Below are 69,463 nucleotides of genomic sequence, written 5' to 3'. Positions count from 1 at the left end.
GGGCTGGGGGCTGGAGGGGGTCTGCCTGTGAGGGTCTGCCTGTGAGTGCCCGGCTGGGCTCCCACATGGACCTGGGGTGGGGAGACAGTGGGGTGAGGGGGGATCCCAAGGGATTTGCTGCCTGGGGGCTTGGAAAGCCAAAGCTCAGCCCTACACTGCCCAACCCAGCACATCTAGAATGAGCTCCGTGCAGAGCAGGGAAAGGTCAGCCCTGCTGTATCACCCACAGGGGGTGAAAAGCAGCCCTGGTGGTGCTGGAGCACCCAAAAGTTGGGAGATGCAGAAGGAAGGAGATACTTGTCCAGGCCAGGGCAGATCCACTTTTGGTGGGGATGGGTTTGCAGGACCCCTGACCTGTTCCCATGCCTGGACAGCCCCAGCAATGCTGGTCCTTAGATCCAGAATGGGTGGCTTTTTGGGATCTTGGACAACAGAATCCCCATGGGGCTTCCAGCACCCCAAACCCACATGTGCCACTTGGTCGTGGGGTGAAGGCAGAACCAGAGCAGAGGCAGAGAGTGGAGGGGTGGGAGCACCAGGACATGGGATGTGCCTCAGGATTTGGGAGAGCTGCCAGCACCCTGGTGCTTCATCAACCAGGTGCTGAGATCCTGATGCCCCTGGGAAAGCCAGGAGATGTCCATGCCATGCACAGGACAGCTCCAGAGTTTGTGGAACCCCGTGGGTTGCTCAGGCTTGGCAGGAGGATGTGTGGATGGATCCCCAATGCCCATCCTGCCCCCAGGACTCTGCGTGGTGGGATGAGTCTCACCTGTGACACTGGGGAGCTCCAGAAACTCCCTGGAGAGCTCTGGTGTGTCCATGTGTTGGGAGAAAGCATCTGCCTACCCCTTCCCCACCTCTGGCAAGGAAAAAGGGAGATTCTACCCAAGGGCTGGCGAGAAGGACACTTGAGGTGAGGTGTCACCTACCAGACCATCTGCCCCTTGGGGACTGGCTGGCAGGAGAGACCAGGGCCATGCTGGCAGCAACAGGTGCTGCTGGGGACAGGGGAACATCACCAGCTGCAGGCTGGGGGTGGGCAGAACCTTCTTCTGAGGGCTCTCCGAGCCTGGGAACTCCAGGCGTGGCTTCCTTTGCTCATGGGAGAACACGGAGGGGGGTCTCACCCGGGGCTTAGGGATGTCACTGTGGGTGTGGGTGCCTTCTGCCGGCCATTGCCTGATCACACTGCCTGCCAGGGCTGCTTTTCCTTGTGTCCCTGTGTCCCTGTGTCCCTGTGTCCCTGTGTCCCCGTGTCCCCTGTCCCTGTGTCTCTGTGTCCCTGTGTCCTTGTGTCCCTGTGTCCCCCTGTCCCTGTGTCCACCTGTCCCAGTGCCCCTGTGTCCCTCTGTCCCTGTGTCCCTGTGTCCCCCTGTCCCCGTGTCCCTGTGTCCTTGTGTCCCTGTGTCCCTGTGTCCCCCTGTCCCTGTCCCCGTGTCCCTGTGTCCCTCTCTCCCCCTGTGCCTGTGTCCCTGTGTCCCTGTGTCCCCCTGTGTCCCTGTGTCCCTCTGTCCCTGTGTCCCTGTGTTCCCCTGTGTCCCTGTCCCTGTATCCCTGTGTCCCTGTATCCCTGTGTCCTTGTGTCCCTGTGTCCCCCTGTCCCTGTGTCCCCCTGTCCCTGTGTCCCTGTGTCCCTGTATCCCTGTGTCCCCCTGTCCCTGTGTCCCTGTGTCCCTGTGTCCCCGTGTCCCTGTCCCTGTGTCCCCCTGTCCCTGTGTCCCTGTGTCCCCGTGTCCCTGTCCCTGTCCCTGTGCTGCAGCTGCAGCCCGTGGGGCCGGTGCTGGCCGGCTCTGGCAGCGGGAGGGCTCCTGCATTACAATCCGGTACAATCTGTCCCCCTTCCTGCTGCCCAGCAGTGGAGGAGACGGTTACTGTTTAATCCCATTTGACAGCTCTTTCATCATCTGCCTGCCTCCCTCCAGCTCCCCGTGGCTCCTCCAAGGCTCCTTTGTGGCCGTAATCAAAGCCTGGTGAGTGATGGCTGCTCAGGGGAGGGAGGGAAGGGACACTGGGGCGAGGGTGGCTCCCCCGCGGGGGGCAGGGGACCAGGGAGCATGGCCTGGCCACAGCCCCAGGGACGGGCAGCAGGGATTGCAAGGTGTGGGGGCTTTGCTGTCAGGTCCTGCAGGTGCAGCTGTGGGTGGTGGCACTGGGAGCTGGGCTGGATTGAGCATCCCTAGTGCTGGGAGCTGGACTGAGCAGAGAGTGCCCAGTGCTGTGAACTGGTCAGGATGGAGCATCCCCAGTGCTGGGAGCCAGAGTGGGCTGAACTGAGCATTCCCAGTGCTGGGAGCTGGTCTGGGAGCTGTGGATGATTCCCAGTGACTCCCTCACAGTCAGGCTGGGAGGTCCTGTCAGGGCAGCAGGACTGGTGTCCAGGCAGAGGCCAGGCAGTGGGTCAGTCTCCCTGTGTCTCCTTCCACAGCCTCCTCCCACACACCCTCCAAGCACCCTCTGGGGCTGGGGACATGCTGGTGACAACACCCTGGTGCCTTTCACCCTGCCATGTGAGTGTGGCCCTGGAGGAGATGGCAGCTCTGTCCCCATGGCAGGGAGGACTCTGTGGGAGGGATTTTGGTGGAAGCCACTTGGGCAGCACAGGCTTCCAGCACAGCACTGCTGGCACAGGCTCACATGGGGATGGCCTTGCAGTGCCATGGGAGCTTCTGCCATCCCCATCAGTGGAGAGATGAGGACCTGGCTGCTCCCAGGTGGGCTGGGACAGGTGAAATGGCCTCTAAGGGGTCCCTGGCCATGACATTTCTGTGAAATTTGGGAAATCTGGCCCCAGACCTGGTCTGAAGGCTGTGTGGGGGGCAGGCCCCCTCTGGAGGTTTTTGGCTAGAGGAGAGGAGCCCACGGTCTGCAGATTCCTATTGCTCAGCTCTTTCTGGACTGATCCTCAGCTCCTGTGCCTTGGCTTCCCCCAGTGCTGACCAGTGCCACAGTGATGGAGCCATGTGAGTGAGTATTCAGGGGCTGGGGGGAGATACCCTCCTGCTCCCATTTGTGCTTCCAGCAGGGACTCAGCCCTCACCAGTGATGCCAGGGAACCGTCCCCATCACCAACAGCCTGGCCCGACCTCACTGTGATTTTTTTTTTTTTTTTTTTTTGTGGTTTTCAATAACATTAAACTTTTGGCTGAATTGCAAAGCATCTGAAGAGCTGTGTCTCTCTCTGTGAGGAGCTGGTAGTGCACTGCACTGCAGAGTTTCCTGCTCAGCAGTGATGAAATAGGGAAGCAGGACAGAAGCCCCCAAACCCACATCACCGCGGCCCAAGGCGCTGCCCCCGAGCCCCCGTGGCTGAGGAACACCCTGATTCCCTGAGGAGGGAGCCTGCCCGACCTCGGGTTATCACCTGCACTGCAGCTGGGTGACAGCTTTCCCAAGAACACATGTTCCCTCATAAACCCCGGCTCTGCTTATCTCAAAGGGCACATCCGACAATTAGCTTATCTGCTGTGAAAGTGAGGAACGGCTTTGGATATCTGCCTGGCTTCCGCAGGCTGGGGAAAAAAACGGGAAAGAGCCCCTGGAAGACCGAGGCACATCCTCAGTGTCTTATAAATAAAGTGACTGCGCCGCGAGTGTGCCGCAGACGGACTCCATGTGCTCAGGGGAGGGAGCTGGAGGTGCTGCTGGCTCTGGAGGATGTCAGTGCTTCCTGCTGGAAAAGCCTGCCTTCAGCTGCTGCCAGCTTTGCCAAACCAGCCCAGAGTGGGTGGCAATTTTGTGCAAGGGTGGATTGCAGCCTCCAGTTAAAATTTTTGGGGGGAATTTCAGCTGGAGACCATGGATCTTTCCAAGAATGGGGAAAAAGGAAAAAAAAAAAAAAGGATTGGTTCTCATTTTAAAATTCTGTCTTTGAAGCAATTTGGCAAGTAGAGGGGGAAGAGAGGCTGAGCTTCCTCTTGTGTTCCTGGAATATGCTCAAATTTGACCACGCTAGAACACTTTATTTGGGGAAAAAATGTGGTTATCATGAGCTCAGTGCAAACCTCTTCCACAGGAGCAGCTCCCATCACAACACAGGGGTTTTGCCACCACCCAGCTGCTGGGCAAGTGGGTGCTAAAGCCAAGGGCCACCTGTGGCCCCACCAGTGCCAGGGGGGTCAGAGCAATGGCAGAGGGAGCTGCAGCCCAGTGAGCTCCATCTTCTGCAGGCCATGCCAGGGCCGTGCTCTGCCTGACTGTTCTCTGTGATTTACACCATTCTTCTCCTGTCCTGTAGCAGTCCTGTGTGAAGCAGAGAAGAGCAGGCACATTCAGCCAGCCCTGTGCAGTGTGACCATCCTGCCTCCTGTGCAGTGTGACCATCCTGTGTCCTGTGCAATGTGACCATCCTGTCCCCTGTGCAGTGTGACCATCCTGTGTCCTGTGCAATGTGACCATCCTGTGTCCTGTGCAGTGTGACCATCCTGTCTCCTGTGCAGTGTGACCATCCTGCCTCCTGTGCAGTGTGACCATCCTGCCTCCTGTGCAGTGTGACAATCCTGTCCCCTGTGCAATGTGACCATCCTGCCTCCTGTGCAGTGTGACAATCCTGTCCCCTGTGCAGTGTGACCATCCTGCCTCCTGTGCAGTGTGACCATCCTGTGTCCTGTGCAGTGTGACCATCCTGTCCCCTGTGCAGTGTGACCATCCTGTCTCCTGTGCAGTGTGACCATTGTGTCTCCTGTGCAGTGTGACCATCCTGTCCCCTGTGCAATGTGACCATCCTGCCTCCTGTGCAATGTTCTGCAGCCCCAAGGATGTTTCTCCTCCCTGCCTGGCCCAGGACATGTCATCCCTCACTTGAAGAGCAAATTACCAATTGGTTGAGGGGTAATTTGCTGCAGATGATTGTTTGAGGAGCAAATAACCAAAAAAGCTGATGGAAAGCCCAATTTTCCTCCCTCCTGGAGACTTTCTGGAGCTCCTTTCTCCTGGAGGTTTCCTGGACGGTGGCTGGTGCCCCATGCTGTGCCCTGAGGAAGGCCTGGGCTGCCTTTGGGGGGTAACTTCAGTTGGCTTCTTCCCCACCCTGCTCCTCCTGCTCTCCCCCAAATCTGCACCAAGAAACAAGTATATTGTTTGCAAGCTAAAAACTAGAAATGATTTATATGTTTATAAGCCCAGCTCTGGCTCCATTTATTTTGGCAAAGGAATTGTTTGCATCTTTGCAGAATTCCTTCACCCAAACTACTCATTAGATATGAATTTCAAAACAGCCAGAGGGAGCGGGTGACTCAGGGGAATTAGCAAATGGCTTCTCAAAGACTTTTACGTCAGGGACAGCAGCTTGATTCCAGACCTCGGTGCCAGTGGCCTTGAAGACATTGTCATCTCATCCTGGGTCAGTGGCCGTGAGTCAACCAGAGCTTTGGAGGGCCTTGGTTTTTGACTCTGAGCTGGCAGGTGTCTCCACCATGAGAAACCTCAGCCAAGGGAGAAGCCAGAAAAGACAGGAGGAGAAGGGTTCAGTCAATGAACTGTCACTGGACATGACAACATCAGCTGCAGGAGCTGAGAGAGGAGTGATGTTCTACCATAGCTCCTTCACCCCAGCGTGAAGATCTGGGAGTTTCTGAAAGGATGTTTGAGGACGATCAGCCTTGAGGTCTGAAGATAAGGGTGAGTGTGACCACTGGTGCCTCTGCTGGGTGTTTAAAGACCACCTTGTTCTTCACCTGGAAAGAACATTAAGAAACCTGTGCATAGAGATGATTCCAGTTATCACTTTCCTCCTTCAGACAAGAGCTCACAAACCAACCAGCGGGTGTGACGATGCCCCATCACCTTGTCCTGGAAGAGCTGCTTGATTTGGGCTGGCACTGAGAATGGGAGCAGCCTCTCAGGCTGGTTTAGCAGAGGAGATGTGCGTGGGGAGGATGTGGCAATGTGACGGCATCGTGGGGGCTCTGGACAATTTCAGTGCCCTCAGAAATGTCTGTTTGGGGCAAGGGGACAAGCACATCTTGTGTGGAAGAAGGTCTGTGAGGAGTGAGAGTGGCTGAGGTCCCCCTGGTCGGAGGGGAGCCTTCCACCCTGGACCAGCAGCCCAGACCAGCAGAGCTGTCCCATCCTCTGAACCTCCCCGGGCACCTGGCAGTGGTGTCCCCGAGCTCCGTGTCACCTGTTTCTGCTGGAGGCACAGCTGAGGCTCTGGCAGGCAGCGTGCCCTGCAGCAGCTGGTCCTTATCCATGTGTGTGTCAGGCAGCCCGTGGTGCCACCAGGCTCCTGGTCTCCATCCCCACTCTACCCCAACCTGCCCTGCGCCCCCTCCTCGCTGTGCTGGCTCGCTCCCCAGCCAGCCTTGGCTCCTTGTCTCACAGGCAGAGATGAAAATAAACTCCACTGAAGGGTCCTTTAACTTTCTCTACTCGAGTGAAAATAAATGCGCTTTCCCCACCACCCAGCCCTGTAAATTCCCTGCGCTGTGAAATATCTTCCAGATATAGTAAAGAGACGGCTTTTGACTATTTTTTTTAAACATCTTTAACTGCTGTATATATTTCCAGGGAGACGTAATAAGCGCTACAGCTAATTTATCTGCGTGTACTGTAAATATTTTCAGGAGATAGCAGAAAGGATTTCAAACACATGGCTGGGAGTATTGGCACACAGCATAGGCTGGGTGGGAAGGACACCTTTAACCCTTGGTGTGCCGTGCCATTTCCCTTTGCTCCTCTCTCTGTGTCCCCAGCACAGCATCTCCTTGCCAGCCCAGGACTGTCCCTCCAGCTCATGGCCAGCCAGATGTTTGGTTTGAACAAGGTGCTGAGGCTGATTATTCCATTTGACCTTGTTGTCCTTGCTCTGGGGGCACTGGGAGCTCACTGGGAGCCACTGGGAGTTCCCCTCCTGACCTACTGCCCTGCTAGGCCTCCATCCCTACACCCCTGCCACATGCTACCTGCTGCTACAAGCACAGGACAAGATTTGGGAAGAAAAAAATCCTGTGTCTTGCAGCCCCAGCATCCTTTGGGTTTCAGCAGAGGTTGCAGACCCATGGTGTCTGGGATGGGGAAAGGAGGCTGAACACAGCAGGGACAGAGGTGCTGGCCACGTGTTTTGTCCTGTTGGCCCTTGGGAGATGTGAGTTCTGCAGAAGAAGGAGGCTCGGTCCACCAAGAGCCCATTCTCGGGGCTCTCAGGTGTGATGGGAGAGACCCCAGGAGATGGAGAGCTGGGCAAGCAGAGGGTGCAGGCTGCAGGCACGTGTGGCTCTTGGGGGAGCAGCTGGTGGCAGATGCAGAGGTCCCTGTCCATTCCTCACCCAGCCTGGCCCCAGGGAACACAGGAGCAGGCATCTGCTGGGACACAGCCCACCAAGCCCCCAAAGTGACTTCTGGCCACACAGCTCACTTGTGACCACATCCACAGTGCTGGGATCCTCTGGGGACCATGGCCGTGTTGTGGGAGAGCTCTTGCAGGGATGGGTGAGATGGGGGTCCATCTTTCACCCTTTCACTCTTCCTGTGCCCTGACACTCCCCAGGAACTTCTGTGGGAGGCAGTAACTTTTCCAGGGGAAGGTCTGGAGAAGGAAGTCCTGGGGTGCTGGCCTGGGGGAGCAGAGGTTTTTCATCACACAGCCAATGTCTGGTGTCAGCAGGGAACCCTGCTAAAAGCACATTCAATTCAAAGCCTGTTATTAAGCAAACCCAGCTCTGCAGCACGAACAGCCTGTCCTGAAGCTGTGGGTCAGCACAGCCGGGCCAGTCGCCCTGCTGAGGGGTCTGCCTGCCAGGCTGGGGAGGCTGTGCCCCCTCTCCATCACAGCCCTGCCCTCTGCTGCGAGCTCACCACCACCTCCTGCCTCTTTGTGGGGCTGTTTTGGCCCAGGCAGCGTTTTCCCTGGGATTCTCCTGCAGTAACTCCACTCCTTCACTCTGGCAGCTTGTCGCCTCCTGACCATACCCTGTGATCAGGAGTCCTGGGGGTATTTGGGGCTCCCAGCCCATCAGCTCTGGCTCACTGCGGGTTTGGGGTCTCTGTTGGCAGAGGATGCACTGTCTGTTGGGAAGAGAGATGGGATTTCCCCAACTGTTTGCACAAGCCCCTGAGATTTTGGGACTTCTCTCCATCATCTGAGCACTCCGAGGCTTTTAGTGGGCATGGCTCTGATCCAGACTGATTCCAGACAGGTTGCAGCCCCTTTGGCTGGTTCCAGAGCATCCCCTAAGTTGTGGATAGGGCAGTTCCTCCCACCACGGGGGGCTGGATAACAGGCTGAGGCTGTCAGGGCAGGAGAGCTGCCACAACCACCGCGAGGAGGGCCCAGGCAAGGTGAGTCTTCCTGGCAGCAGCCACGGCTGCATTGTCTTCATTGTCCTGGAAATCTGCTCCCCAGGCTCCTGTCCCCATAATTTAATGCAGAATAAGGACAAGAGGTACCTATTGGCTTGGAGCCCAACTGAAAAGCCACAAGAAGGAGATAAAAGCCTTTAAATGCTAAGCCTGTCCGAAGAGACAATAAAAGGCAAATGTCTTCCCAGCTTTATGTCCGTGTCTTTTTACTTGATTTATGGACTTTTTGCTATAATCCTTCATGCTTTGTGACTCTTCAAGTTGTTCAGCTCTTGTAAAAGGCCTGTGGAAGCAAACTGCATCAGCCCGGGGACTCCATATCCATCCCTTAGCCTGGGCTGATCCCGTTGTGGGGTCCAGTTTGGGATCTGCCCTGGCCTTTGCCTAATGCCCCACAGGGCAGAGAAGCCCAGGGTGAGCCCAGATGCCACAGCAGAAGGCACAGAGGGGGGTTTGTGGCCACAAAGAGGAAAAGGCAAGCAAAGAGAAAAGACCCAAATGTTTCCATTCAGCCTCTGAGTGAGCAGCAAAATGTTTGGGAGCTGGATCTGCAAAGAGGATCCAGATGGGGGGAACCGCAGCTGCTCCCTGTGAGTGGAGCCTGGATGTCTTTGGGGGCCGCGGGAGTGGGAGGCAGCCATCCCCACACAGCCAGCGTGTGTGGATCTGGAGCTAATCAGCCTGACACAGGATGCTTGGGTGTCTGCTGGGGCCGGGCTATGAAAGCAATTGCTCTCAATAAAACGTTTCCCTCCTCCGTTTCGCTCGGAAGTGGAGCTGTGAGCCCAAATGTCCTCAGCTGACTCTCCTGGTCCTTCTGCCCCCTCTGAGGGGAGGACACGACTGAGACCTGGGGCTGCTGCAGCTGGGCAGGGGCAGACCCGCCTTCACATCACACACCGCAGGTGCCCCCGGGCCCAGCCCCTGGCTCTGGGTGCAGCTGTGCCTGGGGCAACTGAGCTCTCTAGATCTGTGTCCTCTCAGGTGCAATGGTCCCCCTGAGGTGGGGAAGGGGAGACATCCCTTCCCTTTGTTCTTTCTGCTGCAAGAGGAGCAGCTACAGGGCCGTGTGGTGGTGAGGGAAAAGGGATGGAGTGACACTGGGAATGGTGGGGAGCAGCTCTGGGCTGGAGGCAGTGGTGGAGCACAGCTCTTCTCAGCGCCTGCTCCACTGCTGGAGGCAGGAATTGTCCCAGCTGGCTGGGGAAGTGCAGGGCACCAGGTAGAGGAGCACCTTGGGGCACCCCTGCTCCTGCCCAGCCCTGGTGTCCCCCAGCCTTGCTCCTGAGGGCACAGCAGTGCTCAGAGCAGTGTAGATTGCTGTGTGGGCACAGCCTGGCTTTGCCCTGCAGCGCCCAGGGATGGACACACATGTCCTGCAGTTCCCCTTGCCCACAGCCCAGACCACCCCCAGTGATGCCCAGGGGGGCATCCTCTCCCCACCAGACACTTTTCATTTTCATTTCTGCACAGGCAGCAGCGCTTCTGTTTGGTGTCCATTCCCAAAAATCTTCAGGCACCAGGTGGGAGTTGTGTGGGTTCAAACGGTGACTTTGTGTGTCCCCTCCACTCCTGCCCCAGACCCCCGGCTGACACAGCCCTCCATCACCTCTCACACTCAGTGTCAATTTACAACAAACCAGGTGAGGGGGAAGATTTTGGAGATCCTGGGGAGAGGGCGGTGTGGGGAAGCAGAATTTGGCCTGTTCTCAAAGGTCTCAAAAAAAAATTAGAAAAAAAATCATCTCGCCTGTAAAAAAATTAGTAATTTTAAACCGCAGGCAAATGCTTCGCATTCCTGAGCAATGCTGCCCTCTGTTTACTGCCCTTATTGTTCTCAATGAGCTGGAACCGTGGAAATGAATATTCACTGTGACCCCATCCCTCGCCCTGAGAGAGAAAGGAAGAAAGAAAGAAAAGACGAAAAAGAACCAAAACTGCCGAAGGAAAACAGAGTCATTCTCCCCATGACTGAGTGAAAGAATAACACGGGAGCGTGGAAATAGAGCTGCCAGGGCGCGGCAATTGATTTACAGTGGGCTCTGAATGCCGCCAGCGCGGCCGGGCCGCCTGTGCCCCCGAGACTGCCTGTCCCCCCGAGACTGCCTGTGCCCCCGGGGCTGCCTGTCCCCCCGAGACTGCCTGTCCCCCGAGACTGCCTGTCCCCCGAGACTGCCTGTGCCCCCGGGGCTGCCTGTCCCCCCGAGACTGCCTGTCCCCCTGTCCCCCTGTCCCCCCGAGACTGCCTGTCCCCCTGTCCCCCCGGGGCTGCCTGTCCCCCTGTCCCCCCGAGACTGCCTGTCCCCCTGTCCCCCTGTCCCCCGAGACTGCTTGTCCCCCGGGGCAGCGGAGCCGGGAGGGGAACCGGCCCTGGGATGGGGGGACGGGAATTCAGGGCTGGCCATGGGACAAGGGGTCGGGCACTCGGGGCCAGCCCTGGGACAGGGGGTCGGGCGGTGGGACAGGGAGACGGGAATTCGGGGTCGGGCCGTGGGACGGGGGATCCTGCACTCGGGGCTGGCCGTGGGACAGGGGTCGGGCCCTGGGACAGGGGTCTGGCCATGGGACAGGGGTTCCTGCACTCGGGGCTGGCAGGCAGAGCTCAAGCAGATCTAAAGCTCAGCCCGGGCTCGCTCCGCTGGGGTTCTCCCCGGCCGGGCAGCGCTGCAGAGCGCACGGGCACCGCCGCAGTGGGTTTCACTGCCCCGGGTTTACCGGGCAGCACACGGAGCCCTGGGCGCTGACGGGCGGGCCCGGCCCCCCCGGGGCTGCGGGGACACTCAGCGAGGGGAGGGGACCTGCTGGGGCTGGGCTGGGCTGCAGGGGGTCAATCCCACCCCCGGCTATTCGGGGAGAGCGGGCTGTGACCGCACCGGCTGCGGGAGGAGCTGCTGGGCTGTCTGGGGCCGGGGAGCACAGACCCTGCCCAGGAGAGGACTCCGAGCCCCATCGCTTGGTTTTCTCTCCCCTAATCACCCAAGAGCAGAGATACCAGCCCAGTTTTGGGCTCTGTGACAAACCTTCAGCCCCTCCAGACACCTGTGACCTGGCTGACACTGGCAGAGCTGACACTGCCCTTCCTAGAGCTGTCCCTTTCTGTCCCTCTGCCTCCAGTGATAAAGGAGAATTTCTGGGAGAGGCTGTGGAGCCTGTGCCCACAGCACCCAGTTCCTGAGATGGGCACAGGGAGGTCCCCCCAGGACCCACCATCAGCATCCCCATCCCTCCAGAGCCCAGTTGGGTGCTGGGCTGCCCAGGGTGGGGACCCCGCTGCCCCCACGGCGGGTGGGGTCAGTGACAGCTGGCAGGGGGAAGCCCCCGTCCCCCCTGTGCTCCCCCGGTTAATCATCACGTCGGGTAATTGCACCAGTGGCCGAGGGGGCGGCCCTGAGGGTCTGGTGCAGGTGCGGGGCCGTGGATGGGTGCAGAAGGCTTTTAACTGGAATAGGGTTACAGCCAGGCAGCCCAGCAATGCCAGGGATGCGAGGAATCCCCCACCTGCTTCAAAAGGACGCTTTCTTTATCGTCTAATTAAAAAAAGGGCAGCGGTGGGGGGGACCAGAGTGCACCTGTGCCGGCAAAGGCTGGGCCAAGAAAGGGGGGAGAGAGGGGGGCATGGAGGGACTGGGGGAAAGGACTGGGATGGGTCAGCACCTCCAGGAGCCCAGGGCACCTCTGCTGCCAGCCAGTCCTGCCAGCCCCAGCCTGGTGCCACTGTGGCAGCGCAGGGGGGCACAAGCCTTTCCAGCTCCGGTCCATCCCCGTGCAATGAAAGCACCCCCACAGCTGATTTATTGATTATTTATTTTAATATTAATCTGTAGGGATTAATCCTACCTGGGTAAGATGGTGAGAGCTTTATGCCCTGACACAGCTCCTGGGCAGTGCCCTGGACAAGTTTCACACTGCTTAGCTCTGCCTTTCCTCTTCCTCAGTTGGTCTCATTGGAGCTGTGCCAGGGGAGGTTTAGGTTGGATTTCAGGGAAAGGTTCTTCCCCCAGAGGGTTCAGGCATTGCCCAGGCTCCCCAGGGAATGGGCACAGCCCCAGAGCTCCAGGAGGGTTTGGACAATGCTCTGAGGGATGCCCAGGGTGGGATTGTTGGGGTGTCTGTGCAGGGCCAGGGGTTGGACTGGGTGATTCTGATGGATCCCTTCCCACTCAGGAGATTCTGTGATTATTAGATGGGAACAGAGTTTTATAACTGATGTTTCAGTCAAAATAACTCTTGCAGTGAATCAGCCTAGGCAGCACCAGGGGAAAAATTCCAGTAGGAAAGAGCAAATTATTCTTAGGTTTAATGGGGGTGAGATTTGTATCTGGCTTTGGGATTTGTATCTCAAAAGCTCCTGCTCTGTCTAGTGAAAACAGGGCTGAGGATGCTGCATCTCCCACCCTTCCCAGAGAATGCAAGGGGATGAAGAAACTCTGAACTCTCCATCCCTGCAGTGACTCCAGTTGAAATTGGCTGTTTGGCCTCAACAGTTCCAGAGCTGGACACAGAGACGTACCCACACATACCATGAGTGCAGAAACTTTGAGTGCTTTGGAAACCAAGCCAACAAAGAAAGGAAAAAATGAAAAAGAAAAGGATGAAGCAGAGTAGGAATCAAGCCATTCATGTGCAGTGGGAGCGGTTTGGACTAAGAGCCCAGCACGGGTTTAATGAGATCATTTCACACCTCTAATTAAATAGGTGCAACTCTCTGCAAGGAGGAGGCTTTGGGCCCTGGGACAGCCCAGGGGTTTGCAGGATGGAGAAGTCAGGGATGGAGGAGAGAGGCTGTTTGCCATGGATGTGTTTGCTGGCTCTGGGGAATGGAGCCATCGCCGAGGGAATGGGAGTTACCCCAGAGGGGTTTGTGTGCAGAGAACTGTCACATCCTACTTCCACACTGCCAAGCCACAGGGATGGACACCCCCAGACACCCAAGGGGATGCTGAGGCACCTTGCTGAGACCAGGCTGGGACAGGTCCCCCCTGCCAAGCCTCAGTTTCCCCAGCTGTGATGTGCAGGTGGGACACTTGGGATGCACTGCGAGGAGCTGAAATCCAGCTCTGTGGGGGATTTGGCTCTTCTTACAGCCTGTCCCTCCCTGGCCCCCCCAGCTGGGACATGGGTTTCCCTGGTGCCCCTAAAGGTTCTGCTTCTCCACCTCACAAGTGGGAATGGGGTGCCATCCCACTGGCAGCTGCAGCAGTGAGGGATCTGCCCTGTAGTTACAGCACCCAGCACTGGGGTCTCATCCCCAGGGGAGATGTCCTGGCCCAGGCTGTGCCCACCCCTTGCAGGGCTGGATCTGGATGAGGACACAGCTGGATCTCGAGGCAGCAGCATGCTGGGGGGTGCCTGTGTTTGGGAAAGCTTCTGGAGCCTCCAGCAGCCCTCCCTTTGTCTCTGGGGCAGAGGGGCTTTGGTGCAGCTCCTGAGGCTGCAGCTGCTGCAGGTGGGAGCACCCACTGCTCTGCTCTGGCCCTGCTCGTGGCACAGGGGGAGGGCAGAGTCCTCTGGGGATGGGGAGGGGACGGGAAGGGTGGGATCGAGGACAGCTAAGCCTTGAGCTTCACATGGCTGATTGTACAGCTTTTGGCTTCACCTCAGCCCCCCTCCCTGCCTGGCAGCTGGGATCTGCATGGACCAATGCCAGCAAAAATCAAACGTCCTTCCAGCCCCTCCTGGGGGACAGGGAGGCAAGAGGGTGGGGAGCAGGGCTTGGGGGCTGTGCTGGAGAGGAGCAGCCCTAAAGGTAGAGGAGAGGACTCCCCTGTGCCTCCTGCAGCAGATCTCTGGGTCGTGAGGGGGCTAAAGCCCCCCTTCCCACTCACTGCACCCTAATGATGAGCACACCAGGCTCCTCTTCCTCCATCCTCCTTTTGCAGGAGCAGGAGTGGCAGGAAGTGGTGGGCAAAGCCTTGGCAGCAGCATTGCAAAGGCATTGTAATGGCACTGCAAATCCCATCCTTGCTGTAGTCCCATGGGAATGGTGGCACAGCCAGGTTGTGCAGCAAGGGACAACCAGCACAGACCCTGCCACAGAGCTGAGCTGTGCTGGGTCCACCCCAGGGCCCAGGGAGGGCACAAGCAGCCTCATAATCCCCCCTCCCACTCCCCGAGGGGGATGTCCAGGCTGTGTAAGACAACCTGGGTTGGTGCTGCCTCCAGACGCTCTCTGTGCTCCTCGGATGTCCAAGACAGAGCTCACAAGGGCTGTCCCCATGGCCTGAGGGATCTCTGCCAGAGAGCTGCAGGCAGCTGGACATCTGCCTCCATCACCTCCCGCCAGGCCAGGTCTGGGATGTGCTTCCAGCCAGGAAGTTATTTTAGTACTCCAGTCTCTTTCTGAGGCAGTGCAGCTCCTGGTTGTCCAGTGCATCCCTCCTGGCCAGGGGCCTGGCACGTTCCTGCCCCTTGTCCCCACAGTGGGAAGAGCCAGTTCCCTGTCCCCAGCTCTCCCCTGGGACACCACACTGCAGCCATCCTGTGCCAGGAGTGACACAGCCCCTCTACAGCCCCCACCTGGCACGGGCAAACACAGGGAAATCTGTCCCCAAAGCCAGCTCCATCTTAGAAACACCTGCTCAGGTGCTGTGGGCGTGGGGACATGTATGAGCCAGCCCCTCCAGACCCCCCGTGACCTGGCTGGCAGCTCCTGGTGGGCAGAGCCTGTGGCAAAGCTGACACTGCCCTTCCTAGAGCTGTCCCTTTCTGTCCCTCTGCCTCCAGTGATAAAGGAGAGTTTCTGGGAGAGGCTGTGGAACCCGGCAGCTGCTGGAGCAGTTTGAAGCTGAGTTCAAAGTTTGGCTGGTTTTCCACTGTGTGCGATGGTCCTTCAGCAGCTCACGTGTCCCTGCTCTGCAGCGAGGCCCTTTGGCTCAGCACGGTGGAGTCTGGGGTGAAAACGAGAGATTTTGTTAAAACATCCCTCCTGTGAAATCCCAGCGCTGGTAACAGCTTGGCACAGCCCCTGGGGGTGCTCCTGGCTGCTCTGCACAGCTCCTGCCCAGCTCCCCCAGGTTATTGCTTTGGGATGCTCAGCCCTGCTCCAACGACCCCATTGCTGCCCACCATGGGCTTCCTGCACACCTTCCTGCTCCTGTTCCTGCCTGCCCGGACCCTGCCCAGACCCTGCCTGGACCCTGCTGGACCCTGCCTGGACCCTGCTGGACCCTGCCTGGACCCTGCTGGACCCTGCCTGGACCCTGCTGGACCCTGCTGGACCCTGCTGGACCCTGCCTGGACCCTGCTGGACCCTGCTGTGGCCTGGCACGATGTTCCTCCTCTCAGTCCCCTCCGATGATGCTGTGCTGGCACAGCCCCCCTGCCCGGCACAGCTCGGGGAGGTGCTCCTGGCTGGACATGCAGCTCCACGATCCCTCTGCCTTTCCAGAAGAGCTGTGAGAAGCTTGAGCCCAGAGGAGAACCCAGGGATGGGGTGGGGGAGCAGGAGAAAGGGAGGAGGGGGGAGTTTTCCCTCCTAATTTCAATAAACCAAATGAAAGGGGTGGAAAATTGGTATTTCATGCAAAACTTGGTGAGGGTTAAACCACTTCCAGATGCCGTCTCAGAAGGTTTTGCTCCAACCTGATCTGTTGCAGATAAAGCTGTAGTCGCCCCTGCCAGATATTGTGTTACACACGGGTGGAGTTTCCAACAACGCCGTGATCCAGGTGGCATTTTGTGCCACGCTGTCCCTTAAAGGGAACACAGAGACGTGTCCCTCTCAAGGACTGCACTGAGCACAGCCCTTGGTGCAGACAAGGTGGGGCAGTGGCCAGGGTGGTGGCAGCCCTGTGGGGGACCAGCAAGTGGCAGATGCCAACATGAGGGACCTTGTCCCCAGACACCACTCTGGCTTCACCCTCTTGCACCATCCCTTTTCAGCAGGGCCATCCCTGGTTTCCCCTCTGCTCCCACCCCGTGGGCTCTGCTCCCCTGGAGGGCACCCAGCGTGCAGGTGGGGAGGACCTGGGGGGGCGATCAGGGGTGACACAGGGCTTTCCTTCCCATGACAGGGAAGAGCAGGAGCTCCTTGGGCACGGCCCTGAGCGAGGTCCAGGGCTGCTACAGCAAAGCCCTGCAACTCCCAACCCACAGACACCTTGTGCCCATCCCAACAACCCGGGATGGGTCTTGCCACTCCCTGTGACTGGTGATTTTAAGGCTGGGGAAACTGAGGCACAGCCAGGCCAAGAGCAGATGAGCTGACTGCACCTCTGGGGTTGCTGCTCTGGCCCAGGGCTGCCCGTGCAGAAGAGATGAGGCTCCCACGGCCCTTTGGCAGCTTTGCGGGGTCCGGCGGGGGTCCGGCCGTGCGTGCCGCACACCTGCCCGGAGCGGGCCCACTGCCCGCATTCCTGCCCCCGGAGCCCCTTTCCTGCCCCCCCGCCGGCGCTGCCCCCCCGCTGCCTTTCGGCCTCCGCTTGTTTTCTTTGCAGGCGGGTCCCGCGCGCTCCGAGCCCAACAATTTCCTGCCCGGGCGAGCGCATTCCTCTATTCCCCCATCACAGGTCCCTCTTGCCGCCTCCCCACCTTGCTGCTGGATGCTGCTGCTCTCCGCCGCTCGCTCCACGTTATCCCCCTCCCCTCCCGCCCCTCTGCCTCAGTTTCCTCAGGCGGGACCCCCACGCTCCTGCAGAGCAAAGCCCGGGGATGCGGGATGATGAATTCGTCATCCTCCCGCAGTTTTGGGGCTCTAAAGGAGCTGATGTTCGCCCCTTTTGCCGTGCTGGCCGAGCACCAGCGGGGAGGTGGCGGTTTGGAGGGCAAATCCCCACGGGGGGGACACATTCCATCAGCCCCACTGAGCTGCGGGCGGTGCTGGGGGCGGCGGGGATGTCCCCGGGCTCAGGGATGATGATCCGGGAGTCCTCCCTGCCCTCCAGGGGCGGGATGTGCAGAGCACAGCACTCTGCTGATCCCGGGGGAACATCGCACAGGCGGATTTCCCTACTCTGCCAGCCGGGAAAACCAAAAAAGCAGCGGAGGAGAGGGGGACAGGGATGGGACAGGGATCTGGGATAGACAGGGACAGCCAGGGACACCCAGGGGGACACTGTGTGGATGAGAAAACCCCGGGGTGCAGAGTCCAGGACTGGTGGAGCTGCTGGGGGTAACAGGGGGGAGAAACACTGGGCAGAGCTGGGCAGAGCTGGGCAGAACCCGTCAGGTCCACTTTGGGGACCAACTCCCCATCACCTGGGGCAGCACCGAGTCCAAGGTGATGTCCTGAGCCAGAAGGACCCCGTGGCCGGGCTCTGTGCTCCTGGCAGAGGGTGCAGAGGTGGGTGGGCAGGGGCAGGAGCCCAGCCCAGACATGCCCTTCCCTCCCAGCTGCCCCCAGAGCGCTGCCAGCGCCCCAACGCACCCGTGGCCCCAAAAGAAAGAAATAAAAAAACCCCGTCCCGCCCGTCAGGAAACCTCAAATCAGCGCCAATGTTTTTGAAAGGCTTTTTTCTCCTCGCTCCTTTAACACATCTGCCAATATAATCTGACCTTTTCCGTATAAATAAAGCCCGCGCGTTGGGGCTTTGATCCCGCGCTCCAAATTCTCTATTTACTTAATTGGCCCATCCAAGGGCTGAGCCGCTCGCGGGCCGCCGCCGCATTCCTGGGGCTCCATCGCCGCCCGCTCACCTGGTTGTCATTACCGGGCCGGCCCCACGGCCCCGCTGCGGCCACCTGAGCCGGGCACTGCCCTGCCCATCCCTCCCATCCCTCCCCATCCCTCCTGCCCAGGGCCCGGCCCCACTGCGGCCACCTGAGCCGGGCACTGCCCTGCCCATCCCTCCCATCCCTCCCCATCCCTCCCCATCCCTCCCCAGCCCTCCTGCCCGGCCCCGGCCCCGCTGCGGCCACCTGAGCCCGGGCACTGCCCTCTCCATCCCTCTCTATCCCTCCCCATCCCTCCTGCCCGGGGCCCGGCCCCTTGCCGGGCTGTGGGAATGAGAATGGGGACACCCCATGCGGGTTTTGCTTCTCTGGTTCTCTGTCACCACCCTCACCTTTGGAGGGCAGTTTGCTCCAAGGGAGAGAGAGGGAACCCCATGGAACAGAGGGCTGGGCACTCTGATCCCATCCTTGGGGAGGGATGGAGGGCCAGAGGCTGTCCCAGGCAGTCTGGGGAGGGTGATCCTCCAGAAAGGGGACCAGGGATTGATTTACTCCTCGAAGTTGCTTCTGTTTCCATCCAGATCATATCCTGGCCACCCTTCTGTGGGTTAAGGACTGTAAATTTCCCCCCACACAGCAGGAGGGAACACAAAACTTTGCTGTCACTTGGGGCTGAAGGCTCTGGACACCTGGAGAAGTGACCCCTGACCAGCTGCCATCTGTTCTCCCCCAGACCGTGGCAAGGAGATGGGAGGAGTGTGTGTCTTTCTGCAATAAAAGAGCAGTGGGGGCTATGGGCCATGGGGAGAGGTCCCAGGAGTGGATTGTGACTGTGCTCTCGGCCTTCCAGCTATTGCTTTTGGTCCAGGAAAAAGAAACACGTGCAGGGAAGGCTGTGGGCAGACCCAGACATGTGCCTTGGTCTGCTGGCTGAGGTGGTACCTGTCCCTGCTCTGAGGAGGTGGAAGATGCTCCTTCTGCCTGTGGTTACTCAGTTTCTTCAAGCATTAAAAAGAGCCTGAGTGGGCTTTGGGACCCTCTGGCTGGAAGGAATCTGGGGGGAGCAGCACCAAAAGTGATCCCTCTCCAAGCACAAGTGTTTGCCTGGCCATGGGCACTGCTGGTGTGACTTGTGGGCAGATCCCAACATCCCTGCACAGCAGAGCCCTGGGCTGTGGGATGCTGAGGAGCAGCAGGTCAGAGGAGGCCATGGGTTGGCCCTGATCAACTCCCCGTTTTGCTTTTTTCACACTGTGGCTCATAATTTATACACCAGTGGTGGGCAGAAGGAATATTTAACTCCCCAAGTAACTCTGTGTGGTGGTGCTGGATGTGCCAGCTCAGGTGACGGATGGGAACCACAGGTGGGAGTGATGGACTCCATCCAGGGGGCTGCAGAGGGGCACCCCCAGGAGCTGCTGAGTGCTGGGGCAGCTGTGCTGGGTCCAGCCAGGAGAGGTGACAGCTCCAGCAGTACTGTGCTACATGGAGTGTGAACAGCTCAGGATGGATGGCACCCCCTCGGCTGCACTGCCTCTTGTTGACCCACTTTCCCCGCTCCCCCAGCCAGCCCTGGAGCTGGGATAAATCCCCATAATCTGACTGGTGAGTCAGAATGACCAGTGTGTCTGGGATCTTCCCTTTTCCCAGTGTGCTGGTGCCTTCCCTGCCTCGCTGGCAACTCTCTGTGCTCACCAAAGCATTGAAAGTCTTTCTTTGCCTCTCTGGGAAAGCTTTGCTGCCAGAGATCCCAGATGTCTGTGCCTGCTGAAGGCCTGTTCCCAGGACCCAATTATACCGGAGAGGAGATAACCAGTCAAGCCATTGGAACCCTTCCTCCTGCCTTGCCTGGCTCTGCCTCACCCAGCACGAGCAGCACCACTGTAAGATCACCCTGTAAGATCATCACTGTAAGATCACCACCCCTCACGCCTCCCCACAGCCCTCTGCTTGCTGAACCAGTGGTTTTCAAGTGAAAAGCTTGGCCTGTTGGTGCCTCACAATGACACCCATCACGGTCCCAGACAAACTCCCCCTTCCCCTGTGTGCCATCCCAGAGGGATGATGTGGGCAGCACAAACAGGGCAGGATGAGGAAGAGGGGAAGGAAGGTAAAGGAATAAAGTGTCGGGTGGGATTTCAACGTCTGACATGTTGGCGTTTCCCAAGTAGGAGCCAGTCATTCAACATCTGGCCAAGGATATTGCATCTTGCCTAAGAGCAACTCCAGATGTTCCCGAGACCTTTTTTTCATTATTTTATTTCTTTCATTCTTTTCTTCTCTCCGCTTCCTCCTAAGCGCTCTTGACTCACTAAATCAAGGAAGACAGGCTTTTAACTCTCTGGAAAGAAACAAATGGCTCAATGGTGATATGGAACAAATTCTCTGGAACTGTGTGAGCAGATGTGTGTTGGGGGAAGGGAAAGGAGGGAAGCAAGGTGAGGGAGATCAAGAGGAAGAGAGGGGCATGTCTCTACATGGGCACCTCTTCACCGTGAGGTGGATGCACAGCGCGATGGCCAGAGGGATGTGCAGTCCTCACTACACGTGTAGGACTGGAGAGGACAAGATTTGTGCCTGGAGGAAAAAAGGGAAATGGACCAGCTCCTGCTTCTATGGGTTGAGTGGTTATCTCCTCTCCAGTGTAATTGGGTCCAGTTCTTACCTCCTGGACGTGACTCAGAGCCAAGGAGGTCAGGAGGAGGATGAGTCTGGTATGTTGATGACGCTCATCTGTGGAGGTGATTTATCACCCCTGACAGGAGTGGGAGAACGAGCAGCCAAACAGCAAGAAACTTGGGAAAAGAGAAAGTTTGGTGGGAGGAGGGGAGAGGTCAAAGGTGAGGGAGATGAATGAGGGAAAGATGGAGCAGGGTGGTGAGAATGTGAGAGGATGACCCAGAGAGATGGAAATGTGGTTTCTCTATCAAGTCCCTTGACTTCTGCTGACATGCTGGTCAGGCCTGCAGCCTCAGTGCCCACTGTGTGCCACACAGGGAAGGGCTTCACAGCCCTCTGATGGCCCAGAGCTGCCCCCTCTGCAACCTCTCCAGGCAGAATTGCAGTGCTGTGCTTATTATCCACACTGTCCCCTCCTGAGCCATCACCTCCACCTCCATCCTTTTGTCAGAGCTGCCTTGTCTGGGTTTGAATGCTCCCAGCCTCCTGCAATCCCACCCTTGCTGCTGTGGTGGAAGGGTGGTGTGTAGACTCTTTAGGTAAAGCCACATTTGCTTTCTCCTCTTCCTGCATCTCTGATGGCACCAGGAGAAATAAGTCCACAGGGGTGGCCAAGAAAAGTTGATTTTGCTGCCTTCTTGTTCCCCTTCGAGTTAAAGAGCCAAAACATTGGGTGACCACTGCAGCCAGCCTGGAGAAGACCCTGATCACAACCTGGGTATGGCCACAACAGGCCTGAAAGAGAGAAGAGCCATTGAGGGGCAGTGAGGACGGCAGAAGGCAGCTCTACATCCTTTAACCCCCTCCAGAGTCCTGCCACTGGCTCCAGAGCACCCGGGGACCCTCTGCCAGCACTCAGCACAAAGCCCTTTGCAGGACACATCCCGTTATCAGCAGAAAGTCAAAAATCCAGCAGGTGAGGTTGGTGCTTTGGTTCTGGTGAGGTTCAAGCTCCCCAGTGGATCCAGGTGTCTCCCTTGGGGTGGTGATGGAAAGGCTGACAGCTTTCAGAGATCTGGTGCTCAACATCCCCTGATCTCTGGGTCTCTGAGAGGGCTGAGGTGCACACACATGGCCTTGCTGAGCAGTTTTCACTGTACACACTCAAAGCTCATGAGAAACCCCCAGAGACCTTCAGTCTGGCAGTAAGAGCCCTTCAGGACATGATAGAGGAGATCTCAAGAAATCACAAGTGCTGTCCAGCTCATGGCTGCTCACATGGCTCTGCAGAGCAGTTCAGCTCATCCGTGAGCAGGAATCCAGTCTGGAGCTTTGGAGCAGGAAAAGATCCCATAGGATGAGAGCCCAGGAGCAGTAGCCTGGTTTCCACACCAACAGGAAGCACAGCCCCATGCCTCAGCCATGTCCAGCACCATGCCTGGTTCTCCAGAGCTGCTTAGGAAATTCCCAGTCCAGCTGGTTTTACCAAACTCTGAAAAAGCCACTTTGCCTGAGCTGAGCCAGCTGGCTGTCCCTCTCCTCAGCATCTGGCCCAGTCCCCTGGAGCTGAATCCCTGCATTTGGGAAGCCCTGGGGAGGCTCCAGGTGGGCTCCCAGTCCTGGCTGGGCTGCAGGTGGCTGCAGCTCCTTTGGGCTCCAGCCTGGGCTGTGAGAGCATCCAGGCTTCCTGCCCTGGAGCAGGGTCTTGGCTTTTGGTTCCTGGCTCTGCAGAGCAAGGCTGAGAGACTGTTCTGGCTCTCAGGAGGACCTGCACTTCAGAATTTTCCAAACAAATCACTTGGATTATTTCTAACTGACATTTTTTGGAGGGATTTTCCTCCTGCCGGAAGGGAAGGACTTGATTTATTAATTTTTCAAAAATTTTTCATCCAAACTTTCTGACTGCTCGAATGGGGGTGGAGAGAGGGACAATGAGTTTGAGCAGACCAGAGGAGCCCGAGCCTGGCAGGCACAGGGGACTCTGTGCTGAGGCTTCTGGCTCCTTCCTGCTGTTCTCAGCTTTCAGATGAGTTCCCTGGGACCCTTCTGGGTGCCCACAGCCACCCCAGTGCCCTGCAGCACCCTGGCTTGAGCTTGGTGGTGAGGCCACCATCACCTCTGTGCCCACAGCCCACCAGTGGCCCTGGCCAGGATGGAGCCACCAGTTCCTCTGTGAGTAAAATTCACATTTTTATCCTTTGGTGTCTTTTACCTTTCCCTTTTTTGCCTTTCCCTTTGACTGGGGGAACCTTGGGGGATTTCCAGGCCATGGAGTACCCTGTCCCTTGGACATGACTCTGTCTCTGCCCTAAACATGGGACACCATATTCCTGTGCCAAGGTGCAGACTGGGCTGTGCCAGGGGTCTCTCCCAGCTGGGTCAGTATCAAAGAGACAAAGAGTGGCAGGTCTGCAGCCCCTTAGCAACCCCCACCTCCCCAAAATCCCCAACATTGGCAGGCACCACGGGGGTCTGAGCAGAGAAAGATCAAGGACCTTGCTGGGAGGAATTGGACTGGTGGAGAAAAAACTTCCCAGCCTTGCTGTGGCCATTGACCCCCCTGTCCTGGGGTGGGTGGCGGAGGAATGTTTGCACTGGTGATGGGGACAGCTTGGGTGCTCCCTAAACATCCCCTAAACATCTCCCAACATCCTCCCATGGCCTGGCCCACCCTTTGCCCTGGTACTGTCATCACTGCAGGGAGGTGCAGGTACCTGAAAGGCTTCCCCACAGCATTTTTTGGGGACTTGATGGTGACACCACTTCCATTGGCTGCTCTCTCCTGTACCAGCCCCTGCCAGGAGCCCCTGGAGCTCCAGCTGCTCTTCCCAGCAGTGGAGAGCAGCATTTGAGGCTCACTGTCCTTTCCAACCCCCTGCCATGGAGAGGAACACTTTCTACTAGACCAGGTTGGTCAGGAACTGATCCCCTCTAGCCTTGGACAGTGCTATGGGCAGCAGGTCTTCATCCCCACCCCACCCCATGGGGTCTCTGAGGTCCTCAGCCCCACCCTCGAGGCCATGCGGTGGGAGATGTGGTGGCACTGTGCTGCCCAGGGACAGGGCAAGGGAAGGGACAAGGGAAACAAAGCCCTGAGACATCTGCATCCCGAGGAGCCATGCTCTTTACAGGGGAACAGGGCAGATCCCTCCTCTCCAGAGAGGCTCCAAAATTCAGATGGAAAAAGGATGTATTTTCCAACCATTATATTTCATGAAAGGAGCTGTTCGCCCACTTAAAAATATAGGTGACAAGTACAAAAGGTATTTGTCATTCTAGTGCAGGCCAAGTCTTCAGGAGATCCGAGATATATGGAATGCACCCATGGCCCAGCTTCAATCTGCTCTTACACTGTAAATTCCAATTACATCATGCTGCCTTGTTTAAATACCGTGAAACCTGGCTCATGCCCTAAGTATGTTTTATATATTGCCACATCCATTTGAAATAGATGGGGCAATGTGTTTTACGGCACATGTGCAAATATCTCCATATTTTTCCATCTGGGGGTTTATGGGATCTTTCAGAAAATTAATAATGGGGCTCAGAGGAAATGTTCGACTTGGAGGCAGTAGCGGAGATTTATGGCCATCCCTCTGGGTGCCAGGGAAAAGTCTGAGAGCACCCGGAGCAGACGAAGGCCCCACCACTTCACCAGGTGTTCCCTGAGAGCTAATCCTGCACAACAGCCAGGACCAGGAATTTCCCCCCACAGCCAGCAGGTTGACAGGAAGGGATAGCTCAGGAAGTGAGGAGCAAAGGGATGGGGATGGGGATGGAGGTGGGGGCCAACATCCTGGGGGTCGCTGCCGGTGGTTCAGGTTTGGGCAGGGCATGGGAATGGCTGAGCCTTGTGGGGCAGAGGCAGCACTGCCTGGTCACTCCAAGGGCCCCCTCTGGCCATCCTGCCTCTGTCCCAGCTCCAGGTACTGTCTGGTTTTTCTGGGAAAGGGACAGTGTGTATGTGTGTGCTGGCCAAAGCCACTTCACTTCTGGCTCCAGATGCCAGCCAGAGCCTGTTGGGGTCTGCTGGGTTTCCTGAGGGATGAGCAAACCCCAGCACGGGGAGCACCCAGGGCTCCCAGGACACTGCCCCCAGCAGCACCAAGCCTGTCCCAGGCCACGGGGATCACAGCATGGGTGGCCAGCAGGGCTGGGAATGGACGCTCAAGAGTCACCACATACCAAAAACCACAGCTGGCCCTGAGGTCGGGTTAGTGACCCAGAGCATAGTGACAGTCCTGGAGCTTTGAGCACTGGGGATGATTTGCTCCACTGTTATCTGTCTCTGCAGGACACAGGCAGGGCACAGGCAGGATGCAGCACTAGACTTGAACCACTGCTGCTGCAGAGGTCTCTGTGGGGTGTCTGTGCCAGGGACAGACCCAACCCCAGCCCCTCCAGACTCCTCAAATGTGCTGAGCTGGGTTTGCTCTGCCCATCTTCATCTCCTCACTCCCTCTGCTGTGAGCAGGGCTGAGATCCCCACTGTGGCCAAAACCCCAGAGGTCAGCTGGTGACTGTGTGTGCCTGGGCTGCCACTGCCTGCTCTCAGACAGGGAATACTCCAGGACCAGCCATCTCCTGGATTTGCCACCTCTCCCTGCTCCTGCACAGCAGTAGTTTCCCATTGTGTGGGTGTGTGTGTGGGGGGGAAGCAGTGTGTGGTATTTATTTTGACAGTGGAGAGGCTGATTCTCCAAGATTTTGGAGTAGAGCAGCTCGTCCAAGATGAAAACATTGTCTGTTTATTGAGTCTCACTGTGGCTGTGTAAATAGAGGAGCAGCTTCGCTGGATGCTGAGGGCCTGATCCTGCCCCATGCAGAGAAATCATTGATTTCTGCACGAGGATGCTGAGCCCAAGGCATGGGGGCACTGGCATGGCTGTGGTGGGGCAGCAGGAGCCTGGGTGGGATGTTCTCTGTGTGCCACGACCCCTGTGCCCCTGGCAAAGCTCCTGGCACAGCAGCACAGCCGTGCCTTGGGGCCAGCCCGGGGCCTGTGCAGCATCCCCCATCCCCAGGGTGCTGCTGGGGGCCGCTCTTCCCTCTTGCCTCATCCCCTCCGTTGCCACTGAGGTGGGAAAAACCCAGCAGGAGGGAGCAGACAGGTTTCTCCAGATGGTGCCCCGCTGACCCCAGCTGTTCCCCGTCCTCGGCTCTTCCTTAGGAAAACACGGCACGGGCCAGCCCATCGATTAATGGTTTCCTCATGTTCCCCCTGCACGGCCAGCCTGGAAAGCTTCTCCCTGCTCCCCAGGCCCTGCTGAGCTGAGCCCCCCCGGCCTCCCTGTGCCCCCAGACCCCACACAGGTGCTGCACACCCCCTGCACACAGCAAACGTGTGGTTAACCAGGGAATTGTGCCCTTGTGAAGATGAACATGGAGATGGATGGGTTGGATGGAGGACTGTAAGGACAAATAAACAAATGACAGATTAATGCTGATGTAATAAGTGCCCCCTCAAGGCTGGTAAAAATACACGAGGTATATTGAAGATTAGCACATTTCTTGCAGCTTTGCAAGGACAAGAGGGGCTTGGAGCAACTAAATTCCCCAAACACTTGTTTGACATGGTCATGGGTGGGAAAAGTGTGCCCTGCCCTGGTCCTACAGCCCTCTGAAAGGAGCCTGAGTGGGTGAAAGGGTGCTGGTTGGGACTGGGAGGAGAGCTGGGAATTGCAGAGGCTGTGCTTTACTTAGGAAGCAAAATTTAGGATGTTAACGAGACTTGTGAGTGTTGTAAAGTGCTGAGTAAAACACCAGGCTTGGGTAAGGGGTGATGGACAGAGTGCTGCAGCACCAAGGGCACGGGACAGAGGGCATGGCACGGCACAGATTGGATGGACAGGATGGGGTCAGTTGGACAGGTCACCACACCTGAGGAGTGGCCACAGCTGCCTGGTGCCATGTCCACAGGTGGCAAAGTGTGACTTGTCTGTGTCATTAACCACAGAAGGCTGGAGGGTGTGGGCTGGCAGAGCCACCATCACTGCTCTCAAGAGTCACTTGGATCTGCGTGGACAGAAGTTGGTCTGTGTACCAGGGAGCTTCAGGAGAACAAGGAGAGTAAGACCAGGTCAGACAATGACAGGGGTCACTCTAAGTAGGTCTTTTCCCTTCTTAGAGGCTCAGCTCCCCACCAGGAAGAATTTTCCCACACCCCAGCACTGAGCTGTGCCCTGTTGGCCAGGCAAAATGCTCTCTGCTTGATCCTGTTTCACCTAAGGAGCGTGTTTTCCTGTGAGATGCAGTCAATTTTTATTTATGTGGACTTTGGTTACCAAGAGAAAAATGATGGAAAATACTCTACACATAGATCCATTTGTCTGTCCACTCAGGCTGGGGTTCAGCTGTCCAAATTCCTGTGATCTCTTGTGAGTGGAGCTGGCTGGATGACGCAGAAAAGGAGCACTGAGTTTTCTGTAGTATTCTCATATTTTGTGTCTTTCCTTGGCCGAATTCCGGGTTTTCATGAAAAAACGTCCACCGGTGTTTTGAAATGAGAAAAATTTCAACCAGCTGCAAAATTCAGTCCCAAAGCAGGAGGGAAATTGCAAACTTGGCCTCTCTTTGTGCTGCCTTTGTGTCTCGGATGCTTTGCCCCAGCTGAATACTGGGGAGAGACCTGTTAAATAAAAAACACGGATGGAAACGTGGTGGTGGATTTGGCCCTTCCCACATGGGCCGGCATCCGGCACCTGCAGCAGCGGGTCCCAGCACAGCACAGTCCTCCCCAGCACACTGAGCTCAGCCAGCTGCTGCACGGGGTGGGGAATCCGTGCTTGAGGGATGGGGAGTGCACCAGAGCACACCAAAACCTTTTCTGAATTAATATTTTTTTTTTTCTTGAAGAGCTATTTTGGAAAACATATCGTTTTGTGGTGCCAAGCGGTTTGCACTGCAAATCTCCCTCTTGCCCTTGCAATGCCCAGAGCTGTTGTCTGCAGCCACCAGGGACACATCCTGCTGCCACCTGAGCCCCCTGCCCTGTGTCACCCATGGGCTCTGGCAGCTCCCACAGGTGCAGAGCACTCCCCACCACCCAAGGGTGGGGTGGGCAGGGCTGAGTGGGTGCTGGTGGATGTGGACCTGCCCCTGGGTTTGCAGCCCTCCACCAAATGGTGCCTGTGCTGGTGTGTGCTCCAAGCCTGCCCAGTCTATAGGGCAGGAGGAGCAGCACCTCTGAGCAAATCTGTGGTCCCTCCTCCGTTGCCCTTGGCGTCCTGGCACAAGCTCAAGGTGACCCAGCTGCAGCCAAACCTAAACCCAAACCCAGCTGACCATGCCGGGATGAGGCAGAGGAATAAGAAAGGTGAATTCTTGCTTTGGACATGGAGGTGACATAAGCAAGGCAAAGCAGGAAAAGTCCTTCAGAGATCAGACTCAGTGCAGCTGCAGAGTGGCTTCCTCCAGTCCTTCAGCCAGGATTTTAGGACATTCCCCAGCCAAAGGGAGAGAGGGAGAGAACTCCTCTCCTCAGCACAGACCATAGGGTGGTGATTCTGCTCTGTCCTCTCTGATCTGCCCCAGCAGGACACTAAATGCCAGCTGGGAGACATCCTTCCTCACCAGTCCCAGACGGCAGAGGTGAAAGAAGAGGGAAGAGCTGCCTGGGAGGACAAATGGAGTACTCCAGTCACCAAATTCCTCAGAGTTTTAGGTACCCCTAAAACTTCAGTGGAGGAGAAATCAGGTGCCAAAGGAAAGCCTGGAGTTCCCTGCCTGAGAAGGCTGTGCCCAGTGTTTTTGGGGAACACAGAGACATTGAGCAACCCCTCAATAAGCAAGGCAATGTTTTTGTGGAAAGGAATATCTATTGTCAGAGCACCTATTATTTCTATTTGTATTTATTAAGCCAAGACCGCAACAATCTCAACATGGGAAGATATTGGTGCCTGTTTAACCAGAGACTAATACATGGTGAAGAAGATATAAAAAACTAGAGGTGGATCAATGAAAACTCTTCTCTCTTCCTGTCACCTCTGCCTTGTGCATCTCCTTGGACAATCTTGGCCACAGAATTTTTTCCCAGGAGAGCAGGGAGCCTGGCCAGCTCTGGAAGATGCACACCTAGCAAGGCAGGTGGTCACCTGGTGTCATCTCAACAGAAACAGGTGGAATGATGTCAGTTGGTACCAGGTGAGAATACAGGCACGTAGACCTGGGTGGATGGATGGTGACACACGATGGCTCTGGTCAGCCTGTCCACTCCAGCTCAGGTTCAGAGGGAGCAGATGGACATGGGAGGGCAAAATGATGTGTCCAGGTCTTTCTCACTGGCTTGTCTGGACTGGGCACCAAGACAGTGGCAACCAGGGGTTGCCAGGTCTGTCCCTTTGTCCCTGGTGGCCACCAGCACAGTGCCAGGGCCTGGCTCCTCCCTATGGCACTGCAGCACTGCACAGGTCCTGCCCCAGCCAGCAGTGCTGGCCCATGTGAGCCCAAGGCCTAAAGTTCATTTGTCCTTCCTGGTGGAGCTCCTGCAGCACTGGACAGTTTCCACTCATCCTGCCTGCTCATTGGAATGAGGGACAGAAAACTCTGACCTCCTGTTCCTCTTGGGCAAGGAGGAAAAGCAGAGAGAGGTCTGGCAGCAGCACATTTTCAGAGTGAGGAAGAATCATACCCTGGATGCTGGAGAAGGGAGAGCTGTCCACTGAAATGTCAGCACTGGGCAGAAAACAACTGTGCTAAAGGGAATAAAAAAGCCTTGAAAATGAACTCCAGAATGCCCAGAGCAGGACACCAACAGGCACCCACAGCACGTTGCTCCACTTTGCTCCTCATTAAAGGTTTGTCATTACTGCATTATTTTTAATATACACTTAAAGGACCGACACGCACACCCACCCGCGACACGCGCACAAACAGGGAACCATTGCCAAAATATACACTATAGACAAAGAGTCCGTCCACACTATATATATGTACAGAGTCCGTGGGGGCAGTCTGGCAGCACCCAGCTGGCCTGGGGCTGGGCATGGGGGGACAGGGTGGCTGCAAACCCCTCAGGGCTTCACGCACTTGCCCTTCTTCTCCCGCCGCTGCAGTTTCCGCAGGCGGCGTGTCCAGGCGTCTCGCCACTGGATGACCAGGCTGTTCTTGTCGGCCATCAGTCCAGGCCGGTCCGTGGAGTTTTCACTGATGCCCATGACCAAGTATTTCTTGCTGATCTGGATCTTGGGGCACTTGCAGGACAGGTCTTTCAGGTGGATCCACAAGAAGTTGTCACCGCGCTTGACCCGCTCGTCGCGGCACTTGTAGACGGAGAGGATGTTGATGGTGAACTTGGCCCAGTTGGCCACTGTCTCCATCTCAAGGATGTTCACCTGCACCACTGAGGGGAAAAGGGGGAGGAATAGTAATGGGGGATGCTTTGCCTTGCTCCCCAAAGGAAGGTTGGAGGTGGGAACTGCCCTTCCCCAGCAGCCCCACCTGCCTCACCCATTGCTGATTTGGGGACCCCTCTCCATATGGAGTGTCCCCCAACCCCGGGATGCCTTTATCTGCCCCACCCACAGCCAGCCCTCCTCTGCCTCTGGGGCACAGCCCAGGGTGGCCCAGGGAGGTCAGAGCTCCTTACCATAGTCCTTCTTGCAGTACTTCTTCATGTTAATCTTGTAGTTGCCCTTGGCTGGTTTGCAGTAGGAGTCACAGTCTGCAAAAGAAGAACAGTGGGTTGAGCACTGAGGGGCTTGAGGCACCTGAGGACTCATCCTCCCACAGGGGAAGGGGGAGTGGGGTGGAGGAGACAGCAGCAAGACCCAGCCCTTCAGAAGGTGGTGGGTACTGACTCCTCCTGAGCCAGGCCTGGGCATTGCTGGGGATGGGGGTCTCCTGAGTCCAGCTGCTCCCCTGGCACCTCAGAGGGGCTGGGGGGCTCAAAGACCAGCACCAAGGGCTGGTGCCACATCAGCTGGGAAGGAGAACCAGGAGGCCTTGGGTGCATTGAGCAGACTGTCACTTGGGGTGCCCTGCAGGGTAAGTCAGCACAGGGATCATGGAGAAAGCCTGGGGACTCCTTCCGGACACAGAAAGAGAGGGATGGGGGAATGCAGGTGAGGTGAAACTGGGCTCGATGGAGGGTTGGCAGGGGCCATGGCCAAGGAGAGTCAACAGGACAGCTGTGACCCTGCAGTCCTGGGTGATGTGGGGAAAGAGGATTTGGCACCAGTTCCACAGTCAGCCCCACAGGGAGCAGATCCAAAGGCAGGGCTGACACCAGACCAAGGGGGTTGTGGTGCTCAAAGTGATTCAGAGGCCAGAGTGGTGGGAGGCACCCCCAGGGGACAGCCTCCAGGGACTCCTGCCTGTGGGTTCCCATAACTGGGGAAGGGGACTCAGCCTGTGGGAAGGAGGCAGGTGAGGGAAATGGCTCTGCTCTACCACGTCACTCCTGCTGCCCAGGCATCCCCTGCCCAGGCTGCTCCAGAGGGGCTGGGGAGGCCACCAGGCTGTCCTGCACCACCCTGCCGTCCCCCAAGGCTCCTGTCCTCCAAGAAGCTTTTTTTCTGTGCATTTCTAAAGCCCCCAGATTTGCATCTCAAGCAGAGGGAGGGCAGGGAATGCCTCTTCCCTTCTCCCCAAAGCCTTTGATCCCAACAATTGCCTGGAGCAGCCCTGTTCTCCTCCTTTCTTCCCCCTGCCATCTTCCTTTGAACATCTCAATTTGTCTCTTTCCGAATGGTATGTGTTTTTTTCTGAGCCCATCTTTCTTCTTTTCTCTGCCTTTTGCAGGTTCTCCCTCTGGCTCGGCCCCGCGTCCCAGGACAGAGCCAGCAGCCTCTGAAGTTGTCTTTGTTTGTGGGTTGCCACAGTGATCACTGGGGATGGAGGCGAAGCTCTGGGGAAAGACGGGGAATAACAAGCCCCGTGCCAAGGGGAGGAGGAGAATCGAGGAAAGAAAGAAGCCCAGGAGCACAAACTCACCCTGGGCTCTGCTGTTCTCATCTCTGCCCAGCTCCTTTTTATCTGTGACTTCATGCCACCTGTTCCAAATTTGTCACTGATAGAAGCAGTGCAGCGTGAAGCTGATTCTTGGCAGAGGGGGATGAGCTCTGACTCTCAGTTCAGTTCCCCCATGCTGCCACACTGCCCCTCTGCCTGGGCTGGCTGAGCTGCCTGGGCCCTGCTGCCTCCCCTCAAACAGCTGCGGTGGCTGCAGAGGGGCCTCTCCATGTGGGGGGTGGCTGCTGAGTGTGCTGGAGTGCTCAGTGCTGGCACTGGGGGTGCCCTCACCCACTGCACCCCTGGGATGTGCTACAGGCTCATCCTCAGCCTGGTGTGTTCTCTGGGGTACACCACAGCCCATCCCTGGGATGTGCTACAGGCCCAGCCTGGTGTGTTCTCTGGGGTACACCACAGCCCATCCCAGACCCCACTGCATCCCTGGGATGTGCTACAGGCCCAGCCTGGTGTGTTCTCTGGGATACACCACAGCCCATCCCAGACCCCACTGCATCCCTGGGATGTGCTACAGGCCCAGTCTGGTGTGTTCTCTGCTGTGTTAACCACAGCCCCACCCCAGACCCCACTGCATCCCTGGGACAGGCACAGGCACAGGCACAGGACAGTGCTCCTCCTCTCCTGCTCCACTCTAAAGAGACCCTCCCACTTGATTTTGGGGAGCTCCCATCAGGACAGGAGACCTCTCCCTCGCTGGGAAAAGGGCACAGAAACCATCCTGCACCTGGCATCCGCTGCCACAGATGTCCCCCCATGGACACTGTGGGGAGAGGGGTGGCAGGGTCTGGGTGCTCAGCTGGAGCCTGGGCTGGGCTGGGGTGATGTGTGGTGGGAATGGGCTGTTGGGCAGCCTCAGCCCACCTGCCACCCCCTTCCCTTGGCAATGGGGATGAAAGAAAAGCAGAAAAAAAAAAAAAAATAAAATTCCTGTAACTGCCCTGGGTTTCCTGCTCATGATTAACAACATAAAACTGTGATTCAAAGGAGCCAGAAAATGGTGTTGGGAATTAACAATTTAGGATTAGCTTGGGGATTTTTTTTTTTTCACCACAGCTTTGTGCTGAGGAACATTCCTCAAATGTAAAATCAATTCCTGCTCCAATTAGCTAAGAAACTTGGGAAGAAAAAAAAAAAAAAAGTCCAAATAACTGGAAGCATTTCCGTTCCTTGGCCCTGGGCACGTGGCCTCTTTCATCACCGAGTGTGGGACAGACGTGGCTGCTGTGGCTGGAAAGTGGCAAAGGATGTCAGGGCAGATGGATCCTGCCTGCACCTCCCCTGGCTGCCTCTCCCTGTCCTGTTCCTGCAGAGTTCTGCCATGGGAGGGCTCTGCTCGGGGTCTCAGCCCCCCAGTCCTGATCCCAGCACAGCTGTGGGCCTGGTTCCATCCTCCCAAGGGCACTGGGATGTCTGTCCCTGGTGGGGGCTGCTCCCACAGACAGGCCCTGGCAGCCCATGGCTTTGCACATTCTTCAGGGCAGGGGGGAGAAGAGCAGCTTTGTGCAGCTGGATAGGGCAGCCAAGCCCCACAGACAGGCACCTGACACAGGCCATGGCAGGAAAACACACCCACAAACCCTGAAATGCTTCTGCATCATCTCTGGGATGTGCTACAGCTCCATCCCTGACACTGCTGCACGTCTGGGACAAATTACAGGGCAATGTCTGAGACCGAGACATCTCTGGGATGTGTTACAGCCCCATCCCTGGCACTGCTGCATCCCTGGGATTCCCCACAGCCCCATCCCGGGTGTAAATATATTCCTGGGATTCACTACAGCCCCATCCCGGGCATAAATGATCCCTGGGATTCCCTACAGCCCCATCCCTGGCACTGCTGCATCCCTGGGAGATGCTACAGGTGCAGACTGGGAGGAGGCAGCTGATAACCAAAGCTACTGGCCTGCTGTGGGCATTCCCCATCTCCCCAGTGGGGAGAGGAGTGTGTGTGAGAGGTAGCAGGTTTGCACATCTGGTTTACTTCTCTTCTCTTTGAAAAAAAAAAAAAAAAAAAAAAAGGAATATTTTGTTTTTAGAGAGATGTAACTTAATTAGGTGCTATGGCTGCAAATCTTTCACTGTTTACTTTGAATTCCCTTAAAGCCCTGTTTTGCACTCCACAAGTTTTGTTAATTCTGCTAATGGGGAACGTGGACTTTATTTTTTTTTTTTATTATTATTCCACTAAGTGAAAAATATTTTAAGATAATAATAATAAAAATCATGAGAAGTGGACCCAGGACATTTCATCACCAAGCCAGGCAGTTGCCGAGGCACAGATATCAAAGCTGGACCTCAAAGGCTTTGGAAGATTGGAAAGGCAGGAGAAAGCTGGGAAAAGTGATGCAGGAGATGGCAATGTCAGTGAAAAGCCTGGACACACCCAGGGCTGGACCCCAGCACGGAGGAGGATGGGGAGAGGGCGGGGAGCCCAGCACCTGAGCAGGGCAGCCCTGAACAATGTTCCCCTGTTCCTGCCGCCAGCACCTGCGCCAGAGGCAGGTGGGAGGTGGGGAAATGGGGGGAGAAGGGGCTTGGAGGCTGCCCGAGGTGCTGAGGGCCCCCGGGGGCTCCTGGGGATGGGGGCAGAGGGGATCAGGGACGGGCAGGGTGTGGCAGAACAGTCCCAGCACTGCTGGCAGCCCTGCCTGCAGGACAAGCACTGCAGGTGCAGGTGACCCCCAGCCCTGACCCCCCAGTGAGGGGAGCAGCACCATCAGGTCCCCTGATCCCCCATTGACACAGACTCCGGGCAGAGGCAGCTACTTTGTATTAGGGATATTTGAGCCAGAAGTCTTAAACCAACAAAGCCACAAATAAACTGGAGGCAACTTGAGGCAAAGCTGCTCTGCTCAAACAGAGCAAACAATCCAACTCTCTGCCAGTGCTGTTCATTTTTGTGCAGCTGAACAGCTCGGACATCCTTGTGAGACTGTTCCTGTTTATGAAGCACTGGAGGGGAGTCACCTTGATTAATTTTCCCTGATGTCCAACCCAAACCTCTCCTGGCACAACTTGAGGCTGTTTCCTCTTGTTCTGTGCCTTGTTCCCTGGAGCAGAGCCCGAGCCCCCCTGGCTGCACCCTCCTGTCAGGGAGTTGTAGAGAGAGAAATCCCCTCTGAGCCTCCTTTTTATCAACTGGAGCCCCCACAGCTCCTTCAGCTATTCCTCATCAGACTTGTACTTCAGACCCTTCCCCAGCTCCTTTCCCTTCTCTAGACATGCTCCAGCCCCTCAGTGTCTGCCTTGTTGTGAGGGGCCAAAAATCCCATCTCTCAATGGAGCTGTCACCTCTCAGTGGGTGACCACAGCAGTGACACTGGTCCCTCCCTGGTCCCATCACCCTGTGCAGGCAGGACAAGCAGCTCATGCCCAGACCTTTCACTGCTCCAGACCTGGACGAGGTGAGCACCATGTCCCCCCTGTACCAGGGGACACCTGGCAGCCTGTGCCCCACCACAGGGACCCCAGAATTGCCTGAGACCTGCCTGACCCAGAGAGCTGGGGTCTTGCAGAGGCCAAGGACACTGAGCAGAAACCTCTTGTAGTGGTGCTCATAAAAGGAGGTTAAACAAAGCCACCCACTGGTGCCATATGCCACAACCCCTGCCTTAACCTGCCAAGGGAAAGCAAGGCTTCAGTGGGCTGCATGACTGCTCTCCTCCTTGGAGGTTTGGAGAAAGCCTTTCCTGAAAAAGTCCACCAATCTTAGTCAGCTCCTTTCCAGAAATACACAAGATTTTAATTCTCGGTCTTCTTTCGCCAGAATTTTTTACCATTTTTTTTTTTTGCCAAATGGTTTGGTAGAGCTCAGCCCCCCCTGATGCTGTGCCAGGGAGAGGGAAGGTGGAATCTGCCCCCAGGTCTCTGGGCAGGGCTGGGGCCATGGAGCGCTTACCTGCAGGTGCCTCTGTGCTGGTGACCAGGGAGGTGGGGTTGATGGCAGGAATCTCTGGAAAAGAAAGGCAGAAGTGTCTTAAGGATGAGATCCCCAGCTCTGGGGGTGACAACAGGCAAAAGGCCTCTGAAAATGGGCCACAAGGAGATTTTGTTAGTCACAAATGAGAGGTGATGGGATGAGTCTGACCTGACCATTGCAGAGCATTGAACAGACCTGGAGATGCACAGGCTGAGTTCAGTAAACTGGGCCAGGCTGCAATTCTGCAATCCCCAAGAGCCCTAAGGGGTTGTGTGAGGATGTTGCTCCAGGGATTGATGCTCCCCGGGTGCTCAGCTCATCTGAACTCAGTCTGGACATCAGATGAGTGCTTGGCTGACCTCAGCATGATTCAGGCTGCCCAGCACAGGAATGAATGTGGGAAAAGACAACACTTTCTCAGGATTCCTGGAAGCAAAACCTGGGGGAATTTATTTCCTAAACTCAAAACTGGGGAAGAACAGAGAGAGAGGAGCCAGCTCCACCAGTCACCTGTATTTCAGCTGCTCCAGCAGCCCAGCAAAACGCTGTAGGGTGGGAAGCTGTTCCTCTGCCACTTGGGTCAAATTCAAACCCACTGTGACAATAAACATGATTTTCTGCTGACCACAGGCTCTGGCCTCGCCCCAGAAGTGACCACACTCAGGGCTCAGCTGGGTGGGGAGGGCACTGCTGCACCAAGGGTGGGACCCAGCAGAACTGTTTCAGCCAGCTGGAACCACTGACCCAGGGGGTCACCCAGAGCCTCCTGCACTGGGGCAGGCGAAGCCCAGCTCACCCCAGAAAGTGATCAGAGAGTCCCACCTGAGGACAACCAGCCTTGTCTGAGCTTCCCACCCACCACAAGCCACCCAAGGTGGCTGGGGGAGCAGGGGGCAGGCCCTGGTGCCCGTGGGGGTCCCTGAGGGCAGGGCAGGGCAGGGCAGGGCAGGGCAGGGCGGGAGCACTCACTGATGCAGGGGGCCACCGGGGAGCGGCTCTGCTGGTAGCCCTTGGCGCAGCGGTTGCAGGTGAGGCCGGTGACGCCGTCCTTGCAGGGGCACTGCCCCGTGGTCTGGTTGCAGGTCTTGCCGGCTGCACCGACGGGGTGGCAGTCACAAGCTGGGTGAGACAGAGAGGAATGGGGATGTGAGAGGGGAGGCACGACACGAACCCCGGACTAGAGCAAAGGTGCAGTCCCAGAGAGGGGAAGAGGAGGGGGATTCTATGAGAGCACCACCAGAAATTGGCTTATGGGGCTGGCACAGCACAGACCCGGCTGGACCCACGGGTCTGGACCAACCATGGCCCCACGTGCACTGTAAGCAGCACTGGCAGGAGGGAGAGTGCACAAAGGGGTTGTCCAGGGTATGGCCTTGCTGACAGGGATGCTCAGGATGAGCACCTGGAGCCTCTGCAATTCCCACAGCTGCCTGCAGCCACCAGCTCTCATTTAAGATCTTCCCCTACCTCAATTCCAGGGAGATGTTCCTGTTGCAGCAGTAAAAACCGTTTTCTCTACTTGCTCCCCTACCTCTGAGCTTTTCAGTCTGTGGAGCTGAACCAACAATGGGTTTTTACACAAGCTTTGACCTTGTCTTGGTTTGAGAATGAAGGAGGTTTCCCAATGTTTCCCAAGCTCATAAGCCTCGATGTCCCTCCTGACTCCTGGAGACCCTGGGCAAAGGATGACCCCACACCCTTCTATCACAGTCCCTCTAGGGACAAGCCACACCTGAGGGGGGTGAAAGCTGTCTTTGCTCTCAGAAGAATGCTGCATCATGTCACACTGGATGATGGACCCACTGAGGATTGTCTCCATGGAGGGATGTGGGAAGGAGATGTTTGTTCAGGAGAGCACCTTCCCATCTGCCTGCCTGGAGCTGGGCTGGCTCTGAGCTGGAGGAGGTTATCTTGGCCTCCATCAGTGTAAGAGTTGAACGTGATTTCAAAGCAAAACAAAAACATCTCCCCCGCCCGCCCCTGCAGCCCCCTGATGTTACCATTTCCCTAATTTTCACCAGATGGGGCTGGTGGGAGCACCATGGCACTCGAGCCCCCCTCCTGCACAGCCAGAAACCAGAGCGAGCAGCCTCTAATGGGGACCAGATGCTCCATCCTTATCAGATCTTGGCTAGGACTGGGAGCGGACATCTTTCTGACAGGGATATTTTGGGGGCTCAGCTGTGACAACAAATGGCAGTGAGCAAGGGAGTCTTGGCATGAGGCAGGGCTGTTGGAAACACAGGGCCCTTCTCGGGCCCCAGTAGTCCACTCCTGGTGTAAAGTTTATGGACAGGCATAAATCTCAGCCCAGTCAGGATCCAGTTCATCAAGCTGATCTCTCTCCGTGTGGTGGAAGGTGGATTTCAGTGGCTCTGGATGTTTTACCCAGAGCATCCCATGCAAGAGTGATGATCTCACACTGCAGCAGGGTCCACCCCACCACTGCAACTGCAGCATCTCTGTCCTTCCTCATCCTGCACAGCCTCAGGGAGCCCGGGGAAGGCAGGGCTGGCTCAGGGAGCCCGGGGAAGGCAGGGCTGGCCCAGGGAGCCCGGGGAAGGCAGGGCTGGCTCAGGGAGCCCGGGGAAGGCAGGGCTGGCTCAGGGAGCCCGGGGAAGGCAGGGCTGGCTCAGGGAGCCCGGGGAAGGCAGGGCTGGGGCACGGTGCAGCTCTGCACTGCTGCCCACACACCGAGCCCTGCTGCTCCCAGCCTCTGTCTGCCAGGATCTGGCCCGTGGAGCCTGAATGGTGGATTAAGTCACTAGCTTGGAGCTTAACTCATCAAGCTGTGCTTGCCAGAAAGCATGTCTTGCACCTCATATTGAGGGTATTTTTGCATCTCGAGGCTTAGCTGCTACTGCTCCACCAGTTCTCACTGGAGAAAGCTCACGGTTTGCAGCTTTGTTTAAATTACCGGGATTAATGCACAGCCATCCTTTATTTGACTTTTCAATTACCGCCATTGGATTAATCCTGTAGGTTGCTCTGCCTTTTCCATCCTCCCAGCTTTTCTGTCCCACAGGGTCCAGCAGTGATGCTGGCAGTGGGAGGGAAGCACACCCTGCTCACTGGCCAAGGGCTCTGCTCAGTTAGACACAACCTGCAGCCAGGATTTCTGCGCCTATTTCATCCCAGCAGAGACAAACCACAGTTGAAGAGTTACGTGCTAAGGTGTGCTGGCGTTTGTTTAAATAAGATGTAGTAGTAGTTCCTGACCTCTGGGTTACTGATTTGCCTCCTGAATATTCACTGAGCCATCTGCAGTGGAAGGTGTCCCTGCCCATGGCAAAGAATTGGAACCAGAAGATCTTCAAGGTCTCTTCCAACCCAAACAGTCTGTGATTCTATGAGCAGCTGCCTTCATTGTGCTGCTCAACCTGTGCCCTGGGCCAGTGCTGTGGTAGGTGCAGAAGCCTTTGTTCAAAAGCACAGCACACTGTTCCCACCCACCTGCTCCACACATCACTGCCAGGATCCTTGCCTTGCCTTTTCCTTGCAGGAGTGCAGATACCTGAGCTGCAGGTGTGGGGCACATCTTTAGAAAAAACAAGTCCAAGATGTCTTGTCACACCTCTGTGTATTTATTTGCCTCTCTGGGAGCACCAGCTCTCCTCTGCCAGCACCTGGGACCTTGCTCCTCCTCTAAGGAGCTCCCAACCCCAGCAGATCCACCCCTAGATGAGGGAAGGGTGGAAATGCTTTCTGCTTTACTGAAGGAGGGGCAGAAGCATCAGCGATTTTATTATTAACTCTGTTCCTCGAGGGAGAGCCAGGGACTGGCTCCTCAGACCCAGGGTACCACCTTTTCTGCCAGACCCTCCTCAGCATATGCCCCATGGCAGGGGTCGGCCCCGTGCACATGTTCATCTGGCTCAGCCCAGCTTTGCAGCACGTCCAAACCACAGGCCAACCCTGCCAACCCTCCGGAAGCTGCATCCCCCTCTCAGACTGGCAGAGTCCTGCCCGTGGCTTGGCACAGGGACAGCAGTTTGTCTGCCAGGGGTGATCTGTCCCGCTCCTCTGCTTCTCTGCAGCCCAGGCATCGCTGGCTGCCATTTCTCCTGCGCTGCAGCATCTGTGCTCACCCCACCCCATCGACATCCTGGGATGCTTTGCCCACCCTGGCCCCTCCAGAGGAGCCACCTCGGATCAGAGATACTTTCCATCACTGTAATGCTGCACAGTTACTGCCCTGTGAGGGCGGTGGAGCAAGGCTCACACTGACAAATGGTGGGCACAGGCAGATGGGAGCAGCCAGGCCCCCTCTGCCTCCCCCATCCTCGGCCCTGCAAGGAGAGAGACTTGAGCCACAGCCAGGTAGGAAACACTGCAACCTGCAGCACCTTGCTCCCACAAACCGGTGCCATATTCAGTAATCCTCCCTGGTCCCAGCCAAATCCAGCTTGCTTTATTAGCTTTTGGCATTTTCTCTATTAATGCTCTTTGGTAAGTGCTCTCTTTCCCATCTGGAGGAGAAGCTGAGCCCTTCAATGCCCAGGGAAGTGGTGCTGGGGATCTGGGGCCCCTGGGGAGGTGAGCACCTGCAGTGTCCACTTTGCTTGGGGTTGTATCAGTTTTGGAGCAAAAGTGAAAGGAGCTAGTCATAGAATTACAGAATATCCCAAACTGGAAGGGGCAAAATATGTTCATTGAATCCAACTCCTGGCCCTGCACAGACACCCCAAAAATCCTTCCCTGTGCCTGAGAGAGCTGTCCAAACACTCCTGGAGCTGTGGCAGCCTCGAGGCTGTGCCCATTCCCTGGGGAGCCTGGGCAGTGCCTGAACCCTCTGGGGGAAGAACCTTTTCCTGAGATCCAACCTAAATCTCCTAATCCAAAGAAAAGCAGAAGCTGTCCCTTGGGAAGGGCTGGGAGGTGAGGAGGTGCCTGATGAAGGGCGAGGTGGAGGCAGCACAGCCACCCTGGTGCCTCTCAGGTGTTGGGGGAGAGCTGGGGCTGCCTGCCCGCCTTCAGCACTTGTCAGAATCCTCATGGAAAAGAGATTTTTGTTGCAGCTGCCCAGTCTCAAGGCCTTGGTTTTCTTGGTTTCTTGTGTTGTTTATTATTTCTTATCTCACAAATTCTTTGTGTCCAGTCAAGGTGTTCACAGCAGCTCGGACATGATGTGACTCCCCTGTGATGGGAGGTCACTCTGCTTTTATTCAGATAACTACGTGGTTATTATTTACCATTCCATACCAATGCCCAGTAACTATACCAGAAGGGTCATTTCTACCTTGACCCAATCCTATCAAACCACCTTGTGCCCACGTCATTGCAAAAGATGGATGCCAAGGGGGAAGAAGAAGAACTCAGGGTTCCACCCTAATTCCACCATCTTCTCCCCTTGCACCTCCATTCTAAAAACCCCAAAACTATAAAACCTTCTACGAAGTGATAAACCACACTACTGTCTGTCACACATTTGCAATTTGCAATTTTTCTCTGCATTAGAACTTTTTCACATGGACCAAAACCAGAGTCCACGTCCTCCCGGGCTCTGACTGAGGGCGATCCTGCCACCCCTCGGTTCCCACAGAGGGCCCCCCTTACCTTTGCAGGCCTTTCTGTCGGTGATGGCCTTGCTGAGGTCCCTGTAGAAGCCCTCCCTGCAGTAGTGGCAGTGCCTGCCCGCCGTGTTGTGCCGGCAGTTGAGGCACACCCCGCCGCTCTTGCGCCCCGACAGCTTGAACAGCTCCATGTTGAAGCGGCAGCGCCGCGCGTGCAGGTTGCAGTTGCAGGCTGTGGGGGGAAAGGGGAGAGAGGATGAGGGCTGGAGGTGAAGCTCAGGACACTCTGGGTGGGCTGGAGCTGCCCTGGTGTCCCCCACTGCTGCAGTGGGGGGTTATGGTAGGGTTGGGATAGGCACAGGTTGTCCCAATGTGCCGTCCAGATGTGCAGCATCCTGTGGGGCCAGTGCCGTGAGGTCAGGACAGAGGAGAAAGGATGTGTGAAGGAACTGGCACTGCATGGCTGGAGGCAGGTGGGTGTGGGATGGAGGGCTGCACTTGGGGGGTTTGGCAGTGCCAGCTGGGCACTTGCAGCCCCGCTGTCCCCCCTGCCCCTTCCCTGGCAGCTGGCTCTGGTGACAGAGCCCACCCAGCCTTCCAGCAGGACCACCCACCTCATGCCAGGCTGTGGGACAGCCCTCCCCTGCAACTGAGCCCCCAACTCTTTATATTTACGGCTCTATCTTGTGTGCACGAGCCACACACGGAGAGAAATCCACACAGCAGCCCCTGTGTGTGCACGCAGAAACATGCACAAATGTACAATCGCACAAACATACATGTGAACATGTGTGCACACAGATGTGCACCAAAATACCCTGAGCCATACGTGTGCCCGTGGGCAGCAAACAGATGTGCACAGAAACATCTGCACACCCTCACATGTGCACACACACACACAAATTAGCCCTGGGAAGGCCCTCCTGGCCGATTCCACGTGTGCGAGATAAAAAGGCAAAAAAAGGCACTACCCATTCCAGCTTAAGGCTCTCGCAAAAAAAAAAAAAAAAAAAAAAAAAAAGATAATGGGAACAAGATTTCCTTGGGCAAAATGTGGCGCCCCGCTCCCCCCGGCCCTGGCCCCCCTCCCTGTGCTGGTAAATTGAGGTTGGGTGAGAGCTTTTCCAGGCATACTGTGAAATTCATTAACGTGTCGGCCCGGATTTAACTGCCTGCGCCTGGCCTGGCGGCCGTGTGAAGTGGCCTCCCCGCAGCCAGCAGTGCCAGGGGGAGCTTCACCCCGCGCAGATCAAACACCTCCTCTCCTGCTCCGGCCACGGGCACGCTGCGGGGAGAAACGGCAAACCCCGGCCGTAAAAAAAAAAAAAAAAAAAAAAGTTTTTTGGAGGCTTGAGTTGAGCAAAAGGTTAGTGCCAGCACGCTCAAAACCTCAGCTGCCTGCAGAGCTCCCCCGAGTTATGAGATTAGTGAGAAATCACATGGCAGGCATCAAAATAACACCCGGTGTGGCCGTAGGTACCTTCAGGGGGTTGTTCTTTTTGAGTTGCTTTCTTTTTTCCCTGGTGATAGTGGAAAATAGGGGGTTTTTAAGGCAAATTCTGGGTTGTGGTGTGTGGAAGGGAAGCAGCAAATAGTGCCCAAGGCCCTGGGTGGCACAGGATGCTGTTGAACTGGGGATGTTGACACTCAAACTTTTCCAGGCTGGGAAAACTTTTCCAGGCTTTTCCAGGGCTGGGAGAGACGCAGTGAAGTGTCCTGACAGCCAGGGTGCTCCTGTACTCTCCAGATAATGGGACAGGGGCAAGACAAGGTGGGTTTTGCTACAGAACTGTGACAAAAGAGCGATTTTTGGGAGGAGAGTGGCGTTGTTGTTTTCCCCTTGCAGCCCTGAAAGGCAAGTGGGGTCACCCCAAAAGGCAGTTCTGTGTCCCTCTTGGAACGTCCCCAGCGTGCTCTGGGGAAGGAGAGGAGCTGGCAGAGCAGAGGGGAGGCCATGGGCAGTGGAGGAGAACTGTCTGGTAAATGATTCACTGCCCTCGGCGCAGGTCCCTCTCTGCCTCCAGTTGAATTGCTGAGAGACCAACTGGCAGGGCCTTTTCCCAGCACCACTGACCCCGGCACGTCCTGACCCACCCCGGGGCCACTTTTCCCTTGGAACAGGCTGCAGGCCCTCTGACCCTCCCAGGAGCTGGGTTTGGGGAAGAAACCCCCCCTGGGCAGCCCAGCATCATCCCCTGTCCTTCAGGCAGTGGTGCTGCCCAGTCTGGGCTGGTGAACCAGGATTCCAGAGCCAGGATTCCAGAGCCAGGATTCCAGAGCCAGGATTCCAGAGCCGACAGGGGCACCCGGCTGGGCTGTGCCACCCCGGGCTGAGGGCTGTCCCCACTCAGGGACAGGGTTACAGCAGCACCAATGGCAGTCCCCTCGTCCCCTGGCGCAGCCATCCGCAGCTAATCGGGGCAGACAGGTCCCCCTCTCACCCGGCTAAATACTCTCCCTGTTCCCCAGTGCTGAGGCAGTTGTAAGCGCTGTCTGTCTCCCGTTAATCACTAATTAAAGGCTTGAATGTTCCCTGCTGTTTGGGGTATTAATAAGAATTTAATTGCGCAGTTTGGGGCTAATTACCTGGTAGCTCGCTTCCGCCCTCGTACAGTATGCCCAATTAAACAATCGTATAATCAATTAGACAATCACAAGATCTAATAATTCGCAATAATAGACTAATTAAACGTTGACACCTTGCAACGGAGCAATCTTTTGTCTCCCTTTTTGATGGCGTTTGAAACCCCTTCCCAGGCCCCGGCCACCCCAAAAGCTCTGTTCCTGCAGATGCAGGAGCTGGGATAACAGCAGGAGGGGCTTTGGGACAGGCCCTGGCCCGGGACAGGCAGCGCCAAGCGCCGAGACACACGTGGGGCCGAGAGGAGCCCGCAGGGCAGGAGGGAGGCTCACCGCCCCTACAAGTTCCCTGGGAATAATTAGGGAAGGCAGCCGGATCAGCGAAACCCTAGACCGGCCGCCGCTGCCAACCCGCAGCAGATCCGAGCTACGCCCCTGCTTTGGCTGGAGCAGAGCCCGGCCGGGACACGGGGCAGGGTGAGGCTGCCCCTCTGGGGGGGCTGAGAGCACAACAGCCCCTTCCCTCTCACCCACACCGCCCCTCCGTGCTGGGAGAGAAGGGCCCACTCTGCTGCCAGGGAGGAAGAGGAGAAGCAGGAGAGAACCATCCCCACAGGGGGCTGCAAGGACGAGGCTGAGGCGCCCCATCCCCAGGTCCCGGGATGGTCAGACGGGTGTAAATCTCCCCTGCCCGGGGCTGGCCGCCTTCCCCTGCCCTCGGGAGGGAAGGGGTGTCAGTCAGGGCCATGCTGTCCTCTTCCCACCCCCCAAAACCATCGCCTTCCCCCAGCCTCCATGGAAAGGGCCGTGGCTGGTGCTGCCGGCAGCTCTCTGCTTTCCTCCACACCCACTGGGGAGCAGGTGCAGAGAGCCCCGCAGGGGAACTCCCGAGGGAAGGGGGAATGCTCAGGAAGGGGCACAGGGCACGAGGGAATTACATGTGATCCTCCAAATGCCACCGGCGCTCCGGGACCGGCGTTTTCAGGCACCGACTGAAATCCCGGCTGGGTCACCGCATCCCCCCCGAGCATCCTGCGAGGTTTTCCCGGGAGAGCGCCGCCCCTTCCCCGCCGGGACCCCGGATCAAAGCGGGCCCCGGGCATTATCCCGGTGCTCCGCAGAGCGCTCCTGCCGCGGCCGCCACAAAGGGAACAAGGGCTCCCGCGTCCCCAGCGAGTGCATCAATTACTTCCAGTGGCTGCCTCCCGCTAATCCGCTTCCCCTCCTTCCTTCCTTCCCCGGGCCGGGGGTTTGGGGGGCCGGGCAGCCGAGGGGGGGCCGAGCTGGACCGGGCAGCGAGTGCTGGGGAGGAGCAGGAGGAGGTGTAAATCTGCAGTGATAAAGATGGGGGGTCCCCAGGATTGTGACAGCCCCTCTGCTGGGATTGTCCCCCACACGGCCTGTCCCAGGCTAAAAGCTGGGGGGATGCATGGGAGGGGCCACATCCCTCCTCCCTGCCCTGGGGGACAGAGCAGAGCATCCCAAAACTGGCAGGGGGATACATGGGAGGGGGCACATCCCTCCTCCCTGCCCTGGACACACCTGAGGACACGCAGAGCATCCCAACACTGGCAGGGCAAGCTCCCTGTGGGACATGCAGCCCCTGTGGGGTGTCAGGAGAGTCTCCAGTGCCTGTGGACTGATGGTGTCCCAGCACCAGGCAGGGGGCCGTGCACTCTGCAGCACAAAGCTGGCACCCTGCCCTCCTGCCAGGCCAAAAATCCACTGTCACTGTCCTGGGGGTGACAGCCCCAGCCCTCCCTGCTTGCCAAAGTCACACTGACCCCCTCAGCACTGCAGCCCAGTGATGTCCCCACCAACACCACAGTCACCCCAGGGCAGCCGTGGTGGGGCTGTGCCCTGGGCCAGTGCTCAGACCTGGGCACTTCCCGGAGGCAAAAATTCTGGTGGAACAACAAACGTTTGTCCCGGATGGGTGTCCCAGCACTGTGCCATGCTGCAGGACACCGGTTTGTCCCCGTGGCTGCAGCGGGCACAGACTCCCATGCAGGACTGGGACAAACCCCCGTGCAGAGCGCTGGGGAGCGCAGAGCCAAGGGCTGACACATCCCAGCACGCCTGGAGCTGTTCCAGCCCCTCGGATCCATCCTCAGCCCCTCTCAGGGCACTGCGGTCCCCCTGGGCTGTCACTGAGCTGCCAAGCTCCCGCATCCACCCTCTCTCCTCCTCTCTCTCCCAATCCCAGCCACTCCTGAGATCCCCCAGGAGCAGCATCACCGCTGCCTGACCAGAGTCCGAAACTCCGCATGGCCCGGGGCTGAGCAAAGGGAACTTCCCGGGCAGCCTCTCCTTTTAATTGGTGCTAATTGCTGCGTCTGTTCGTGCTGGCTGGGGAGATGTCATTGTTGAAAGGCGCAGAGGGGAAGGCTCGGGGAGCTAATCCAGCTTTCAGCCGCTAAGCCCCTCCGAAGTCGGGTAATGGAGAAGTTCTTTCAGGTCCCTTCAGAGAGGACACAAAGCCCGGGAGGGGAAAGGGGGAAAGAAGGGGAGCGAATCAACAGGAAAAAACTACTTTCACACGCAGCTCGGGGAAGAGCCTTTGTGCGCGGGGCTGTGGCGGGGGGGGATTGAAGGGATGCCGCCGCGGCACCGCCTCCTCTCCCCTCCCTCGTTTGTCTTTTCAGCTCCATCTGCCAAAAGGGCGGCGCAGCTGGGGGCAGGATGCTCCGCGCAAGGGACCCTCACCCCGCCCGGGACGAGATGGGCAGAAAACCTGCAGATGCTGCTCAAAAAACGAGCCTCGTCTGGTTTAACCCCTTTTATGCCGCCGGAGCCACCCCCAGTGCTGTAGTGCTGCTTTCCTGGGGGACCTGGCGGTGAGGCAGGTGCAGAGTGGGGGGCACAAGGGGCAGCCAGTGGGGTGGGGTCCTCCTTGTGTCCTGGGGGTTTCCATGAGCTCACACACCTCCTGGAGGCCTCCCCTGCCTGACCCGCAGCAGCCCTGGGAGGTTGCAAAATGGATTTTTTTTTTTTTTTTTTTTTTTTTTTTCTGAGCTCCAAAACTCATCTTTCTGAAACAAGTGGAAAAACACAAGGGCTGACACATTCCCACAGGGCATGAGGAGGCTTAAAGCATCAGCCCCAGCACTTGCTTTGAATCCACTGCCTTTTTGGCCATTCTTAGAAGAAATCTGCTGTAACATGTATATATTGAAGCAGACAGCTGGGTTCTCAACAAGACATCGATCACAAATACTAACAAGTCCTTCTGACCTCTGGCACATCCACTGAGCCTTTCAGAGGCTGATTAATGGTACAGCTTTCCCTTGTCTCCATCCTCCCGCCACCCCCTGAGACCTGGGCTCCTGTCCAGGAGGAGTGAATGTCTGTGCCTCCCTCTCCCAGACCTTCGCAGGGCTCTGGCATCCTCCAGCCCCATCCCAAACCAGGACAAAAAGCAAAAGTCTCCACCAAAATCCCATAAAGATTCACGAGCTGATACCAGTTTGATGTTTTGGAAACGTTTCATTTTGGTGACAATATTTTTAACTTGGGGAAACCTTTGCAAGGACATACAAGCTAAAACCACCACACAGAATGAAAGTGAAGGATGAAATTTCGAATTGGGAACCTCAACCTCTGCCAGGTTTTTTCTGTCTGCTCCCTGTCCCCAGGCACATCTCACAGGGAACGGCTGCCATTGCCCCTCCAGCCCATGGACAGCTGGTTTGCTGCCCAAGGAAAACAATCCCAGATGGGCACCCCTCACAGGGATCTGCTGACTGGCTGGAAGACACCAGTGATTTTTGGGAGGTTTTTGGTGCTTTGATTCATGGTGGAACCACTGCACCTTTAGAGAACACCCGCAGCAGAGACAGGGTAGATCATTGAGCCTTTCCCAATCCTCCAGCACAGCAGATGCTCCCCAGCATCTGTGGACAAGCTTCAACTCAGTACCCATCACTTCCCTCACGACCCATTTTAGCATTTCAGCCTGAAAAACATCTAAAAATGCCTTACCCAGACACTCATTGGCCTCGCGGGCCGTCGCCCGCTGCCAGGGCCGGTCGTAGTGGAAAGGCTTGCAGCGGTCACACTCGGGTCCCTCTGTGTTGTGTTTGCAGTCACACACCAGCTTCTGCTCCTTGTCCTTGACGCAGCGCGCCGCGTGCCCGTTGCACTTGCAGCGCCCGCCGACCTGCAGCTCGCCCACGGAGTAGTAATAAGGGCTGGAACCCGTGCCCTGATCCTCCTCTCCCCCATCCCGGCTGCCCAGGTCACGGAAGAGGTGCGGGCGGCTGAAGACCACGCGGATGTCGGTGGCCGTCACCCAGTCCTGCAGCACGGGGCTGCTGTCAAAATCCTGCGCCGAGGGCCGCCCGTCGAGGGTGCTGAAGGCGATGAGCCCCCCGGTGAGGGGGTAGAGGTCGGTGAGGCCGTCGGTGCACAGGGCCTCCTGCTCGTTCTGCTTGGTGACCGTGGCCTTGCTGGGCTTGCCGTAGATCTTGCGGCACTGGGAGGAGTAGTACTGGTAGGGCACCCAGGTCTTGCCGTAGTCCATGGACTTGAGGATGGCGGTGGACTCGGGGCGGGGCGAGCAGAACTGGAGGCTGACGTAGACCACCTCGAACTTCTTGCCCAGGGAGAGGGTGAGGGTGACGTTCTGGGGGGAGTGGTGGAAGGTCTCGGAGCGCCAGCAGGTCATGTTGGAGGCGGTGTTGAGGTCGGTCAGGTAGGCAGGAGGGTGGGCTCGGCGCGGGTCCGAGGCGTTGCAGTGCCGCGTCGGGGGCTTCCCGCACGTGCTGGAGGCGTGGACCTCCTTCCCAAAGGCAGCGTTGACAAACTCAGGGATGCAGCGCCGAGGAGCGCCGCTCTCGTCGTAGCAAGGGTCTGGAGGGGTCTGCTGGGCTACGAAGGGGTTCACTGTCTGGGACAGGCCCAGCATGGCCGTGGTGAGGAGCAGGCGCAGGAGCTGCAGGACTTCCATCCTTCTGGGGAGAGGGAAGTGGCTCCTCCCTGGAAGAAGAAGAACAAGAGTGAGTGGCACCAGCAGTGTCACAGCCACAGCACCACCCGTGTTGGGAGGGCTGATAAGGGATGGGAAACTCCTCCATGTCTGGTCCATCACCTGTACCCATCTTCCATCCGATATCCACTGATGCAGTATCCTGGGAGGCAATTACTTTGTGTTGCCTCATCCACACCAATCCCTCACTGCTCATCAGCAGGACTGAAACACCACAGAAATGGGAAAAGGGCCTGAGCTTTTGATGGAAGAGGTTGAAATCAGGGTACAGCCCTTTCCTGGCCTCTTACAAACTGTCATGTGGTGACAGGAATGTTTCTATCCTGCCAGCAGCCCTGGCTGTCACACAGAGTTCAGAGACCTTGTCGCTGCATGGCTGACAGGGGCTGGCGATGGGGAAACGTTGGGGGAGATCTTTCAGATGCAACAGGAGCTGCAAACCCCAAGTTATCCACCTGCAGCACAAAATAGCTCCTGACGGAGCAGGAGAAAGAGCAGCAAAACCACAGGCACATTGTGCAAGAGGAACAGGGGTCTTAGCCCATCCTGGGACATCTCCCCCAAGGCAAAACCTGCCTCTGCCACTTCCGTGCTGTTTCCTCACTGCTTAATCCCCTGCTGATGGAAAAAGAGATGTGAAAAATTGGCAGCTCCCTTGGTGGTCGCTGCATCCTCCCAGCAGCAGCACAGTTCCAGCTTTACCACGATGCTACAGAGCCTTTTGGGGACACGACAGCCCATGGCTCGGTGACTTGGCTGCAAGCAAGACAAAGGATACTGTCCCTGCAGTGCCCAGAGCAATGAAACCCCACTACTTGAGGAGTGTGGCTGCAAGATTGGAGACTGCAGGGATGTAGCAGTCAGCACAGCAGAGGAGATGCCATGACACGAGCACCAGGCAGTGAAAGGCATCCCCCACTGCAGGAAGCCTACAGGACTCCTGGCTCCACTGCAAGCAACTGCCTCCTGAGCAGGAGATGACGCTGTGGCTGCTGCTATATCCCTGCAGCTGCTTGTTGAGCAAAGCCTGGGGCTGGTTAATCCCCCAACACCACCCTGACAGGACAATCCCCAGCCCCTGCCTGGAGCTGAGCAGCAGCACAGAGCCCCTGCCAGCCCACTGGCAGAGCCCTGCTCTTGTATTCTCACCCAGCAAAGGGGCTGCAAGGTGCTGATGGACTCCCCCTCACCACCCACAAGACCTGGCAGTGCACATAATTGCAGAAGGCAGCACAGCACCTCTGGCCCTGTGGTGCTGCCAGCCCTCTCCCTGCCCCTGTCCCCCTCCAACTGCACATCCCACAGAGGGCACACAGCCAGGTCCTGACTGCAGCCATCCCCTTCCACCCCAGCACCCACAGCGCAGCACTAGCAGGGAGACAACCCTGTGGGAAAACCTCTGCACCAGGAGGAGGGAGAAGAAAACCCCCAGGGGTCCTCAGTAGCTGCATCCATCCCCTCCGGGGAGAATCAGGATGTGTGGAACATGGCAGCCAACAGAGAGTCTCCTCCACTCCCTCTCTGCTATGTGGCAGCGAGGTGACAGGAGTGGGGATGTGCTCAAGCAAAGGCCTTTTAATTTCCTGTCTGGTAAGATACAAAGGGGAAACCCTTCCCCAGGGGAAAGTGACAGCAGAAGCATCTCTAGTGGCCAGGGAAGAGGCCACAGGGGAAACTGTTTTGAGCACTGGAGCAGCAGGTCTGGGACCCAGCACCAGGTTTCTGCTGTTTAGGGATGCACAGGGACAGGAGTATCTCTTGCTCATCCTCCCTGCCCCAGTGGGACGCTTTGTCCCTCCTGCCATTCTCACCAAGGCACAAGTCCCTGAGGTTCAGTGCCAAAGTTTGGGTGGCTCTGCTGCCAGGGAGCAGCCACTGGGGAGCCAACACTTGCTCAGCAGCACATCAGCACTGCGGAGGCAGGGCATGAGCAGAAATCATTATCATCTGCAGGACCACACACAGGCACGCACGCTCCGTGCTCAGCTCACCCCATTATCCCCCTGAAAGAGAGCTGGGGCCAGTGGCCTCCATGGGCCTCACCTCCGTATTGGAGAGGAGGGCAAGCTGCAATCTGCTCCCTTTTATACATATTCAGCACGACCCTGGGACTGCCGGCAAGCTGCCAGAGAGGCCTGGGAGTGGGTGTTCCTCTCCCTGGTCCCCATCTGCCCCCCCTCTCCACTTGCCATCTTTCCTGCCCCTGTTCAGATCAAACGGAGGCGCTGCTGACTAAGCAGAGAGATTTGGGATGACCCTCGGGTGCTGAATCCAGCCCAGCACGTTCCTGGGTCCTGCCTGAGGAGGGAGATGAGCAGTGGAGCCCCTTTCCCAGGGACAGCATCCCAAAGCGTTGCCGGCGAGGCTCTGGGGTCTCTGCCAGCCCCCCGCCGCCAGCAGCAGCAGCCCCGGCCCGGGGGAATGGTGGGGCTCACCCTTCCCGAGGAAGCGGCCGCCCTCCCAGCTCCTCCCCAGAAGCGGCTGCATTTTTGAGGTGGGCGATTTCCTCACTCCTCCACTCACTCCGGGAATGCTAACAGCCGTGCGGCTTGGAAGGAAGTCATGCTGCCGGAGCACTTCAGAAGTGCTTTTTTTTTTTTTAAAAAAAAAATTAGCTTCCACATCTAACACCTCCACACCCCTTCTCTCTACAACTACACACTTCCCAGAGCGACCAGCAGTGTTTCCCTGCCTCGTGGGAGATTTGGCAGTGCCACCGAGGGTGATGCTGGGTGTCCTGATGCTGAGCCACTGGGGAGGTGCTTGCTCCCCAAAATAGAATGGATGAGGCAAATGCAAGGAGAGCAAACTTCCCACAACGGGGATGCTGGTGCCTCCAGCAGCCCCAGGATCACCACCTGGCAGACTGGGGCCACAGCAACTTTGCTGAAGTAATTACAGGATTAAGTGGAACAACACTGGGCAGGGAGGGAAGCGAGTTATTAACCAGATTTGATCCCAGGACCTTTGCAGCACAGGAGCAGCCTTCTGTAATTAAAGCGGAAGGGAAGGCACAAGTGGTGCTCTGCTGCTGGAAAAATGTGGGATTAGAGGGCAGGTGATGGCTAAAGCTGAGCAGCCAGCACTGCTCTGGAAGGGGATGGGAAAACCCCAAGGAAAGACAGGGCAGAGATGCTGCACTCCTGCCAGGACCTGGCTGATGCCTGTGCTGCTCCCCTAGGCTGACACCCCTGCACCAGTGCTGCTGTCACACTGCAGCTGAGTGCATTTCTCCTCCAGGCCAGGACAGGACAGCAGGTGTGGGGGCATTTGCATCACTTGAGGAAAAGACGTGGCTTTACTTGGAGCTGGCTGAGGTGGGAATGGCTGGTGCCCGGAGGAGCTGCTGCATCCCTCTGTGCACAGGGATAAGGTCCTGGGTGTCAGCGTGGGGCAGGGATGGAGCCACCCACCCACGTGGGGCACAATGTGCACAGCAAAAGCCATGGCTCAGGAGCAGAGATTCCTGGGCAAGGACTAAAGGACTTGAGTACTTGAGAGGGTCCAACAAGAGTCTGCTCTTGGGCAAGACTGATCTAGGGGCACTGCTGGTTCCTGAGCTGTGTCATCCTCAGTAAAGCCCACCACACCTCAGATGCCCCCTGAGAAAGAAGCCACTGGGAGGATGGGGCAGGATCCAAAGCAGAAGAGGAATGATGTGCTCAGAGAAGCTGAAACCAGGCACAAGTGAGCAGAGCACGTCCCTTAACCAGGATATACCTGCTACTACAACCTGCACATCTCCACCTTGTTACAGGCCCTTTGTGTGAGGGTGTCTGCACTCCCTTGGCACACGTGTGTGGGAGCAATCCCCTGCAGCCCTGCCCCAGCCCAGGAACAAGATCCACCCTGGAGGGCTGCCAGAGCCCCCGGATACCCAGGTCCCTCTCCCCCATGCCAATACCAGCCTGGGAAGCTCAGTTCCTCCACCCAACAAACAGAATCAGGCCCAAACTCTGCTCCGGCCATGGATAAATCATTCCATGTGTTTCTGGGATATAAAAACACAACGGAGAAGTATTTAAAGTGAAAGGAAAAACTCTGTGGAGTCAAGGTACTGGTCCGGCTCAGCTTTCCAGAGGGAGGGAGCGTGTGCTGGGAGAGGCTGGGGGGATGCAGAGTGTCTGGCAGTGCTAATCGCCTTCCCAGCCACTAATGGAGCAACTGGTGCCCACTTGGGACACGGCTAATGGCACAGAGGAGATGCCTCACTTTCCTTTACGAGCTTCCTCATCTCTCCTGATATTTAAGCATCGGGAGCTCCTGAGTGCTTGCGGCCCCACATCCGCAGGGCTGCCCACTCCAGGCAGCCCCCCGGGCCCTCAGCCCTCTGCAGGCACAGCCCAGGGGAGCAATCACACAGCAGCATCTTCCTGCAGCAGGCACGGCAGGTGATGGATATTGCAATGCACTCTTGGCAGGTCGGAGGCGGAATTACACCAGCCATAGGATACCCCGGCGGTGCCAGGAGACACGAACAGATTACACTGAGCACACAGGAAAGGATGGACCAGATTCTGACCTCACTGCTTTGGCATCAGCCCCAAGTAGCTCCATTCACATCAGGCCAAACCAAGACATAAGCAGCTCCATTCAAATTTACACTGGCATACCTGTGGTCAGGATCTGGCCTGGCTTGAATTAGTTGCAGCCCGATGTTACAAAAGGCAACAACGAAGCCCAGATTTCCAAGGTTATCGAAAACAAACAAAAAATAAAAGAAAAAAGAAATCCGCCATAAAACAAACAGTCCCCAGGCTACTCTGCTGTGTGCACGGAGCTGTCAAAGGCAGGATGCTCAGACACAGCCCTGCTCACCGGTTTCAGTAACTCATAAGCCGTGCTGACCACAGGAAGGAGGGACCAACACCAAACATGGGTTTCCATGGGTTTCCATGTTCCCCCATGCCCACTCTGCTCACCACTGCTCCTGGGCAGAGGTGGTCCCGCTCTGGGGAGAGGAGACTTCACCCATATGATGAAGACCTGAATACATTTTGCTGCAATGCTCTGGCATACCCCAGCCAGTGCAGGCTGGAGATCTCCTCCTAAAGTTCCCAATGCAACAGCAACTCAAGAAGACATTTGGAGCCCTTGACCTTGGAGGACAAACAAGCACTTCCTGGATGGGTTTGGACTCGATGGTCCTTGTGGGTCCCTTCCAACTCAGGGTGTTCTATGATTTTTTTTTCTACCCCATTTATTAACCTCTACTACATCTTGACCAGTGAGTTGTTTTACCCAACTCTAACCCCACCACAGTCTCTCAAACCCTTTTGGACATTTCTACCACACTGCTTGGCTCTACTGAGTGGTCTCAGCAGCATCCCTCAAGGTGCAGAGGATTTTTCTCCCACTACTCCCAGTGGATGCAAAGGACTCAGAGTTCCAGTCCAGAAGGCCTCACTGCTTCCATGCCTTTCCACTCCATATGAGAATAAAGTGATCTGGTTTCCATAACATTTCTCATTGCATTTTCACAACATGCCGGGCACAGATGTTGAAAATAGTCTGGATGAATATTTAAAATGGTATTCAGAAATGACAACATTTGGCTGGCTTTGAAAGATCTCTCACATCAAGCAGAGGATGGCTCACAACAACGGACTGGAAACGCACTGCACTTTGACATCTCATTTTTTAAAAATTTTTTTTTTAACCCCCTCTCTGGCTATTGGTGCGATATTTCGTGCCCCTGGTGTCCCACAGTCTGTTATTGCTTGAGTGCCAGCCAAGCCTGCAGCATTAGGAAGAAGCTGTCACGTACGTTTTTAAACATCACGGGGCAAAGCGGAATATGGAAAATCTGTCGCGTTTCCACACCGAGCGCGAGTGTCCTGCGCAGGCTCAGGGAGGGGCTCCAAGGGGCACAAAATAATTGCTTCCTTATGGAGCAGGGCCTGACTAACCAGGGTGGTGGAGCAGGACGCAGAGGTGCTGCCTCAACACCGTCAGCATGGTGGGCTGGTTCCCTGCTGAAGACATCTCCGGACACCCCTCAAGGTGTGATCTGATCTCACCTCACTGATCTCACCTCCTTCTTCAGGGCTGGGGAAACCCACTCTGAGTGACTCCTCTGCCAGCAGCCAGCCAAGGTGGGACCTCTGTTCTGTCCAACCCGGACTGAAGACACCATTGTTCTGGTGCTCAGAGAGCAGTGGAAATGCTTCTCAGTCTTGATGCCTGGCAGCTTTCATTTCTGGTGAGCATCTTGTGCTCAGTTGCATCCCTAGGCCAGGCTTCTCTCCTCCACAGCCTGCAGACACACATCAGCTCCTTCCCAGGCTGGCATTGCACCTGCCTCCTTCCATGGACCTGCCGTCCTTCTGCACACAGGTAGAGGAGGGAAGGGTTTTGGGGCCCTTGCAGCCCACCCTGCCCTCAGACCGCTGGATCTCCTGTCCCCTCCTCAGCCTGCTCCAAACAGGTGTCAGAGCAGCACAGCAGCTCCCTCTGTTTTGTAAATGGGATATTGCAGAAAAAGAGAAAAAAATTTTGCCCCCCATCCATTGCAAACACCTTGGAGGGTGTTTCCAGCACAGAGCCAAAGCCACATCCCTCTCCAGCGGTTACAGGGAGCTCCAGCCTCTCCTGGCTCTGAGAGACGGGTAACAGCAAACTGGGCTGGGGAAGAGGGAGGGTGTTCACATCCAGCTCTGCACTCAGCATTGTCTCAGCCTGGCTGCTGGTCCAACACAAACGGCACGGGTGGAGGTGGGGATGCTCAGCCTGGCTGACATCCCACACATTCATGGAATGAGCTCCCTGAGAGAGGAGTATCCATGCCCAGCTCCTGCCTAGATGAGCATCAGGACCAGCAGGACCACGGCACTGCCAGAGGAGCTCCTGCTCCTGTCCTCGGGGCCTTCCTCACCCGCCCTGCCTGGGGAAACAGCAGAGACTGCCAAGCTCCACATCCCCATCCCACCAGTTAATCCTCATCCCAAGAAAGGTATTTCCACCCACCCACTCTCCAGCGGGCCGGGGAATCTGTGGGTAGGCTGGCGTTCTGGGGAAATGAGGTTTCAGCGGCTCCAGGAGAGGAAAGCAAAAGCAGCCCCAGCAAAGGCAGCGCAGGTTCCCCTCTCCCCGTGCACCTTCACTGCCCGGGGCTCTCACCGAGCTGTGCCTCCCTCACAAGGGGTGGGTGCTCGGGGTGCCGAGGGTCTCACCAAGCTCCGGTGGGGCAGAGCAGATCCCCCGGGAGCCGTTTGGAGCCCTTTCCAAAGGGAGCCGGCCCTCGGAGCCGCCCCACAGCGGGGTCTCTGGGGCAGCCGCGCAGGGAAGGGACCGGCGGCGGAGCCCGGGCGGGGACGGGGACGGGGGCGATGCCGCAGCCCGGGGGGCTTTGTGCCCGCGGTGGGAGCGGCGGGCAGGGCACCACGTGCATCCCTCGTGCCCGGTCAGGCGGGGCTGGCACCGGGGCTCGGCCTGGCGGGGCTCCCGCACCGCGCCCGCACCGCGCCCGGCCGGGGCTGCACCGGCTGCGGCTCTGCGGGGACAGAGAGAACACCCCGGGCCGGGGCTGCACCGGCTGCGGCTCTGCGGGGACAGAGAGAACACCCCGGGCCGGGGCTGCACCGGCTGCGGCTCTGCGGGGACAGAGAACACCCCGGGCCGGGGCTGCACCGGCTGCCCCTCTGAGAACACCCCGGGCCGGGGCTGCACCGGCTGCGGCTCTGCGGGGACAGAGAGAACACCCCGGGCCGGGGCTGCACCGGCTGCCACAGTGCGGGTACAGAGAGCACCGGGCCGGGGCTCTGCGGGTACAGAGCACACCGGGCCGGGGCTCTGCGGGCCGGGCCGGGCCGAGCGGGGCCAGGGGAGCTGCCCGGGGACAGGGACAGGGACAGGGACGGGGACGGGGACGGGGCTCGGCGGGCGGGCGGCCCCGCGGCGGGGAGGTCCCGCTCCCGGCGGTGAAAAGATGGAAAGGGAAATAATAAAGGGAGGGCGAAGTGCGGGGGGGAGAGGGAGGAATAAAAGGCAACGAGGGAGGGAGGGAGGGAGGGAGCGGTGAGGAGGAGGAGGAGAGCCGGAGCTCTGCAGGGAAGTTGGAGCGCAGCTCTTACCGCGGCCGGGCAGGTACCGGGGCAGCTCCGGGAGCGGCGGCGAGAGGAGCCGGGGCCGGCGGGAGCGGATCCTTCCCGGGGCTGGCCGCAGCGCGAAGAAAGGAAAAAAAAAAAAAGTGAAGAGAACGGTGGATGTGTGTGTGTATGTGAGGGGGGAAAAAGCGATGATAACAGATTTCCAGGGAATGGTGCCGGGGCACGGAACAGGCGGGATAGCGGGAAGAGGGAGCGCTGCTCCCGGCGGGGCGGGCGGGTCCCAGCCCTGCCCGGAGCTCCCCCCGCCCCACCGCACCGCCCGCCGCTCCGGCTGCCGGGGAGGGAGGGAAAGGGGCAGGCGGCAGGGGAGGGCGAAAAGGAAAAAAAAAACCAAAAACCACCCCTTGAAAAAAAAAAATGAAAACGAAAAAGAAAAGCAAGAATAGGAGAAACTGATCCCCGACCGCCGCCTAGACGCGGAGTAAAAAGGCTTCAATAAATCCCGGGTTGAAAAGAAGGGAAAAGTCACCTCCCCGAGGAAATCAGAAGCAGATTTCGAGCCATTTAATCACATGCAGGGAGGTGTGTGCATGTGCGCCGCCCGCCGCCGCTGCCAGCCAGCCCTGCCTCCGCCCTCCGCCCTCCGCCCTCCGCCCTCCGCCCTCCGCCCTCCGCCCGCCGCCCGCCGCCCGCCGGCAGCGCAGCGGGCAGGGCCGGGGACGGGCGGGGAGCGGGGAGAGGGGAGAGGGGAGAGGGGAGAGGGGAGCGAGGAGAGGGGAGAGGGGAGAGGGGAGAGGGGAGAGGGGAGAGGGGAGCGAGGAGAGGGGAGAGGGGAGAGGGGAGAGGGGAGAGGGGAGAGGAGCCGCCCCGGGCAGGGCATCCCTCCCGCTCAGGGCATCCTTCCCTCCATAGGGCATCCCTCCCGCTCAGGGCATCCTTCCCTCCATAGGGCATCTCTCCCTCCATAGGGCATCTCTCCCTCCGGGCATCCCTCCCTCCCCAGGGCATCCCTCTCTCCCCAGGGCATCCCTCCCTCCCCCAGGGCATCCCTCTCTCCCCAGGGCATCCCTCTCTCCCCAGGGCATCCCTCTCTCCCCAGGGCATCCCTCCCTCCCCAGGGCATCCCTCTCTCCCCAGGGCATCCCTCTCTCCGCGCTCCCACCCGCCGCCCGCCCGGCCCCGCCGCCCCCGGGAGTTCTCTCAGCTCCATCCCCGTCCTCTCATCCCCCGGTGCGCTCCAGGGCTCAGCGCTGCCGCAGCCCCTCATTCCCCTCTGCTCCCCAAAGAAAACGAGGCATTTACCGGGCGGGAGCGGCTCCTCTCATGGGGGAAGCTGGACTCTCCGCTCCGTCCCGTGTGCGGGAGATTTTCACCGGCCGCCCTCGGTGTCTGATTTTGGGGCAGGGAGGGAGAGGAGTGGGGCACTCCCGTCCCCAGCACAGCCGCCGCCGGGCTGTCCCCGGGGGGCTCCTTCGCTACCCCCGGGCCACCTGCGAGCGGGGCACGGAAAAGGTGAAACCAATTTAATCGGTTTGTGGGAGGCGGCGGCGGAGAACAGGAAACGCGGGCCGGGACTCTCTCCCTCCCTGGGGCCGCGTTCACAGCCCTGGGGCCCCCACATCTGCCAGCTCGGCCTGGGGAACCCCCTCCTGTAACTGCCCGTGCAGTGGGTGCGGGGACTGAGGACAGCACCGGAGGAAGGGCGAGGTGCCAGCCCGGTGCCCGCCCGTTCTGTTCAGAGCCCATCACCCAGCCCCGGGGCAGCCCCACAGCCCCTCGCTCTGGGGCAGCAGCAGGTTGCAGAGCAGCTCTCCCAGCCGGCTGGCAGATGCTCACTGCAGGGCAGAGCCCAGCTGGCCGCCAGCCCCGGGGGAATTGCTGTTTGCTGCTCTCTGCCGTGTTGCATTAGAGACGTTTCCTCTCCTGTTCCAGCACCGGGGATGTGGATAAACAAAACTGGAGCCACGAGGTGACAGGACAGAGGAGCCCCGGGCCATGAGCAGGGGAGCATCAAGGCTCTGATCCACTGCTGCAGGTGTCCTGTAGCCCCCTGTCTCTCTCAGGGACACTTGTGAATTTTGGGAGCTGGGCAGTCAAGCCAGGAGCCACAGGAGCAGCCCCAGTGCAGGTGGCAGATGGGATGTCAGTGCAGGACCATGTTTGCTTTGTGTGGGATCAGATCACACTGCAGGGCACAGCAAGGCCCGGGGTGGCACCAGGGACAGGCTGGGAGGATGAAGGCAATGGGGTAAAATGAGGCATAGTTGGAAGATCCTGACATGACATGAAGCAGGAATTGTCCAAGCAATGGACCTGAAGGCACTTTCCTCACCAGGAGACACAAGGACAGCCGTGAACATGAGCTGTGACACTGATCCAGGGTGGTGTGAGCTGGGGGGGCTCATCACCACAACCTCAGTGCTGCTGTTCTCACACCCACTGGACCCCCTCATCCTGCGACCCAAACACCATTTAGAAGAAGAATTTAGAATTTTTCACCATATGTAAAAACTTTGGACCTGCTGTCCACAGGCCTCACATCAGTGAAAGCCCAGGGACAGGCAGGAGCTGTTTCCTGAGTCCCTCTTTCCCCTGTTCCTTCTTTGTAGAACAGAGAGCCTGAGAGAAAGATGTGACCCTGGGTTTGGCACATGGGGGTGCTGCAGGCACCAGCAGGGCAGGGATGGAGCACCCACTGAGGTGGGAATCAGACTGTGAGGCCCTGTTGGTGTCCCCCAGCATGGTGACATCCCCCAGTGTGATGTGAGGTGGGAATCAGACTGTGAGGCCCTGTTGGTGTCCCCCAGCATGGTGACATCACCCAGTGCTCCCTGCCCGCCTGGGCTGACCCTGCAGCACTGGCAGGACCAGAGGGCAAGCACTCTGTGTTGTTTGTCACCCTGCAGTGTGCAGGAAGCTCTGCCCGTCACAAGTTCCCGTTCTGCCATCCATCCCTGCTCCCTGTGCCTCATGTCTGATGCCAGCCAGGCCTCCCAGTCAGCAAAGGACTGCTGAAAGGACACAGACGTCCACAAGATGTTGGAGCAAAAGCACTGGCACCGAGTCAGCTGGGGCAGATACAGAATTGTTGAATGGGTTGGAGGGGCCTTAAAAGATCATCCAGTCCAATTGCACAGCGGGGACATCTTTCACTGGACCAAATTGCTCATTCAGACCTATCCTTGAGCACTTCCAGGCATGGGGCAGCCACAGCTCCTCTGGGCACCCTGTGCTAGGCCCTCACCACCCTCACAGGGAAGATTTTCTCCCCGATATCCCATCTAACCCTGCCCCTGGCAGTGAGGAGATACTCCCCCTTGTCCTGTCACTGCAAAGTCCCTCTCCAGCTCTGTTGGAGCCACTTTTGGAATTGGAAGGGGCTCTGAAGTCCCCCTGGAGCCATCTGTCCCCCAGGCTGATGCCCTCTCCTGCCCTCTGTATGTGCACCCCCTTCCCCTGCAGCACAGGCTCAGAGCCAGCCCTGCCCTGGGGGACCCCGCTGGCCATTGCCTTGTGGCCACAGAGGGGCTCCAACCCGATATGGGACACGGGACACGGGAGGGACACTGGACACTGGACATGGGGCAAGGGAGGGACACAGGACATGGGACAAGGGACACGGGAGGGACACCGGACACGGGACAAGGGAGGGACACGGGACTCTCGGGCCCGGCGCCTCCCGCGGTCGGTGCGCGGCGCTCGCGCGCCCCCTGGTGGCCCCGCCGCGGCAGCGCAGGGCCCGCCCCGGGGCTCACCTGGCAGATAAACCCGACTGTAACTCCAGTCCCCGGCCCTGTAACCCAGTCCCCGGCCCTGCCGAAGAGGGAGAACATGTCACAGCGGGCAGCCCCAGCCCCGTTCCGGCCTGTCGGAACCGCTCCGTGAGGTGGAGGCTCGTGTTTCCAAAAGAGCAGGGAAGAGACTCTATCTACTGCCTCACAGCATCCTTCTTTAACCTCCTCAACGGAGAAGGAAGTGGCTGACTGCCAGAAGGACTCTTTCTTTTGACTGGCCCCACAGGCCCCTCTCCCAGTGCTGTGAGAGAGGAGGATCTCATTTCAGCCACTGGGTCATCTTCGGGATGATTCCATAATCCTCATGTTTCCCCTCTTTCTGTGCCATTGACTCTTCCAAGGGCGCCTTATCTTCCTCCCTGTTGGGACTATCAGTCTCCTGACAGACACATCTGCCTTCCCGCCCTGTGCTCAGAGCCTGTCCCCACACAGGGTTTATTCTGGAGTGCAGGGCACAGCAGCTGTTGCCAGGAGCTGGAATGTGACCTTGCAGGGAGGTGCAGACACTCTCCTCACAGGGTGTGATTTGCATCCTGCCTTTCTCCATCACATCCGTGTCTCGGGGCTCACCTGAGCCTCAGCAGCCCTTGGGAGTGTGTTCCCCTCCACCCTGACCCTCCTGCTGACCCCCAGCCTTCCTGCAGTGCATCCAGGGTGCATTTTGGGTCCATCCTCTTGCTCTGCAGAGCTGGGGAACAGAGATGTCCTGGGCAGTACCCAGGGCTTGGGCACTGTGGGGATATGGGGGCAGCACAAATCCCCTCCCTGGAGAGCAATCGCCCTTCTCTGGGCCACAACAGCTCTTCCCTGCCACCCAGAATGGTCAGTGGGGGCAGTTCACCCTGGTGGAGACAGGGTTTGTTTGTTTGTTGAAAGGTGTGCAGTGAGTGTGGCTTGGGGAAAAGTGACCCATTGCAATATCACCACTAAACCCAGCATATAACTGCATATAGCACATATACCCACTGCAGTGACATTACATGGACTTCGCCCTGCCCTGCTCCTGCTCACCCCAGCACGAACATTGCACAGGTCAGGCACAGCGCTGGACCTTCAGTTTACAGCCCCAGGCCAAGGTGGGGCAGCCCAAGGGACTCGGGCAGTCTTGGAGCAAGGCTGGAGAAATGCTGAACCTGCAGCAGCGTGTGCTCAGGCCGTGTGTGTTCTGGTGACATTGCAATTCCCAGTCCTGGACTGGGGGATGCTGTGGAGAGATGCTGCAGAGGGTGGGGACAATGTGCAACACAGCCCTCAGACACACTCCTCAAACAGGCTCCATGCCCCCAGGAAGGGACAGTTCTGCAGGTGCTCCAGGTCCTGCTCTTCCAGCACATCTTCAGCTCTGTGGTATCTCCCTGTGGCTGCTTTTAGCCCACAGCAAAGGGACCGGCACGGCCCTGCTCACAGTGAAAACATCCCTGGGCAATGCTGAATGTGATGGGCACGTCCCAGGTCCCGCTGTTCAGCAAACAGCTGGGCTCAGGAATTGATTTTTTGTGCCTTTTTCCCTCTCACCAGCTTCCTGAGCTGCAAGAACTGTCTGGCCCTTTCCTGAACACTCTTTGGTCCATCTTTAATTCAATCCCCACATCACTGCCGTGGCTGTGTGTGCAGACCCCTCAAGGATGTCACCCCAGACCTCACACTCCTGTCTGTGCCCCCCTGCTCTGCAGCCACCGGCAGGTAAAGGGACCCCCGCGTGCCCAGGGGCCCCTCCAGCCCCGGGGGGAGCGGCGGGTGAGCCCCCAGCCCTGCGGCCGCGAGATGGAGCCGTTCCCCCGCGGACCTTCTCCCTGTGCCGGGGAGCGGCTCCGGCGGCGGGACAGGGGGACAAGGCGGTCCCACGGTGGCACTGCCAGCTCTGTGCTTGTCCCAGCGGCGGGAGGGGGCTGAGCCTGCCCTCCTGCCATCAAAGGAAGGATGCCGAGCTTGTCACAATAGGAGGACCCCGCGCACACCTTGTGCCACCACAGCAGCCTCGGAAAGCCCTGGGGGTTTCTCAAGGATGAGATCTCTGCTGAGCGGGTTATGGGGATGCAGAGTGAGGGTTTTATCCTGGGAAACACCTCACCTGGATTTTAGGAGCTGTCTCCCAGGGGGCCCAAATGCTGCCCACGGGGCTGGAGTCAGAAACAAAGCTTTAAAAGGGGCTCTTTTAATAAACCTCATCACCCACCTCAGCATCTCCATATACCTGGGGCCCAGCTCCTGTCTGCTCTCTTCTCCCTGCTCCAAGCCTTGTGCAGGGATGGGAATGAGCCGGGCGGTGCTTTCCTGCACCAGAGGAACGGGAGCCCTCCCGGCAGGTGGATAAACAGATAAACAGATAAACAAGCAGATAAACACCTCGTCCTGCTGCAGGAGCAGGCGGCCACCGCAGGACGATGCTGCAATCGGAGCACAGCCCGTGCCTGCTGCTCCAGGGCTGTTCCCAGCCGGACACCGAGGGAGGAGGACCACAAACCTGCCCGGCAGATGGAGGCTGGTCCTGTGAGAGCCGGCAGCAGCTTGCCGGGCTGGCTCTGGCATGGCTGGGGTTGAGGTTTGGCTTTGGTGTCTTGTTTCCTCCAAAGCAATTCAGCGCTTGGTAGGTTTGGGTTTGGATTCCAGAGAGCCTCACTCAGAAGTTTGGTTGCCCAAGGGCTGGGGGCCCCAGGCTGCTGCAGGGACCACGAGCTGCAGTACAGAGATGCCAGACCAGGTCTCCCAAGGCAGCAGGGCCTGTTGCTGCTCAAACTTGCCTCCAGCAGCTCCTGTGGCTCCAGAGCCTGCTCACTTGCAAGCAGCAGCAGCAGCTACTGTGATATAAACAAATCCCCATTTTCTGAAGTGGTGGAGGGATTGAAGTGTCTGCTTCCTCATCCTCTTTGGGGGTGCTGGCACATCAGCAGGCCTGCAGGGAGGGAGGCAATTCACAGCCCCAAACCTGCCAGAGCTCCAGAAGGGTTGGGACATTCTCTCAGTCCCATGGAGGGAATGTTGGGGTGTCCTGTGCAAGGAGTTGGGCTCCGTGTTTGGGGCCACTTCCAGTTGATGAAATTCAGTGAATTCCTGTGAGGAAGCAGAAGGATGAGCGTGTGGTCAAATGCACTCAGTGACACTTCTCCAGTTCTCCAGAGTGTCTGGGGGGATCATCCCTCCTCTGCCTCAAGCTGATGGTCTGGGGCTGAGCTCCTGGTGAAAAAGGAGCCCGGGGGGTCCCTTGGTGAAGCCACATCAGACCCAGCAGTGGCTCAGGCCTTGCTGAACCAACTAAAGACCTTTGTCTGAAGCTCTCCTGAAAGTGAGTCTTTATGAAAGGTGGTGGTGGTGGTACAGGGCTGGCAGCCAGAAGGTTGGGGAAAAAGGGATATTGAGAGGAAGGGTTGGGACAAAGGGCTGGGAAGGAGGGACCAGGGTGGACAGTGAGAGGAGGAAGGCAGGAGAGGAGAGGTGGGAGGGCAGGAAGGGAAAGGAGCTCGCAGGAAAACACAGTGTGAAGAGGGAGAGAAGAAAGATGGTTTGGGGGGAAGAGAAACACACAGAGAGTTTTGTAACAACTTAAATTCATTCCAGACAATGTCCAAGGAGCCCTGGCAGCACGGGTTGAAACTAACCCTGCCTTTGATTTTATGAGTTCATTATATGTTGTTTGGGACAGTGATTCATGCATTTTGGCTGCTTCACATTTTCCCTTGTGTCACAAATGAAGAGGGGACCACGAGATGGATTCTTTGGATGGAAATTATTCCCTCAATTGTTAGGTAGATGTCTCTGTGCCATGCGGATCCCAGGAGGGTGCTCTCCTGGGCTGCTCCAGTCCCCTGCACAGCACACACAACCTCTGTGCCTTATGTCCTGCTCCCTCTTAAAGGGAGAGCACCGAGGATGGCTGGGCAGAGGGTGATGCTCAGGGGTGGCCACGTGTGTTCTGTGCCTGCCCTTTGCTGCAAAGCCCAGGATGGGCCAGGGGATGGACAACTGGGAGAGCTCAGACCTGTGTGGGGACCATCTCCACCCACCAAGGATGGTCCTATGGCCAGTGTCCCAGAGCCCATCCTTGCAGATGGTGACCCCAAGGTGACAGATCCAGCTTGGGGACCCTGCTGAGATCACACTGCAGCACTGCCCCTCACCTCCATCCCCACCCCCAGGGCATCACTGCACTTACAGGTTGTCACTGCTCAAAGGTGCAAGTGCTGGATGAACTGCAGGAAAAACCATTCAGGAACAAGTTGGTGGCTTCCACACCATCTTGGTTGGGAATACTTACAACCCTAATAATAGGCCCTGGGCAGAAAAGTAACAAAACCTGCCCAAGACAGCATCAAAGTTTGCATTAGAGTTTACTGAAAAACACTAATGACTTGGTGGGGTATTGTTACTATTTTTAGCTTTCTGTGTCATTTCAGGCTTTCCAGTGAAAGGAAGAAAAAAAGTCTCACAGATTTTTCAAAACACGTTGGTGGAGAAAATACAGGCATGAAAACCTCTGAAGTAGCTTGAAAGGAGAGCTGAGACTTCCTTATGAACTTGCACGAGTGCCAGATTGTTGGGAAAGATGGGACAGGAAGGGCTTGTGGATATGATTGTCTGGTAAGAAATCCTGGAGATGTAAAAGCTGTGAGTGAAATAGAAATGAAGGGCAGCTCTGAGATGTGATCATGGCAGGCAGGAAGACGGGGATGAGCTGGAGATGGGTGGAAGGACAGAAAACAAAAGGAGCCAAGGGTGCAGCCCCTCTCCACCCTGCCAAGGCATCAGGGAAAAGGGGGATAAGAAAAGTCTCTTTAGAGTTTAGAATACAGGATGATGTGGTGATAGAGCAGTTCTCATGGGCTGCAGGCAAAGTCTGTAGGGTTTGTATCTCGGGCTGGTTGGTCACTGTAAATTAGAATATTCAACACAAAAGGAGACACAATGGATTGGAACGAGGTCCTCTCTCTCTTGCTCTTCTATCTTTTCTACCTCTCCCTTACCTCTCTTACCCCTCTCAGCTCTTTCACCTCCCTCACCTCACCCCCTCTCTCTCCCTCTCTCTTTGGGGTTCCCTCCAGCCCAGGCTGTGGCTGAAGGCAAAGCCCTTTTTACCCACTACCCTTGCAATAAACCCCCATGTGTCTAAATATCTCAGCTCTGCAGAGTTCCCTCTCCCTGCCCTCCACGGATGCCCCTACACCAGATGAGTTCCAGGTGGACTCCCAGGCAGAACCACCACGCAGAAACCCATCCTGAGATGGGCTGTGGTGAAGAGGACAAGAAGCACCAAAGTGGGGTGGCTGAAAGCTTGAGGGTCTGGCAGGGGGTACCAATAGTGCAGCCCTGCAAGCCCCAATCTGTCCTGCTCCAGGTGAGTTCCAGAGACCCAGGTAACCCACACTCCCTCCTTCCTTCAGGCCTGGGCTCAGGTGGGGAGACTCTTCTGAGGATACAGCACACTCATCCTGCTGGGATTGCAGGCCAGCATCTTCCCCCAGCACGAGCTTCACTTCAGGAAAATTATTATTTTTTAAATTTTTTTTTTAATGTTGTTGTTTTTAAAGAGAATCCTTAGGAAAAACACTGGCTGAGATGGATCAGCTCGTTTTCCCGAGTTATCCCGAGGCAAAAGGCAGAGGGTGTGGGCTGTGATACACACCCACATCTGTACAATGAGGAAGGCAACAGCGCAAAGCAAAAACAATTGCATGAAAAGCTTTCCAACAACAAAGTTTGCAAACCCGCAGAGCCCAGGCTATTTCTTGTGGTCGGTGGGTAGGAGTTCCCAGATAATAGGGCCTGACAATGGAACAATGGGGGCCGAAACACGCGGGCCACGATTAGAAGTTATATAACAGTGGCTGGCATTTATTAATAACACTCGTGTTGGGCTTCATCTTCTTAGTTAGCACTTTTCAGGTTCAGAGCACTTTACAACCCCTGGCTATTCCATGTTGGGTGCGTGGCATGAGGTGACCTGGAAAAAGCTGCATGCCTGTTTCTCTTGCAGGCCTTAAAGGGGAGAAAGGAAAATGTCAAGCAATGGGCTTTCACTGGCTGTTTGGGATCTCTCCTGTACCCCACAGTCGTGGAGTGGTGTGAGATCACAAAGGAACATCATTTGGGAAAAACAGAGTTTTCTGGGACGTGTTACTGAACCTTGATGTTTACAAAGTGCTCCTTTTCCTGGAGAACAAGAAAAAACAGGGACTTTCACCGGGGACTCACGAATAAGTTTGGGTGTGATCCCAAATGGGAACCAGCCCTGGAGGAACAGTTCCACAGCCAGCCTGCAGTTGTGGCATCTGTCCTCCAGCACCGTTGTGGGAGCAGGAGTAAAAATTCCCACACAGACATCCCCAATGGCTGCCCACCAGGTCCTGGGACATCCTGATGAGAGCAGTGGGCAGGGCTGCTCCTCAGGATGCACTCGGGGCAGGCTGGGCCAGGCTGGCAGCTCTGTGTGCCCGTGTCTCTCTGATGAGACCCTGACGCAGAGCAGCCGCCGTCGCGCCGGCGCGGGGGACGAGCGGCCCAGTCTGAACAGGTTGTCTCCTTCTGCTCCGGCTATTTATTGCTCCTCTGACTGTTGCTCGTGGTATGTGCTGACCGCTCACTGCTGGTGAAAAACAAGGGGATTCTCGTCCAAGCCCTGGCGCCAAGCAGGCAGCCACGCTTTCCTTCTGAGAGGGCCTGAGAACCTCTCCTCAGCCCTGGGAGGCAGATGTCTCAAAAAGCAGCTCAGACCTGGGAAATTTGTGGTCCAGGATCAGGCTTTGGCCTCAGACACCCAAACAGCTCATCAGACTGTCCCCAGTCTGCTTCAGAGGCAGAACCAGCGCTGGCAGGAGAAAAACCTGCCTGTGTTCATGGAGGAGAAAGTAAAGGGCCTCGTGGCCCCACAGCTGTCCTCCTAACCAGGGGCTGCAGATTCTCACAGGAGAACACTGCAAGGAGAAGGAGGCAATGGAAGAGCTGCAGGTTCTCACAGAACTCTGCAAGAAGAAGGAGGCAGGGTTTGCACCTAACAAGGGATAGGACCTTGTGCCATTCTCCACTGGCTCTAGAAGTGCATGTGCTCTAGAGCAGTCCTGGGGCATGGAAATTCACACTTCCAGCAGTTCCTCTTATAGGAAAGGTCCGGAGATGCTCAGCAAAGCCAAGGGCAAAGAGCCACCCCAGGGACAGGCCTGTGATAAACCCCAGGAGTCCTGGGGAGGTGCCTGTGCCTGACTGGAGGCACAGGGCTGTGATGCTGAAGTGATTCCCACATCCCACTGAGCAGTAGCCAAGCCATCCTGTAGGAGGAAATCTCTTTTTTTGGCAAGATTGAAATAATTCACATCTGTCCAGATGTGCCTACCTTCACAGGCAAGATCTTGAGATAACAGATACCATGACCCTGCTTTTTTTTTCCACCTTGGCCTCTCAGGGATGCTGGCAGCACCAGCAACAATTTTAGCACTTGCAAACCATCCTCTCACATGGGAAAAAAACCCTCTCACACCATCAGCTAATACTGTCTGGTGGAGAGCAGATTGCACTCCAAATGCCAGAAGCATTGATGGCTCAGGGACTCTGCTCACTGGCAACCATCTGCCAGTTGACAATTTATCATCTCTTCCTCCTCAGAAGTGTTTGGGGGCTCGCCCTGCAGACTGGTCCCTGCCTGAGTGCCAAGAGCCGTGCAGGGCAGGGCCAGCACGGTGTCAGTGCCTCAGCATCCCCTGTGGTGCAGCAGGAGTCACTGGTGGCACAGAGGTGGGCCTGGGCTGCCCTCAGGTCTTTGCTGCAGAATTTATTGCAGGGGAAATCAGGGTGTTTCCTGAGGTTCATGTCTCCTCACGGGTCTGGATCAGGCTTGGGAAAGTCACTCCTGGGGTTTCTTCCTGCTCTTTCTGTGTGTTTTCCTGCAGAGCTGGGGTGAATGACAGCCAGGCTGGACCAGGGGACCCCTGATCATGGACCCACGACCATGGCCATGCTCTGTGACATGGGCACCGAGAGGACAATAGTGCCCCTCAAGCCCCCAGGACACCTGGTGGCCTGCCCAGGACAGCCCAGCATGTGGGACCCAGCTGCCTGTGCCTGGCTCCAGGGGAGGCAGGACGAGGTGAGACTGCCTGGATGAGACAAGCAGCCAGGGGAGATGATGAGAGTAATCTCAGACCTTTTAAATCAAGACCTACACGTGCCCTTTGCTGCTGAGATTGAAATCAGGACCCTCCTGGCTTCAAAGACAGTGAGCATAAAAGGTCAGATTTCTTTACTGTACATCCCAGGTGACAGTTACAGCCAGAACTGTCTAACAGCACAGTGTTCCAGGCGGGAAAATCCTTTTGTTATGGACCCTGAAGTACTGAACAGAAAAGGCTAAAATACTTATTATTTTATTTTATTTTATTTTATTTTTTCAGGGAGAAATACATACTGGCCCAGGCAAGTTGATGAGGATTAAAAAATTCTCCTCACACTTATTGGGAAAGGATAACATTCACCATCTGGCCTGAAAGGAACTTCTGGCTCTTTCTTGGCACCCTGATCTGAATGCACAGAGTCTGTGGGTTCACACTGGGTCAAAAGGCTCTGGTGCTGTTTCTGGGGGGAAACCTCTAAAATCCCCATCATGACATTTTCCCTACAATTTAATTTGTCGGGAAATTGCACAGGCAGGTTAATAACATAGTTTCAAGGTAAGTTTGGTCTAAAAAAAGTTTCCTGCCAATGCCAAATGCAGTTTCTAGGGCTGTTTCCTTCTGGCATTTGTCTCTGCCCCTTTCATGCCTTCCCACCTCCAGATGAGGTGCATTTAACAGGATGGCTTAATGACAGATGGGGCCAAAGCTGGTCTCTCTGGATCCTGGTGGCAACTACTCAGTGCCTCATCTTTGTGTGTTTCTCCTTTTGCCCTGCCTTGGTTTAGGTTTTACCCTATTGGAGTTTTTTTTTTTTTTTTTTTTTTTTTTTTTTTTTTTTTTTTTTTTTTTTTACTTGTCCTTCTGATCATGGCCTTCACTTCAGAGACTGAATTGAAGAGTTTTTAAGACAGGAGAAGGAGCTCCATGTTCTCTTGCCCTGGGGATTTCTCCTGTCTGTGCTCCAGCAGCTCTCAGGGCACAGCAGAGCCATGGTCCCCCTTGGAGCTCAGTGGAGGAGGAAAGTGGAACTCA

General features: G+C 57.1%; 1 protein-coding gene across 1 annotated transcript; it reads right to left on the bottom strand.

Annotated features, from left to right (window-relative positions):
- Positions 1-28,155: 28,155 nt before the first annotated feature.
- NTN3 (netrin 3) lies at positions 28,156-57,276 on the bottom strand. The gene is made up of 8 exons (XM_083872417.1): positions 57,071-57,276; positions 56,566-56,646; positions 47,488-48,483; positions 40,970-41,158; positions 36,383-36,532; positions 35,393-35,446; positions 30,113-30,187; positions 28,156-29,866 (listed from the first exon to the last, which is right to left on the bottom strand). Exons 3-8 carry the CDS (start codon positions 48,452-48,454, stop codon positions 29,538-29,540), a joined length of 1,764 nt encoding a protein of 587 aa, XP_083728543.1. The 5' UTR covers positions 48,455-48,483; positions 56,566-56,646; positions 57,071-57,276; the 3' UTR covers positions 28,156-29,537.
- Between the last annotated feature and the right edge of the window lie 12,187 nt (positions 57,277-69,463).

Source organism: Zosterops lateralis, assembly GCF_965231275.1.
Source record: "Zosterops lateralis genome assembly, chromosome: 15".
Classification (NCBI taxonomy): domain Eukaryota; kingdom Metazoa; phylum Chordata; class Aves; order Passeriformes; family Zosteropidae; genus Zosterops; species Zosterops lateralis.
Note: the sequence above shows the minus strand (reverse complement) of the source record. Positions and strands in the feature narration are given on the sequence as shown.

What these genes read in the sequence shown, in the direction of transcription:
- NTN3 (XM_083872417.1), bottom strand. Translation starts at nt 48,454, where the DNA reads ATGGAAGTCCTGCAGCTCCTGCGCCTGCTCCTCACCACGGCCATGCTG. An exon ending in CGACAGAAAGGCCTGCAAAG is followed by an intron (nt 36,533 to 40,969) that starts GTAAGGGGGGCC and finishes TGTCTCACCCAG; the next exon opens with CTTGTGACTGCCACCCCGTC. An exon ending in CAGCACAGAGGCACCTGCAG is followed by an intron (nt 30,188 to 35,392) that starts GTAAGCGCTCCA and finishes CTTCTTTTGCAG; the next exon opens with ACTGTGACTCCTACTGCAAA.